The sequence below is a fragment of the Dermacentor silvarum genome, unplaced genomic scaffold (genome assembly GCF_013339745.2).
Source record: "Dermacentor silvarum isolate Dsil-2018 unplaced genomic scaffold, BIME_Dsil_1.4 Seq12079, whole genome shotgun sequence".
Classification (NCBI taxonomy): domain Eukaryota; kingdom Metazoa; phylum Arthropoda; class Arachnida; order Ixodida; family Ixodidae; genus Dermacentor; species Dermacentor silvarum.
In genome coordinates this window covers 1-59999 of record NW_023605655.1, presented here as the reverse complement: position 1 = coordinate 59999, position 59999 = coordinate 1, and the positions used below count along the sequence as shown (strand labels likewise).

General features: G+C 46.7%; 1 protein-coding gene across 1 annotated transcript; it reads left to right on the top strand.

The window, feature by feature from the left end:
- Positions 1–12583: 12583 nt before the first annotated feature.
- On the top strand, positions 12584–47962 carry LOC125941710 (uncharacterized; the record flags this gene model as incomplete). Its single annotated transcript, XM_049659523.1, has 4 exons — positions 12584–12916; positions 27201–27270; positions 30186–30281; positions 47815–47962. Coding segments are annotated over exons 1-4 (344 nt in total), but the record flags the coding sequence as incomplete, so codon positions are not given.
- Between the last annotated feature and the right edge of the window lie 12037 nt (positions 47963–59999).

The window sequence follows — 59999 nt, the reverse complement described above, 5'->3', positions numbered from 1 at the left end:
GTGCACTTTGATATGTCTTCCTCAACGCACCACACCGTTGCGAAGATAAATTAGTCAACCTCGATTAGCCTCGTGATAGCTTTAAGTAATCCCTTTTTACGATAATGCTGGGGCTGCCTTTGCATTATTGTAATCAGGTCCATCCACCATGAAGTTCGTTGCTTTATAACAAAATGAGTATAAGTAGGCCGTTGACCATGACAATTACCTACATCGTTGAACAGTGAAGCCGATCAAAATTCCTGGTCTACGTCGAATACGTTTATTTTTAATAGAGCATAGGAACACATTTTTGCAGGAAATTCATCAAGAGCTGGTCCTCAAGTAATTATACAGAAGTTCGAAATACTGCATTTAAAGAAAAAAATTGTCGCCTACCTTACTTTTTATGCCTTCTTTTTCTAATTTTCCATCCATTTTTACACAAAATCAAGAAATTAATGAACATACTAGTTTACTTTTGTGAAGTTAACAACGGAGCAAGAAAGAATTCAAGTTGAATCCTTATTTCGCACGTTGCTACACTGTAGAATTTTCACCCTTTTTTGCAATTTTTGTATTTTGGTGATCTTCTAACGAAATTTACCCGAGGTGCAGCTGCATACTTCTTTCTTTAGTTTGCGAGGAATCTTTTCAAGATTTTTCATCAATATTTCTCGGCTTCATCTCCTTAACTAAAGCGGCCCCAAAAAAACCCTCATTTCGGGTTAGGTAGAGGTAGTTCCTCAAATTGAATGTTTGGCAATTTTCCAAAGACAGAGTGTATGTAGTTGACATAATTGAACATCCCGTGGGCCAATAATACAAGTGGTGTAGATTTGCCAGAAACATATTGGCGGTGTACAATGCAAAATTTGCAATATTTTGCAAATTATTGCACGAAATTGCAATAACCAACTTAATGTAATTTTACACTGATTGTCCTTCAAATTTGTGAGATCTGCAAGTCCTTAAAGCGCTCTTTTCTACCTCTACTGAAATATCATTTTTTCCCAGGAAATCTGTGCTAAATTTCGCTAAACGAAGGTTGATTCCTTTCTGCGGAGGCATCTTTGAACCTCATATGAAATTTTCGCTGAAACTAAATGTAGTCGGGGCCCCCGTTAGTCTCTCCTTATCTGAGCACACCCAGCGTAGGGGCCCAATCTATCTGACAACTTCGGCCCCTGGGTCACAGTGGAAGGTGTCACGACGACAGAATTACGAGAGACAGACGAAGCTGGAATTGCGACGATTGAATGACAACGACGATATTGCTTGGTGGTGACAGCGAACGCACGACAATCGTATGACGACGATGGCACGACGGAGACGGCATGACGAGAGCCGGATGACAAAGCTAGAATGACGACCATGCAACGATCACGACGGCATCACGACCCCGGACACAAGCCTCGGGACCAAGCCATTAGAGAACTTGGACCATTGGGTCGGATTAGAAGGCAGCATGATGGCAGCATGACGAGAGTATGATATCGAAGCTAGAATTGCAACGATTGAACGACGACGGCCACATCACTACGGTGGTTTTACAATGAATGACATGACGTCTGTTTGACGGCCGTCGCTTAACGACGATGGCATGACGAGTGATGCATGAAAGCTGGAATGACGCGCGATGCAAGGTCCACGATGGCCCCATGACCACGAGTCCATTACCTGGTGGCCTAAGCTATTATACTTGAGGTGGTATACTTGAGGTGGTAGGAGAACAACGTTTATAATAACGGCTAATATAGGGCGCTGTTGCTATTACGAAGCCGGCCAGACACTCAACTAATGCACACGATGCCTAAATCTGAATTCAGGCTCTTCTTCGAAATAATTAGGTGTTCCAGCATGCAGTCCACCTCACCTGCTTGCAAACCACTTCCTGGCACCTTACTTTGCTTGACGCTATGCACAATAGCGTCGTGCCCGTTAATACAGCGCGTGCCCTGAATGCAGTCGGCATGGTGTCCTTTTGTATATATAAATATATATTGCAGAATTCCTTGCATTCCAGATAACAGACACTGCTCACTGCGGCGGTGGTGATTACACAAATGTAACACAAGAAACAATGGGCAAGTACTGGTTATTTCCGGTTCCCTTTATGTCGGAGCCATCTACTTACAAGGCTAGGAGCACAGTCATTGTCAGATTCAACAGGCCGGCAAATTCCACCTGGTTCCACGAGGTCGCAGGATCAAATCCCGACCGCGGCGGCCGCATTTAGATGGAGGCGAAATGCAAAAAAAAACGCCCATGTGCTTGCGTAGTAGTGCACGTTAATGAACCCCAGGTGGTCAAAATTATTCCGGAGCCCTCCACTACGGCGTGCCTCATAATCAGAACTAGTTTTGGCACGTAAAACCCCAGAAAGAAGAAGTATTTTAAAACAGCTGATTCATTCTTTCAACGACAACCGCCGCAGTAACTCGGTGGTTTTGGCGTTTCGGCTGCACCTTTCATATGCCGACGGCAACCGAATGCAAGAACGCTCGTGTCATTGTTTGGGTGCGTGTTAAAGAACTTCATTTGATAAAAATTATTCTGGGGCTCTTCATTACTGTGTCCCTCATAATCCACTGCAGTTTCGGGACGCAAAGTCCCGAAATATCAATTTTTAACCACGCCTCCATTTCTTTCCTCCCTGCCTTATTTTAACCTCGACCCCAGTGCACGTATGGCCATGGTAGCTAGTCCCAGCGTTCCATCCATGACCTAGCGTGTGCAAAGCAGTGAAGTATCGGATATTTGCAATTAGTTGCAGTAGGCTCAGGAACGGAGATATCGAAGCGCCTTGCTACTTCAAAATAAACACCGAGCCACCAACTACAACAAAGAGCATAAACATGCCTGCGAGGGCATTCTTCTAAGTACTCGTACTATATATGTCAGTCTATGTGAGTCTTATGGACAGGGCATCCCTGTTATGGACAGTAGTATTATAAGAAATTTAATTTCTGCACCTGGTTAAAGAAATACTACATTCTTTCACAAAACGTCTCCCATTGGGCCACATAATCTTGAGCCGCGTAATATTCGAGCCCCTTAGCAAGCAGGATAGATTTGATCTTAAATACCGCATAATATTTTGGCATTGTGCGGACTGTTCTCTAAGCTGCCCTACTCTGCAACCGATGGGGCCGTTTAAAGGCGGTCGCATAGGCAAGAGCCACATGAAATAGGCCGCTTGTTCGCTTTCCTCGTATATCGGAGGCCACTTTTGTTCGCTTTCAAAACAAACATGTGCCTACCTTGAAAGGTTTTTGTTACGTAATTGGTTGACAATTGCTGAGGAGCACACAGAAGTGGTGAGGGCTTCGTAGGAGACGAGCTAGCTCAGGGAAAGTAGATAACTGGATGAGCAGGATGCTGCCGCTTGCTTAGCCTGCGATGGTCATCGAAAGTCGCGGCGTCGTGCAAAGGAAGCTTGAAAATGTCACAAGAACGGATCCCCAGTGAAGCAGAGTTCGCAACAATGTCGGATACGTGTCGAAATGCCTCAACAGCGTTATACTGAAACGTAAAATCTTTATTGTACGCTAATAATACGTTATTCCCGACAGCTTCCAGTAGCAAGTGCCATAGTGATCGGTGAGCAGACATGTGCTATTTCTTTCGGAACGGGATATTCTCTGATAGAACAGAAAAAACGTGTTGTTCGGCATATTAATGCTTGTTTATGCGCAAGCAGCACTATGGCGTGGTGAGTTCTTGCGTTTTGTGATGTCGTGTGACAGAAAAGGGAAGTGGGCTCAGCCCTTCGCTATTTCGACAAATCATCATCATCATCATCAGAAGCCTATATTTATGTCCACTGCAGGCAGAAGGCCTCTACCTGTGATATCCAATTACCCCTGTCTTAGGCTAGCTAATTCCAACTTGCGCCTGCAAATTTCCTAACTTTCACCCCATCTAGTTTTCTGCCGCCCTCGACCGCGCTTCTCTTCTCTTGGTATTCATTCTGTGACCTTAATGGTCCACCGGTTATCCATCTTACGCATACATGGCCTGCCCAGCTCCATTTTTTTCTCTTAATGTCAATTAGAATATCGGCTATCCCCGTTTGCCTTCTAATCCACACCACGTCTTCCTGTCTCCTAACCAAATTTTGAGCAATATCGGAGGACTAATGGCGAAAAAGGCATAGAACTGAAACTAATTATTTTCCCTTTGTTCGGTCTAATGATGCATTATCAGTATGTATACGTCATATCAAATTGGTAGTTATTGTGGTTTTCGGGACGTTTGCGCTACGGACAGGCGAAGTGGAGGCAGCCAGAATATATTGGACCAATCGGGGAGGGCTGATTGCAGAAGTGGAATAGGAGCAGCTGTGAATATCGCCCAATGTGAGCATAGGGGAGTGAACATTCACCTGTAGAGGTGTGGCCCTTGACTGTCCTTTTTTCTTGTGATTTCTTTGTCCTTTTCGCTTGACCAAGATTAACCTGCCAGCCTATTCTTTCGCCCTTTCTCACCCGTGCTTTGTCCAAGCATAAAGTTGTCCTCTTCTTTATATTCAACATGCGAGTGTAGCTGACGCTGCTGTCGGTATTTCCAACGCACTAATTCTTAGGCAAAGTTAACTTGTGCTCCCGCAGCGCAACATATGCGTGCGCTCTGATATGAGATTTTCTTTGCCACGTAATTAGTGCAATACCGTTTCTTATTGTCTCCTCGTCTGGCAAAGGCGGACGCGCGTTTGCGTTGCGTTTTGATTTTACGTAGGAAACATGCTCCTCTTCAGCCTCCCTCTCTCCCGCCCAACCCACCCCCCCTCATGGCGCCAATACATGAAATTATTACTGTGATCAGTCTCATGAGCCTGACCTATGCAAAGAAAAAAAAACGGTGCGTCCAGAAGCACCTGAAATTTCTTCTTGAGCCTATATAATCTGCCCTTTTTATCACGGCGCAGGTGTTAGAGGGTTACCAATAGCTAGGCACACAGTACTTTGTTTTACACTTAAAAGTATACTGCCATAAATCAAGTGCTTTACGAAGCCTTGCATACAATATTATAATATTTCCCACTTGGTTCGGTTGCTAACAATGCAGCACACTAAAGGGCTACAAGAACGATTGGTCCTAACGTGCGCTATCGAACAGATTTAGCTATATAGCTATATAGATATAGCTATAGAACAGCTAGAGAACTCAGTGGCAGACATCGTTTTCAACCATGCTTATTAGGTATGGCTGCGGCACATTTGCCAGCTAGGTGATCGCGCCAAAACGCAGGACTTTTTGCAGAGCTAGTCACCCTGACTCGGAAAGAGCGTTATGCTAGCAATATAGCTGGATATATACCGCGACAAGCACGTTCTGGTATAAACTGTGCAAATTATTCTGTTGGTGTCAATAATGGCACACCTTCTTGACCTCAAAAGTCCTCCTGACCCAACTTGAACTCACATTTAGGGCCAGACAAGCCCGCTCAAAATTCATCTACCAACACTTGTACGACCGCATTAAGATAGACCGAGCTAAGTGCGGTACTTTATCTATATCAGTTCTATCGCAAAAAAAAAAAAACACATTTACACTAAACCAGTACGGTGTTCACAGTGACACGTACAAGTTTTCACTTTTCGCAGGTCGGGTCTTCCCAACTCAAAGGCAGTTCTTCTCCGTCACTTTAATCGTTTATCAAGCTGCTAGAGACATTTACGTTAAGTGGCGTCTTTTGTAGACGCCACTTAACATACCCACAAGTCTTCACTGTAACACCTGTGTTTCATGCGCATAAATCTCTTCATTTTAAGTACGAAACTGTGGTCTCTTCAGGCTGTTATTTGTGATTCTTAATTTTACGTGGGTCACTTTTCGCAATTTTTTATATAAACTTCAGCAATATATTTGTTATTGAGTGGAGTTGTTATACTATCCAACACAATTGCTTTCTCATCGTAATTGATGATTTTAGTTATACGTAAAGAGGTTTTGTTTTTTTTATTTTTACAGTACCATAAGCGTGATCTCTTGTTTCTTTTTGTGAAATTGTCCAATATAATGCCCCCTGCTTTGGTATCGCAGAGGCTGGCAGTATCACAAAAAAATACGGCCGCCCACAGATTTCTCAGGTAGGTTACGGCATTAAAATGCTGAGTAATTTTGGGTTAACACTGTACAATTAACCGTTGACTATAAAATGCGTCCATTCCTATTGTTCGTGTTTAAGTGTTAGCAGAATAGAAAAAGGAAAACCAAGACGGAACAATCGTTCTTGTTGTCTCCTCTATCCTTCCACTGTTCTGTTAGTGCACTTAACAATGAATATAGTCATGGGTAAATGTGTCTGAGAAATCCATTTTTATTAAAATTAGAGCCATCTGGATCAAATCTGTATATTGTATCGAGTATAAGCTCCCATTTATAATAGGAACTATATGCTTTATCAAATTCTTATTTAGTTATTTTTCAGGCACATCTGAAGTAGATGTATGGTGTCGTGTGCAACTTTGGGAGCATTGTTTGAAGGCGAAGAGAACATTTAAAATGGTCTTTATTGCTCCCCATACAAAAAGGGTTGCACTAAATTAAAAATATTATTTTGTTTGGATGTAAGAATTATTTTAAAAATTATTGTCGAATCTTATTTGCGAGCACATTTCCAAAAATACACATAATATTACTAAGATTAAATCCTAAATTTTCACGCACACACAAAAGAGTGTACAGAATATGAGTGTCTGCGTTTGTTGTTGTTTAGGCGCATTGCTTGTCTGATTTTGGTAACCACTCAACAATGCTGTCAAATTGTAAACTGAGATTTAGTTATCCAATGAAGAAATTGATCCAAAAAATATTTTTTTACTTCGTGCAATGTCTGCTCTAATGTGGGACAATATAGGCGTTATAAATATTTTAGCCATGCTAGAAACTTACAAATTTTCACGAGAACATTTTTTAAAATTGCAACGCGAAAAGGTAAATAACTAAATAACGTTTTGATAAACTGCAAATCTAATAAAAATTACAGAATAAACAATACAATACGCATACTTCATCTAGTTAGCTTTCTTGAGGGCTGCCAAGCACGAGGCAGCGGGATAAATCTCGGCCACGGTGGCTGCATTTCGATGGGGACGAAATGCGAAAACACCCGTGTATTTAGCTTTAGTTGCACGTTAAAGAACCCCAGGTTGTCCGGAGTCCCCCACTCAGATCGTGTTCTTGGCACGGCAAACCGCCTTATTTTAGCTTTCGTAGTGAATGAAGCACATTTCGTAGACACATCTCTCCTAAACAGCTCAAGTTTTGCATTGTTCCATACTATGCACATAAAATAAAACTATACTCAGTCCCAGGGACAAAATTTTGAATTTTCATTTTTCTACCCTCATTTCAACATTTGCCTGCGAAATACCGGCCGGGCCACTGTACATGAAAGCCGAAGCCCAGCTGTGTTTTGCCACTTTCACAGTTCGTAGGCCATTTTACCTGCATTACTATGGCAGTTTGTCTAGGCAAAAAAAGCCGGCAGATTCCACGCCCTGTGGGAATCGATGTTATGCGAAGCGGTGTGGGGAGAGCCTTCCAAGTTAACGTAACCACCATGACAGCACAAAGACGTAGGCGGCTATTTCATGACCTGCATGACACGCATGTCGTGACATTCATGTCACGTGTCCTCAGGAGTCCCTTTAGCTACACCTCAGAGACCTTAGTCATGCTCATGACTATGACTTCGACAATCAACCTTTAGCCTTTCTTCACTTAATACCACATCCGAACCCTCCAATGAATTTTGAGTCTAAATGTTTTTTCGCTGAGTCATTCTCATTTTTGCTGAGTCATGGTTTAGACTATGACTTCTATTACCATCCTTTAATGTTTCTTTCACTTAGTGCCCACGTACGAACCCTTTCAGTGGTTTTTGAGTATTATCTTTTTTCGCTGAGTCATTGTCATTTTTTCTGAGTCATGGTGATGACTATCGCTTCTACCATCATCCTTTAGAGTTTCCTTCACTTAGTACCCATGTCACAACCCACTTCAGTGGTTCTTGAGTGTTAATCTTTTTTTCGCTGACTCATTGTCATTTTTTGCTGATCATGCCCATGATTATGACTTCTACCATCATCCTTTAGTGTTTCCTTCACTTAGTACTCACGTCCGAACCCATTTTAGTGGCTTTTGAGTGTTAATTTTTTTCACCGAGTCATTGACATTTTTTCTACATCATGCTCATGACTATGACTTCTACCGCCACCTTTAGTGTTTCGTTCACTTAGTAGCCACGTCAGAACCCATTTCAGTGGTTTTGAGTGTTCATCTTTTTCGCTGAGTCATGTCATTTATGAATAATCCATTTGGTACTTACCAATGTTACCGTGCCAATTTTGGTACTTACCAAGTTAACGAAACCACCATGAGAGCACCAAGACGTAGGCGGCTGTTTCATGACCTACATGGCACGCATGTCATGACATGTCATTTATGTTCGTCTATACTCTTGTCATAGTATGCCAATTTCGGTACATACCAAGTTAACGAGACGACCATGAGAGCACAAAGACATAGGTGGCTAGATAGATAGATAGATAGATAGATAGATAGATTGATACATTCAAAGTAGCAAATGTTCATCAAGAAATGCTTCGCATTTAATATTTGGCTCGTAAAACCAATTCCTTCAAGTGCGCCGAACCTCAACAAAATTGGTGCAGTGGTTGCGGAGAAAACGATATGTCCGCTGCGTTCTTATGTGTGAAATGCAAAGTATTTCTTTTAAATGCGAAGCATTTTTGAATGTCATGACATCGTGTCATGTAGGTCATGAAACAGCCGTCTACGTCTTGGTGCTCTCATGGTGGCTTCGTTAACTTGGTAAGTGCCAAAATTGGCACAGTATGACAGGAGTATGATGATTGATGAACATAAGTGATAGGTCATGGGATAAATGTCATAACATGTGTGTTATGTAGGTCACGACAACGACTCAGCGAAAAAATATTAACACTCAAAAGCCACTGAAATGGGTTCTGACGGGGGTACTATGTGAAGTAAACACTAAAGTATTGTGGTAGAAGTATCCATGAGCATGACTTAGCAAAAATCACAATGACTCCGCGAAAAAAACATTAATAGTGAAAAACCTCTGGAGTCTGTTAAGACGTGGGCACTAAACGAAGGAAACACTAATGATTTGGTAGAAGTCATAGTCATAACCATGACTCAGTAAAAATGAGAATGACTCAGCGGAAAAAGATAAACACTCAAAAAGCAATGGAATGCGTTCGTATGTGGTATTGAGTGAAGGAAAAGGCTAAAGATGACGGTCGAAGTCATAGTCATCAGCATGACTAAGGTCTCTTAGGTGTGGCTAAAGGACTCCTGAGGACTCATGACATGATGTCATGACATGCGTGTCATAGGTCATGAAAGAGCCGCCTGCGTCTTGGTGCTGTCATGGTCGTTTCGCATAACATCGATTCCCACAGGACGTGGAATCTTCTGGCTTTTAGGGGCGAAGCTTCTTAAGGTGTGGGTCTGTCCCTCCTCTGTAGTATGTAGTAGTAGTCGTCGTCGTCGTAGAAGGTAGTCACGTCTACTCTTATGAAAAAAAAAAACTCCGGAAGTTGTGTCCCTAGCGCGGAATCGAACCAGGGACCCCTCGAATCCGAACGCGCGGCGCTAACCACTACGCCACGAAGCTTTCTTTTTTCCAACTTGGCCACAAGCCTGAATAGGAATTTGGCAGATCACACTCGTTTTATATGTGCTAATGCATCCCACATTGATATCTTCATCACAGTCAGTCGTTTTGCACACATCACGTCTTTCACAACTATTTCCACAATATATTCACGCACAGATCGGCCTTTGACATCACACAGTATATATTATATATATATATATATATATTATATATATATATATATATGCTAACAGACTACGCCAACTGTGTGCCGCCCGAGTAAAAGGATAACGTCCGATTTTGCCTCCGTAAGTAAGATCACACAAAACAAAAACGTCCTTGCAAGTAGCTTGTAAGCGTTTCCACAACAATGTCAATATAAGTTTTAACAAACAAGATACACCCGGCTGATGTTCCCACCACATGGCTCACGCATACATTGTGCCATGAAGAAAATTGTGTTGCCATCTGTGGGACACCTCCTCTCTGCTAACCTTAGTCTCCTGGACCGCAAGCAGGTCAAAGTCTGTTTCTTGCATCGTGTGTTTGACCTGATATTGCCTGCTACTATCCCTCAAACCCCGTACATTGAGCTTACTGACGCGTAATGGTGAAGGTGTACTAATCATACTGATTGTAAGCGCGAACCAAAAGTACAACGCTTACCGTGGCTCTACCTGCAGTGGGAAGTTGGGTATTTATTGTCATCGTGGTGCGTGTATCCATGTGCGCTTCGTGGCGTAGTTGGAAGACTACGCCACGAAGCGCACATGGATACACGCACCACGATGACAATAAATACCCAACATTAACGAAAGACTGCGCGTTTCTAACGCGTTTGTGCTAGCGCGTTACGGCCCGTGTAAGAAGCTGGTGTGAGACGCTGTGGCATCTCCGCCTTACCCCCGTATTCATAAACGCTCCTAGACTTGAACTTGACTTGCCACCGCCTTGGGCAGCACGTTCGAAACGCGTTGAAGGCGGTGGCAAGTCAAGTTCAAGTCGAGAAGCGTTTATGAATACGGGGGTTATACTCTCTCAGCAGTCATGTGATGGCGTCGGCAAACGCGGTGCACGTTCCGGCATGTGTAAACGGCTGCGTAAGACGCTGTGGCCTCTCCCCCTTACTAGAGTACTGCACGTTTCTAACGCGTTTGTGCTAGCGTCCCTTAAGCGGGAGATGGTGCAATTATAATGAAGGGCGCTGTTATAAAATAGGAATGACGTCACATATGGCGCGTGTCATGGTGGAAGTCAATCGTTTGATTTAGTGCGGCGAGACTGGGCGAATTACACGGAAGATTCACGGTTTACCGATGATTCCCTCCGGAGCTTCGCCCACTCATCATCATTCACCCCGTGGATATGCGGTGTTTTTTGGAAGCGTTGGCATTGTACAATACATTGAAACATTGCACAGTGATTAGGAAAAGGTTTAAACCACATAAGATTTTTAACACGAAAGTGTTTTATGCCGGGTCCACCAAGACTTCACTGACGTATTTCCGTCACGGAAATACGTCATAGAACATAATACAAAGAAAGAAACCAGAAGAAAAAGTTCCACAAACATGCAAAATTTGGAAATCGAACCCACGACCTCTCGGTCCGCGACGATTGATCGCCGAGCGTTTAACCCATTGCGCCACAAACGCATTTGCAGAGAGCTACACAGACGCGCCTTATATATCTAACACTCCTCCGTGTACCCGCGCTCTTGCTCGGAGCGGTGCCGCCGCCTACGAGCAGAAAAGAGAAGTACTGCATTATGACACTAACGCGCACCGACAGTGAACGCTTCGGTGGTCTCAGCACTACGATGCCTCGATGCCAGCATTCGAAGGGACGCTGGCATCAAGAAGCACTACCAACGCCACTTAGGTGGCGTTCACCGTACTCAGCACAGCGGAGCGTGGCCTCCGCAATTGGCTCTGAAAATGTTTCTGAAGTTGATCGCGGAGGCTGCAATTACGACGCGCTGTACGCGCTGATTTGACTCGGTGACGATTCAGTTACGTGCTTTGTCTTGCGCGTTGTATTAGTGTGTCAGTTACGTGCTTCGTCTTTCGCGTTGTGCTAGCGTGTGCAGCGTAGTGCAGCTTCCATATGCACGACGGTTGCTCATGGTCATCGACGTTGGTAGTCGTGATGGAGGAGACGTGCCGCCAGGCGTCAGCGTGGGTGCATCAACGCCTAAGGGCGCTTTAGCCACAAAACACCAATAGACATTATATCAATGTGCAATAAACATTACACTACTTCGTGAAGACACGTTTCACTTTCGTGTTCTATACCGATTCCTATATAAGAGGGATCAACCACATTTTTTTTTGTATTAGCTTACCCAGACCAGTTACCATAGTATTCAGAAAACATCAAACATTCACAATATTGCAGCAGTTATGTGACATGCAGATAGCTAATTGTAACAAAGGTAAAATTGCTTGCTTTACCAACACCTTTTCAGATATGTGATTTTAGCATGCATAATCAAGAATAGCATTCAAACAAGCATACACTTCCATGCAGCTACATTATCCACTTTTTTTTTTAGTTATCTGCCTCCGTGCTGTGAAGGAGGCCGTAACAGTTGTTAGCTAGTTGTTTTACAGCAGGTCACTTGAATGCTAAACGTCCAGTTAGGTATTGTACTGATACTGAGCATGATATCAACTGGCGTGCCTAACCACAAACAATAACCTTAGGCAAGGTACTGTTGCCAAGGGTGGCACGGGCTTCATTTACATTTACAGTGGGCGAGGCGAAAGCAGCAGCGGTACAATGCCCACGCGATGCTCTTTATTATGGAGCTTTCTGCCATCTATAGTGTATTCTTCGGCGCACTAGTTGGACAGCGTTGCGTCCGGGATGCGTCAACAGCTATAATATACACGTGGATCCCCTTAACAGCCACTATAGAATACACTATAGATGGCAGAAAGCTCCACAATAGAGAAGCATCGCGTGGGCATTGTACCGCTGCTGCTTTCGCCTCGCCCACTGTAAATTTAAATGAAGCCCGTGCCACCCTTGGCAACAGTACCTTGCCTAAGGTTGTCACTTTTGCGCCATTAAACCTGAATTAACTAACTAACCTTAGCAGCGTACAGTCTGCCCTTCCTGTTTTTTCTGCCTTTACCTGGTTGACGAATCCTTGACAAGGCCAGCTTCGTGACGTCATCAGCGGTGGATATAAAGGGCTCCCGGCAGCAATGCAGCTTCAGGAGACAAAGCGACAGCAGCAGCGGCAAAATGCTCACGCAATACTTCTTTATTGTGAAGGTACGCTACTTTCGCAACGCCTATTGTACCCGTTAAGATAACGATTAGTTTCTGCTGTTTACTTGCCTACGTACCATTGTTTCTGATATGTGCCCGTTTATGGTCAACTCGTGTACTGCGTGAGTTGTTTGTGCTTGAGCGGAGGCGTAGCGGTAAACCTCGACCCCAGGGGATCCAAGGGTAGATCAGGTGGAAATGGTTGCTCTAGCTCAGATTGCCTGCGTCTATTTATTATGAGACAAAAGCTGTGAAGTCAGCCTGAATCAGTGTTATGACCTGGTACCTGGGTTGTCGGAAGGGGAATGGTGTATGGTGTGAATGCAGGCGGTTGCGAGAATGACTTGGCATCATCGGATGGCGAACTTTCAGTTGCTGCTTTGTTTTCGCAAATACTCGCTGGTCAAAATAACCTAACCCAGGACATTGCTGAACTTCGTTCTTCTGTCAGTTTGGGATTCGAAGCTGTCGAGTCATGTCTCTCTGCTCTTGAGTCATCTAGCACTAAGTATATCTAAAAAAACGCAGGCAGCGCGCACTAGTGTTGCAAGGCTGGAGTAAACAGCAGAGCTGGTGATCGACCTAGCTTTTCTTGCAGGTTTTACTAGGCTTGCCTAAGTTTTGCTCGGAAATGCTAAGTACTTCTAGGCACGGTATTCCAAATTGGCTCACCGCCGACGTGCAGATTCTCGCTTGGCCGCGCGATGGGCTTCAAGACGAGCGGCTTCCTCTTCGGGTGTGCGGATCTTCTTTGGCCGTCCCATGTCAAAGCTACATGTACTCGCCACAGATTCAACGAGAGTTCTGGTGCCGTCTCGGCGGTTCCTAGCTTTATCTCCCCGGTGACGACACGGCCAAGCTGCGCCTCCACACTTGCCGGGGCATGGCAGGCCGAAAGCTGCCGAGCCGCCGCCAGATGTGCCTGCTGCAGTCACGGGCACCGCCCTCTAATAGAAAGATGTCACAGAATTGGTAGACGTTATACAGGAAGTTTCAGGCGCAAGTTGGAATCAGCTAGCGCAATACAGGGGTAATTGAAGATCAGAGGGAGAGGCCTTCGTCCTGCAGTGGACTAAATTAGGCTACTGCCTGTAGATGATACAGGCAGTAGCAACCCTATTACTTTGAATCTTCTTGATTTCCGCGAGAAAGCTCCTATTCTTCAAAACACATTTAAGCTGAAGGGCTCGGGTCTACTCATATGAAGACTTTTCAGATAACGTACGATCTTTTAGACGAAAGTTATGGGAGGCAATAGGAATTTTCACGTACAGTGCTTCGTCTGTGCGCAGAATATAAGACCACGTGTTTATCGATAACGTGCGCCACAACTGGGATGAGCGTACTAACACGATTGTGAAGTGTCATAGTCCTGACAGCAGGACGTCTCCTTCAGCTACGATTTCTAACCCTCGATGACGTCCCCATGGCTTCCCTGACAACCACCTCCGTATTTTAAATATTCTTGCACGAAGTTTGGTCAGCAAATTCCCTGACTACTTGTCATCAACTTTGTCCTACTTCCACACATCACTGGAATCGCGCAAACGTGGTTAAGTTAGTATATTTGCAAGGCTGAAGTATCGCTACTAGGTTTCATTGTTATAAGAACCGACTGAACTGAGGGTGAGGCGGTGACGTTGCTTTGTATTTGCGCTTTCACTTGAAGTTCTGTCTACTAGATGTCCCATCTCAGACTCGTTTCGGTGTGAAGTTTATTTTGAGTGGATGACTTTTATTGGTGGTGTCTATTACCGGCTACTTAGCTTGTCTGCGGACCCTTTGGTCTTCTTAAATGGATTCATGCAAGAAAGTGGGCCACATGCCCTAAATCTAACACGTTGGGGCAACTTTAGTGCTCCCGATATACACTGACCGTCGTTATCATTGGTAGGCCATGATTCTCGATTGCACAGAGAATGATAAAACTTTCATTGACCTCCGCTTGAAAGCAAATAGTTAGTGATATCGCAAGAGATATAGTGATTTAGATCTGAGGAGGTAGTCTGTAAGAGTTCACCTAGAGGACTGTCCATTTCGGCTGCCGCTGATTGGCTGCAGCTGCACGAGCGAGAAGGAGACTGACTGGGGGCACCTGTCTTCTCCTCACTCGTGCAGATGCAGCCAATCAGCGACAGCCGAAATGGACAGTTCACTAGGTGGGGTCTCACAGAATACCTCCCCCCCCCCTAATTTTTTAGCCCTCGGGTCTGTGATTATGGTTGGGAATGTATTCTTTTTGATGCTATATCCAATCGTATGGGGCTTTTGCATCCCTTTCTTGTCCTGTACCAAAAGCTCGATATGTTTAGACTATTTTTGCAATATAAGCGATGCTGATGATGTTGGTACATTTGATGCACTTAGCGCTTCTTTGAGTCAATATGAAGTGATTTGTCTTTCCGATGACGTCCATGCTTTGACCGAATTTTTCAGTGATCTTGTCAAAATGTGCAATATGCGCTCTGTCCTGTTAAAAGAAAGACAAATCTACAGCGGCCATGAATTACTCAGGAAGTTTTACGTTTTTCGTGCCGAGTTGGTCGCTTGCGGCGTGCTAAACGTGTTCGTGATACTGTTCGTACAGCTCAGTTTCTTGCTCTAAAGTAATGCTTCGAAACTTTTAAGTAAGCTTCTAAGTAAAACTAACGCAGCACATGATTTTTATTTCCAAGTCACACTTCCGGATTTGCTGAAACATAATCCACCAAGGTTCTGGAGTGCTGTGCTGCCTAAAGAATCTACCAATGATACTATGCAATAAATAACATAGTTACACACCATACTTGCATTATTGCTATGCATTTAACACTTACTTTTAATCTGTTTTACACCTGATAAGTTCGTTTCTTCCTTTTACTCAACAGAAACAAAGTTCTAATAAAGTTAATGTTTTGAAACCAGGCTTTGTAAAATTTGATTTTTAATCTAGATTCCACAATGAAAGGTAATCTCTACAATATAGACAATGCATTACTCACTAAATGGTCATAATGGACTAGTCGTTATTAAAGTAATACATTCTAGACATTTATTTCAACGTTTGCCGTCCATTCAGCCTGGAAATCAGCTAAAACTCTTTCACTGCACAAATCCGGGAACAAACTGTCTTTATTGAATTATACACCCCTCTCTCTTGCATGATTTATGTAAAATACTAGAACGCATAATATACAAACATGTGATCGAGTTCTAGAGACAAATATATGTTATTGATGATCAACATGGCTTACGCGATTTTAGCACCATTACCTAACTTAAGGAACTCATCTCATGATATCATCCAGGCTCTAGACATAGATGATCAAAATGACTCGATATTTATAGATTTACTGAAAGCATTTGACACTCTTACACACTCTATAAACTGCTGAAACAGCTGTACATTATACTCGACAGCCATGCATTAGTTAACTGGATTGTGTTCTCTCGCTAATCGGTCTCAATACGTACTCTTCAAATAGTTCCAATCCTCTGTTCCCAGTCTAACATCTGGCATGCCTCAAGGTCCGCCCGTTTCCATTTATATATATATATATATATATATATGATATATGATATATATAAAATGCGCATGTACACTGATGATCCTGTTCTGTGCCATACGATTAAAACTCCAAATGGTACCGACATGCTTAACATTCATTTGCATCGTTTCACACTCTTGGTGTGACACTTGGCATGCAATAACTTCCGAAAAAAACTGTTTCTATCTCATTTCTTTCGCTCTTTTCTATCTTCTTTCACCTGTTTTTTTACTGGTTTTCCTATCGAAAAAGTGTCGCAGTATAAATACCCTGGTCTTATATTCTCGAAACATTTGTCTTAGTCTCATCACATTGAACAGATGTGCAACCACGCTCTGGGAAAGCTTGAATTCTGGGCTTTCGCTGGCCAAAACCACGATTTGATTATGAGGAGGCCGTAGTGAAGGACTCCGGATTAATTTTACTACCAGAGAATCTTTACCGTACTCGAATGATCGGGACACAGGCATTTTTGAATTTCGCCTCCATCGAAATGCGTTCGCCGTGGCCGGGATTGTGTTGTCGATATCAGATTTCTTGGCTGGGTTCATAAAGGCCACATAACAATATCGGCAACATTAGGTCTTTTCAAAAGAAGGCTGTACGCTTCATTTAGAGTCGATACGACTGGTATTTTTACCTAGTTTTCATCTTCCACACTGCAGCTTGCTACTATTTCTTCCTGTCGTCACGCGAATCTTGACGCTTTTTTCATGTTCGGACTCTCCACGAGTTTCTCTACTTAGCAGCCACATCCCACCCACTAGATCTACATCCACCAGACACCACCAGAATTGAACACATCTCTTTTTCATCACCGCCTCAATGCGTTTAAATACAGCTTTAGCGAAGCTTTTAGCCTCTAGTTTTAGCCCTATAAAAGTTTTGTACCATTGCCCTGTTACGGAGAGTAAGTATGCTGAAAAACGTCACTAAGTAGAGAAAATAAACCTCAAACATGAAGGCGGAACCCTCTAAGTTTTACAATTTTATGTTGTTGGCAACAGCCTTTACCTTATATATCCTTTTTTTTCCTACAGGCTAAGCTCAACATAGCAATACATACCTAAAGTAATTAGATGCACGGCGTCCGAGGAAAAAAAACCAACGGCACGATTTTTTTCCTGTGATGCTGTGCATCTAATTCAGTTGAAGTAGCATGCACTAACCAGCCAGCCCAACAACAAGTCATAGTGTTCCACGCTATCTTCCGATGTGTCATCATCATCCGCCTATTATGTCCACTGCAGGACGAATGCTTCTCCTGCGATCTCCAGTTACCCCCCGTTGCGCTAGCGGATTCAAATTTCTACCTGCTAATTTCCTAAATTCATCACCCCACCTAGTTTTCTGCCGTCCTCAACTGCGCTTCCCTTCACTTCGCACCCATTCTGTAAATCTAATAGTCCATCGGTTATCTACCCTACGCCTTACATGGCCTACCAACTCCATTTTTTTCTTAATGTCAATTAGAATATCGGCTATCCCCGTTTTCTCAATTATCCACACCGCACTCTTTATGTTTCTTAACGTTACGCCAAGATATTTCGTTCCATCACTGGCTTTTTGTGCAGTCCTTAAGTCGCTCTCAAGCTTCTTTCTTAGCTTCCAAGTTTCTGCCCCATATGTTAGCACCGGTAGAATGCAGTGATTGTACACTTTTCTTTGCAACGGCAGTGGTAAGCTCCCAGTTAGGATTTGGCAATGCCTGCCGTTTGCACTGTAACCCAATTTTATTCTTCTGTAAATTTCTGTCTCTTGAACAGGGTCCCCTGTGAGTAATCGACCTAGATAAACGTACTCTTTACAGACTCTAGAGGCGACTGGTGATTATGATTCTTGTCCTCTTGCCAGGTTATTGAACATTGTCTTTGTCTTCTGCATATTAATCTTCCACCCCACTCTTCTACTCTCTCGGTTGAGGTCCTCAATCATTTGTTGTATTCATCCCATTGTTGCTGAATAGGACAATGTCATCTGCAAACGGAAGGTTGCTGAGATGTTCGCCATTGATCCTCACTCCTAAGGCTTCCCAGTCTAAGAGCTTGAATACTTCTACTAAGCTGCAGTGAATAGCATTGGAGAAATTTGTCTCCTTCCTGAGCTCTTTCTTGATCGGTAACTTTCTACTTTTCTTGTGGAGAATCAAGGTAGCTCTGGAATCTTTGTAGATATTTTCCAAGATATTCAGCTATGCTTCCTGTACCCTTGATTACGCAGTGCCTCTGTGACTGCTGGTAGCTCCACTAAATCGAATGCCTTTTCATATTCTTCCGACATAATCTTCCGACTTTCGAAATTTACGTCGTGATTTTCCGACTTTTACTTCAGTATACCGGAAAGCCCGCAATAAGTTCCGGGGAATCCCGCAGGTGGGGAAATGTTCATGAAAGGAAAACAATGTCATTAACTATAATGTAGCATGAAGCTACATAGGAAACGCATGCGGCCTTCTGCTGAGATTTCACGCGAGAAAGCTCCCCACAAAGTTGTGCCGGCAGGCTTCCCCAATTTCTAAGTGCGCGTGCTGCCCTGATAGACCACAGGCCCGGAATATCCCAGTGTTACGTCGACAACTTACAAAGCGAGATCACAAATGCAACGGTGTGGTTCGCCTTAAGCTCTACAGCACCATCACAGTATGGCCAAGTGCGGTTTCAGAAGGCCGGCTGCTCTTCTACAGCCGGCAGTCCTCCACTGCTCTAGGGCGGCGGATTCCGGATTTGCTCGCCATGGCACATCTCGCTGCACAGGCAATGCAAGAGGGCGTTGGTAGCCTGCGGTTAACTTTCCGGGTGCCATGTGAAGAAACAGTTTCCTCTCTCTGCCCCTAAGTGCTGCCACGGGCATCCGACTCCGGACAGACAGCATTAGCCGGGGAGCCATCCAAAGCCACCCGCATATTGGCCGTAGCACACACTGTGAAGGAATAGAACGCTATCATCCAGAGGACGCTGCTCTACCCTGGCTGGATTACACGTACACGCAATGGAGCTCACGGTTTAGGCACCCTGGACCATAAACATATGCCTGACTCTTCCCAGGACCAGCTTACGAGACAGGACTACCCCGTTGCGGCTTCCAACTAGCGGGAGCGCGCAACCGACCCCAGACCTAACAGCACGCCATGAAACTCTCTAACAAGAAACGCCACGCTATACCGAGGCCTCTAAAGCAGTTGCATTACAGGGTCCTACCAAGATGGTACGGTGACCGCCCCGGCAGGCATTGGTCACGAGTTTCAATTCATCCACGAAGCAGGACGAATTTTCCGCAACTGCGAAGCTTGTTCAGAGAAATGCGTATGGCTTTCCTTTGTAGCTTCATCATAAATACGGTATAGAGGAAAAAATTGTCACAGTTTCAACTGAAAGGCGAAGCATCAATGGCGATAGCAAATTTGTAGAGAGCTATACGGAGTAATGATAGCAGCTTTATCAGCTGTATAAACTTGGACATATGCAGCAGCACCGGCAACGCGCAGAACTGTTGTCGACGCCGTCGGCGTTTTGCCCGCGTTCGCACAAAATGCGTGCGGCGTTGGTGACTGTTGCCGGAGTCTCTGATATAAATAGGCACTTGGTGCCGCAGCTAAACGTCGCTCTCTTCCCTCCCCCTCCCCCCTCCCCCCCCCGCCGCCTTTCGTGCGTCGGAAGAAGGCGCGTTTGCTCTACCACAGCCTCCTATATAATTATAGGAGGCTATGGCTCTACATATATGGTGATTGTAAAGGAGGAAAGAACGCCTACTTCTGCAGCCCTTAAGGGACGGCGCAGAACGCGCGTTTGTTCTCCGCCGTGGGTTCACTCCCCGTGAAAGCGCGCGTCCCTCGCGCCCTTTCACTCGCACATACAGCGTTCGGCGGAGCGCGGCGACGATTTCATCTCCATTCGTCATACAGAACCTCACGGCGACGGCGACGGCGACGCCGACGGCAGAAATCTGCTTTGGAGTGTCCATATAATTGCTATCGCAATAAAACGTTTTATTGCGATAGCAATTATATGGACACTCAAAAGCAGATTTCTGCCGTCGGCGTCGCCGTCGCCGTCGGCGTCGCCGTCGCCGTCGCCGTGAGGTTCCGTATGACGTCAATGGAGATGAAATCGTGGCCGCGCGCCGCCGAACGCTGTAGGTGCGAGTGAAAGGGCGCGAGGGACGCGCTCTTTCACGGGGAGTGAACGCACGGCGGAGAACAAACGCGCGTTCTGCGCCGTGCTTCCTTAAGGCTGCAGAAGTAGGCGTCTCTTTCCTCCTTTACAATCACCATATATAGAGCAAACGCGCCTTCTTCCGATGCGCGAGAGGCCGTGGGGGAGGGGGGGAAGGGGAGGGAAGGGAGGCGACGTTTAGCTGCGGCACCGAGTGCCTATTTATATCAAGGCTCCGGCAACAGTCACCAACGCCGCACGCATTTTGAGCGAACGCGGGCAAAATGCCGACGGCGTCGACAACAGTTCGGCGCGTTGCCGGTGCTGCTGCATGTCCAAGTTTATACAGCTGATAAAGCTAATATCATTACTCCGTATATCTCTCTACAAATTTGCTATCGCAATTGATGCTTCACCTTCAGGTGAAACTGCGACAACTTTTTTTGTGAACATTCCTTTTATTTGCGGAATTCTGCAGAACTAATTCGTCATACGCAGTGTCCCCGTGTGTTGAGCTGTTCGCCCTCGTGCTGCACTCTGTAACCTCTAAGTCACCTCAGATGGTAGAGCGACCGCATGGTCCCGGGTTCCAATAACCTAACAGGATGAATGTTTTGCTCTACTGCGAAGTTATTTACGAGAAACTCATATCAGTTTCCTTTCTAGCTTCCTGGTACATTTGGGTGGACTTAAATTTTTGATTGCATGCTGGAAATTTATGAGCACTGTTATCTCCGCTCACGAAGAAAAAAAACGTTTTCCACCCACCAAATTTTCCGCAGGCGGTAGAAGCTTGCATCGGGTAACGTGCGCATTGGTAGAAAAGTTTTGCTGAACTTTCCTCGAAGACGGGCATTTGCTTGATAATGCAGTACAATTATGCTGTTCAATACAGGAATCCGTAGATTTACCTAGACATTAATTAAAAATGCTTTTATTGAATGCTTAGATGTTCCTTCACGCATGGAGGCTTCCAGAAATGCACTGTGTGCGTAAACCCCTCTCTCTCCGTCTACTTTTGCAATGATGTGCGCATTAAGAATGCATTATTCATTGAGGCCACCAGTACTGTAATGTGGTGTTAAAACGCCTATATTACTGACTCTGTGCTGTATAGACGCCGCAGTTATCTTATCCCTCGTGAATAGGCGATGTGCAAAAGTAAGAACAAAAAGCAAATTATTGTTTACTTTTTACTGCAAAGCATTGTTCGAGACTTCAGTATTGTTTGTAAGTGACATCAGAAAGGATAATATTTGACTTTGCGCCGAAATGATAATAGTCTCATACCGGCACAATTTTCTCGTAACTAAGGGAGTGGCCCCGTGTCGCGCTGATTTTCTTGAAGCTACCTTAGTGCACATAATATATATATATATATATAATATATATATATATCATAAGAAGCCAACAAACAACGACACCAAGGACAACATAGGAGAAATTCTAACGGTTTGTGAGTGGTGGTGCTGGCTAACACTCCCAGAGTTCTAGTTGTACGAATAATACCCCAGAAAGTGCACGGGAAAACGGCGCCGCCTGTAGCTCAATGGTGAGAGCATGGGACGCGTAATGCGAAGACGTGGGTTCGTTCCCCACCTGTGGCTGTTTGTTTTTGTTATTATTTTCATTAATTTATCATTTATTTAATTCAATTAGTAAGTAAAAGTGATTTCCCCTATGTTGTCCTTGGTGTCATTGTTGTTGGCTTCTCATGATGGACAAATAAAGTTTATTCCTATCCTATCCTCATGATATGATTAATAAAAATCGAGAACCTCGGTTCCATTTTTCTCATTTAAATAAATACTGCCGAAATCGTGCTAAAGGGTACATATTGATGAAGTATATAGCATATCGTTTCTCATTGATAATTAGTGTATTTTTATCCTATAAATGTTTCGTGCACTGTCATCAGGCCTTGCGTACAAATTCTTGGAAGCTGCTCGACTGCCTGTATTAGAATGACCGCCATTTCAAATAGCATCCGATCTTACTACTAGACAGATCTTCCACAGACCTCAGGACTTCATCAGAATGTTTTTATGTTGTGTTTTATATTTTTTATAAATACGTGTGCGTGGCTGCTGCATCATTTTTTCTTCCCGATACTGCATATAATGCGGAATAACATTCTTGTGTGACTTTTATTGCACCGTCCCGATAGCCGATGACTTGCTTGTTTGTTTTTGAAAGCATACAAGTTGCAGCAATGCCTACCTTTTGTTCTGATTTTATGGTTTCGGAGCCCTTTGCTCGGCTCATTATTTCATTTGTTATAAATCACATATATAAACGGGATAATAAGTTTCGAAATTTCACGCAATTTGACCTTAATTCTTGGATTCACGGCGTCGATATGCGGTCATTTTATCCTGAAGTTCTTGTGGTATAGCGCATCATTCCCATGTTTTCCCCTGTTTTGCAAAAATCCGAGGACACCTAAGCACATATTCTTATGAGTTGTGAATGCGAAAGCATTATTGTCCAATTGAACGCCGCCGAGCTGTCTTCCGAGTATCGCGCTGCGAGTAATCTTTTCCAGTTTTACGCTAAGGGCCCCGTATCGCTAAAAATCTGGCATCGGCGTCGGTGTCGGCGTCGCCGTAAGCATCGGCGTCTGGCGGAAATAATTATGCCGAACCACATTCTCCTGAACCACCCCGACCGGGCGGGTCCCTTGCGTGGCGCAAGGCGTTAGTGAACAAAAATTGAATTTCTCAAGTTAAAATTCCTCAGAAAAAATAAAAAGTGGGACTCAACAGCAACCATAGACGGGATAGCGTTGGATTGTATTTTGAATATACGTGAGAAAATCCTGATAAGCACCCAGGGATCTTTGAATGCTATCGCGTTCCACTCTTAAGGCGAAGCTAAAGCGTCCTCCAATTCTAATGTTGTTTCGCTGCATTGTGTTGTAGGCAACATTGAGGTGAATGTTGAAAACCGAGCCTTTCTAAATTTGATCGGGCCCCATGTCGCAGAAAATAAGGTGTCGGTGTCGGCGTCAAAGGCGTCCAATAACGCTATCGCGTCCCACTCTTAAAGGCGAAGCTTAAGCGTATATACTCAAAGTTTGTTGGTGGGGTATGTTATCAAGTTTTGCGAATAAATTGGTGCGTTATATTTCTTTGTTTCACATTTTCTACGTTAGCTTGTTGCCTGTAGACCTGAATCATTGAACGATATTGCTGAGAAATCAGGCATGCCGTATACCACCGACGTCCTGCTCGACGAGAGACCATGGAAGCAGCAGCAGCTAAGCCCACTGGGGTGAGAGAGAGACAGAGATACGGACCGCGCGACGGCTTCCAAGAGCGAGACGGAGACACCCGCACGCGCGCGTCACGCGACTGCCTCAAACCCGTCTCCGTCTCGCCCAGACGCGTCGCGTCGCCGTATCGGCTCCGTCGAGGCGCGCTGGTGACGTGGTGTCGCGGTGACGCCCTCTCTCCTCACGCAACACCTGGCGCGCCAGCGGAGCAACAGGTGTTCCTATCCGCCAGCTCTGCTCCATCGAGGCGCGCTTGTCACGTGGCGTCGAGGCCAATGGGAATTTAGGTGCCGTTTCGCTGCTACAGACGCCAGCTTTTTCACTCAGTTGGCCATTTCATGCTTTCGTCTCAACGCCTCTCAATTCAGATGTGGGCTCCGAGATGATGTTCAATGTTTTTTGTGTTGTTACCTCTATGCTCTAGGAAACCCACAGTTGTAAATCCTCGTATGCATTTTCGAGCGTTAGCCTGAATTCGCCATTTGTTTGCCTGACTGCTACTAGATGGCCTACACATTTTAATACTGCACCTCGTCATTTATATAGATTTGGGACCACCATGGGTCTTACTTACATTTGATCACTACCCTATATCCTACGAAATACCTCTACCTACTGAAAATGCTAGCGTTGGCCCACCGTTTGTACTTTATTTTGCTTTTTGTTCCTTGGTATGCGGCTTTTCCATGTCCACTTTCCCATGCGGAGTTTTGCGACAAATTTATAGATTGTTGCATTTGCTTATTGGTCGCGAACGTTTCCAGCATAACATCTTCGCTGCCAATAAAGTCCATGCCCTACTGATTTCCCAGTTTTAGTTATCCATATTATCTTTTCACCCCCTTCGCACTGAAGTCACCCGCAACATGACTATCATCATGAAACTTGTCTACTGGACGTTGGTGAATACGCCTCTGCTTCCTTTAATTTATATATTCTATTTAGTAGGGGCGTGAGATATTTCATGCTTTCAAATAACGAACGGTCTTTCGTCCTATTCAATTCAGTCTTCGCATCGAATAGTCACTGATTGTAAATACTAATTGAAGTGTGTAAAGCTATGTTGGACGTACGCGCGAACGATTCAATTTTCTGCCCTAACGATAAGGCGGAATGGCGGATATTTCAGGAGAATGCGCTTCCGCAACCACGTTCCGCAAAGGTTCGTACTGCATTCAGAATACCGTGGGTAAAATACGTACAGCGCTGCTCATCCTACGCGCATACTTCCAGTCATCGAGTGTGATAGCTAGAAACCGTCAAACAGGAGGGAAAAATACGCACCGTAGTGCATTTCGACGTCAATCCCGGCTAGCGAGGCGGAAGTCTTGCTATTCTAACGAAAGAGATGTTTAGAAGCGGCTCTAGGCGTTAAATGCGCTATCGGATAAGAAGATAGCGTACAATGCTCGTAAAGCGCACAAGAATTGGCTGTGCAAACACCGAAGAGAAGAAAATAATGCAAAAAATAACTACCAATTTCGAGGCAGTGGTTAATATGACCCTTGGAAAGCCACTAAGCAAAACATACAGAACATTTTCAGGAAACGAGGCAACTGGAGAGTAAATGTAAGACAACGTGAAAGTGAAGAGGTATGGGAGATTCTTCCCACTTAAGTGCAGATGCAGCGCACATCCTGTAATCTATCGCCTTCAGTCACGAATTATGATCGACTGTCAATACCTGTGTGAAACTTAAGCAGTGTTATGCAGGCTACTTGAGACTTCACTGAAAGCAAATCAAGGTGGTAGGACGACTCTGTGCATTTTTGATGAGTCATAATTATAGAGTAACTAAATATTTGAATATTGAAAAGTCAGTCGTGCTGCGCTTCTTCAAAAAAATGATTCAACCACCCGCTCCAATCCCATGCACAAGTTATTTATTTCCCGCAAGGATTTCCAGAAAGAAAAAAAATATTTCGAGGTTGCTACCGACATGCCCCAGGTCAAACGTCCCGTAAAACATGGTAGTGCCTTCACCAAAGCAGTACTCTGTAACGATACGTGTCACTCACAAGTAAAATGGAAGTAATTTAGGTTAGCAGGATGTTCAATTTACCCTAAGCCTAATCTTTGGGCTCTATTCATTGCTACCACGGCACCTGCAGAAATGGCAAAAATAGGTCGCGTCCACAAATGTGGACGCCGTGACTGAAAGGACTATAAGAAGCGAAGGTTTCGTGAAGCGCTTAATGAAATTATTTAACTTTTTTTACTGTCTGCGTCTCTGGTGGAAAGGAAAGTGGCGCGTGCGCATATGCTCTCGCGTGCCTGTGCTAAGCAATGTGACATGCGCGCTGATCATCTCAAATAGTTGTTGGCGTTAGCATGATAGAAGTATCCTTGAGATATTTCTATCGAAAGTCGGTTACTTCTATAAAGGTTAATGCGTCGGGCTGCAGTGCTAGGGGGCAGAGTATCGATCCCCCAGTCGCGCACGTGGTTCAACGCTTTTATAATGTCTCAGCTTTTCGGTAAAACAGCAGCAGCAGCAGCAGCAGCAGCGCAGCAGCAGCAGCAGCAGCAGCAGAAGCAGCAGCAGCAGCAGCAGCAGCAGCAGCAGCAGCAGCAGCCAGCCGTAATGGTCGGGAAAGTCCGAGACAGTTCGAAAAGAAAGCTTTAGAGCTGTTTATCTCCTCCAACGTTTCTTGCAGCGCCGCCATTAGGTGCCTGCGCGGCAAATTAACAAATGACCCACGTGATCCAGGCGACCATGGTTTATACTGATTCCGTGATCGCTTTAATTTCCATTAGACCGTCTCTTAGGATCAGCCCAACTTACTATTCCTTTATATCCCGGCGCGGCTCGCCCTACTTGACAAAAAACCGACCGAGCAGAGAGTAACCGACATGCTGGAAAGAAGGCATAGAAAGCTTTGATATAATAAGGTGATTATAGGCTTGAAAGCGCATATCCGTCGCACTGATGATACTCAGGTAACATTTGTTGTTTAACTCAGCATATTTCCTTGGAGAACACATTCGGTTGCCAGCACACCTGTAGCTGTAGTACAGACGGGGCTATCCTAAGCCAATTTGTTACATGATTGCTGTCCTCTGTGTGTGCTTTTCGGCAGAAAAGCAGCCGCAGCAGCCGCGGTCATCAAAGTTCGGAGGGATTGGCCTAGAAAGCGTCTAATAAATACTCAAAGAAACTTTCAAAACAATAATGCTCCGGTTTAACGTTGGTAGGTCTGTTTCCGCTGGTGGCCAGTCTGCATGTGCAGATATTCATATCCTACGCTGCGGAGCAGGCCTCACAGTAACCTCGGTTATGTGCTTCACCTCCTCTGGTCGAAGCGTATTTTACCAACGTACTGTTTTCTTTACAGCCACGCAGGCCTGAATTCTACCACACTTTGGCATTTCTGGTGATGATCATTCTTTCTAGCACAATCTTAAGTAAGTACACGCTCTGTCTTGTATATTTGTACAGATATCAGAACGTCAAATATTTCGACGTTAAATTTCAGCCAAATTTTGCTGTCGTGCGCGACGCTTGGAGCTCGCAATTGGAGCGTGAAGTCACCGTTTTCTGAAACGCTCTCTTTCGGGACGTTTTATTTCAAAATACCAGATTTCCATACGCGGCTTTAATGGGCCAATAGATGACATTAATCAAGAAGGCTGTTTGGATCACTGTACTTCTTGCGTTACTGTACATATTTATCGACGCAGTTTATTGAACAGGCTGAAGTAAGCGAAAATCTCCTTTGGAATTTCGATAATAATGACGTACTTCCAGAAGAAGCCGACTATCGTTTTTTCATGCTCTGCAGTGGCCACACGCATAGGAATTAAACTTTGGACGCCCTGCTTATGGGAGTCATATAGCCGTCGGGTCTCGGTAATTTTGACTTGTTTTGAGCACTCAACTAGCCTCCAACGAAGTGAAACTTAAGGTCAACCAACGCGCACACTTGCCAGCGCGCGCTCACTCCTGGCCTCGCCTAGTTAGACGCCTTGACAGACTTCGCTTCGTAATGAGTTATTGATAGCGCTTTGAAATGCGTAATTTAGATGTTGGGGCTATCCGTCGGCCGAGTTGGTGCAGAACAAAGACGGTACGCACTACGTAACACGGCTAAGCTGGAGCATACGAAAGCGATCGCGCACTCAAGCCATATCGTGCGCAAAGCAAACTCTACATACGCAGTACAGTTGCATGTAGCTGCGGTGTACTAGATAGCGTAGATACCGCGGCCGCCGCGGGTACGGCGACGAGTCCATTGCCTTTGCGCACTGCGGCTTGCTGTGGACGACCCGTTAAGCGCATCGTAAGCGCCAAATCGGAAGTTGTGGCGTGAACGTCAACAATTAAATTTAAATTTGAACAGTGCGCCACGAAGACGTTCATAGCCGGGACGTTGTGCAAACGCCCCGCTCCGCCGTAGCCCTCGCAGTGCAATACATTGAAGAAGCAGCGCGAACACCGCGTCCGTGGTTTTTGATTGCCAATAACTCCGGTTCTGCTGAATGCATTGAAGCACTTTTTGCGGCAAAATATTTTGAAATAGACTATTTAAACTTCAAATGCATTTCGCGACTTCGATAAAATGTTGTTCCGGGCCCCTTTATTTCGCGGTGAATGCGAAATATACATACATAAAATATTAACACTGCTGCCTAAACAGCGCGAAGGAGTGGTCAAAATAACGGTGCTGTCCTTCGCGCTGTTGACACTTGGTATGTACCAACTATAGTAGTCCATGTCAATGCTCGAGTTCAGTATACTAATATTGCTTGCGAGGGCCTGGAAATTTTTGATGCTATGTTTATTGAAAGACCATAACGGTTACTTCGGTAGTGATTCTGCTGACCTCAGGACGAATTTGCGCTCCCGTATGAATTACAACCAAACAGTCACAGCAATTGCAATAATCATTCAAGAATTCGGGCAAACGCACCCTAAAAGAACATGACAAGAGAAGTCGGTAGAATTTCGAATGGAGTTGCTGTGCATATATAGCGGCCATCAAGATGAGAAGAAGTCGACAGGCTACGTACCCTGATTGTAGCTTCCTCACCCCTGCTTTGTGCTAGTTGCTGCTAAAATTAGGTCAGCCACACAATCGCGAAAGGTGACGCAGAGCGCCCGTCAAATCGGCAGTACAACAGCATTCGTGTTGCAAGGTTGAGGGGAAGTTAGATGTGTGAAAGGTCACCGGAGGAGAAGAAATGAATAGGGTGACAGCATCGCACAGCCGATCTGTGAAACTGTGTGCGGGGGTGCTATAAAGTAAGCTATTCCATACTGTTTCTATTTCATTTCTGTAATCAACCTACCCGATTGGTCAGAAATATTTCCGGCCATGCCCACTTCGCCTGCCTTCACGCGACATCATAAAAACCGCGAAAACTGCTCATCTGATAAGACGTGTGCACACTGATTATGTTAATTATATCGCACAAAAGAAAAAAAATATTTATTGTGCCACTTTTCACAATTAGCCCTGCGCTATTGGTCAAATTTCTCGTTGTGCGTCCACTTCGCCTTTCTGTCGCTTTAGTCACATCGCCGCGAGAACTCACCACGATAAGTGACGTGTACGCATTAAATGCATTTATATGCCAAACAAACTGAACTTTTTCAGGAATACCTGGAGATTGCCCCGTTCACTCTTTCATCCTTCGCTGTGCTCGTTCGCTCGGTCACGCGACGCCGACGCGCGCCGCAGGACGGGCGCCTAAGTGCTACGCTCCAATAAAAAATTCGTTTACTGCAGTCACGCTATTCTAAGTATGATTTCTAATACAAACAACTTCATCAACATTTGTTGACTGGTTTACCAAGAAAAAAAATATTCCTTCATTCACATGTATTAGGTGGCAGCCCTCTAAGATAAAGCTTCCTCTTCAGGACACATTGTAGAGCATTTTCCAGCTAACCCATTTTTTATTACAAGAGGTAAGCGCATAAACCGCATTGGACGCAGTGATGATGGAAAAAAAAACCTTCTTAGCAAACATTAGCTTAGAGCACAAAACTCGTGACATGTAGTTTATAGCCATTCTTCTTGAATGGTCTAAAATAATAATTGTAGAACCATGGCCGAACAGGCTTAATAAAAGTAGAATGGTCGATTCAATGCGTCAACTCTTAATAAACTCAAGATGGTCGACTATTTCAAATGTTCACTTTTTTTTTTGTTTATGGTCGTACAATTTTGATGTCGCGGATGGTTATCTCTGCGTAAAGGAAGGGCCCGTTCATTGATATAATGACACAAAGTTCAACTTGCATCCCATGTGCCCAAAAATGCTTTAGTCACACGCCATTGTAATTCATACTGCACTTTCTTGGCTACCCATTGCAGGGATTTCCTCGTGTACTATTGACTGCTTAAGCGAGGACAAGCCAAAAGCAATATGCTTACAAGGCGCCCCCGGCCAAAAATGCAACTGCACATGCGGTAAGTTTTATATCTGTGAGTAGAAAATGCAAAAAAAAAAGGTGTCCTGCTAAAAGCAAAAAAAAAAGCGTTCTTCTCATCTTTGAACTGATTATGGCGACAACCAGCCTCTTTTCTTTTTCTTTTTGTTGCACCACAGATTATACACGAACTTCATCCACTTTGAATGTGTCCACAAAAAGCGGTAGCTGTTACAGAAAATAAGCGAGAAATTGGGCATGTGACGCACCCGCCAGACTATCCATAGTGGGACTCTGGCACCAGATAATTATGCGTGTGGTCGGGGCCGAATGGCTGCAGTATTGGCAGTTGTGTGCAGAAGAGAAAATTATGACGGCAGAACTTAGCTCACGATAACTGTCAATGGTAATACGATCAGCATTTAAGCAATGTAGCGACACATCCTATTGCCGAAGTCTATTTAAACAGTAGTGGTCATTCAGAGACTTCCGCTGCTTCGGCTACATTGCGATACACACTGTCTTCGCTATGGTCCACTTGCTATGACACTCGCTTCACAAGGCCTTCAATGAGCATGGCGGCATGAAGATAGCTGCATGACGACGACTCAGTGACGACAATTTAAGGACGAAGAAGGAATGTTGTCAATGTAACCACAACGGCAGCATTACAACCACGGCACGACGACAATCAGATAGGCTTAAAGTCTCCCTTCAGTAGGAGGGACCTCATAGGGCGGCGACCAGCGCAGCACCTGCCACTCACACACTCATATATATATATATATCTATATATATATATATATAATAATATTGTACTGAAGAAAACGAGCGTATGCACTGCTTCAAGAAAAAGACGACGACGAGTTGGTCGAAGCCGTGGTGCCTGTGTTGCCACTTCACAATTCTTCACTTTCACCTTTTTCAGTCAGTCTGCCTGCTCGCTCGCGTGCTAATCTGGTTAGTGCGACATCTGTCTTTTTTGTCTTTTACTGGCATTTGTTGTTTTCTTGTTTTAAAATATGAATTTTCTTTAGCATTCCCACTGCCGCCCGATTCTTGGCCTCTCCCCCTTAGTGGGTGCGAGCCATAACGGAGGTACATCATCATCATCATCATCTGTGTTGCCTGCGCTGTGTAACCTCTCGTTGCAGTGCTCTACGCTCTAATTAATTACACTAGAGTGCCTCTCTACATTTGGTGGAAGTGCTGGGCCCTTTACCGACCTGGAACTCCGCAGCCGGACGCTCCCTCCCGTCTCTGCCATGCCTGAGGACGCCGAACAGCCCGATCCTCCCCAGGCTTCGCCTGTTGTCTGCTCCGGTGCCCTACGCCACCGCGATCCTCCGGTCTTCAGTGGCGCCGACGATCATGACGTCGAGGATTGGCTCTCCTCATACCCCGCTAAGTGCGCACACAAATGGACGACAAGGATAAGCTGACTAACGTCAACTTCTATCTTTCTGGAGTCGCTCATCTCTGGTTCCGGAATCATGAATCCGACCTTACCACCTGGACTGCTTTTACTAATTATTTCAAGAGGCTCGGTCGCCCTGCTGTGCGAAAGCTTCGTGCGAACAACGCTTGCGTGGTCGCGCTCAGCAAAAGGGTGAAAACTTCACCAGCTACATTGAAGATGTCGTTGACCTTTGTCGGCGCATCACCCCACTATGCCAGAAAGTGACAAGATAAAATGTATGAAAGGCATCGACGATGATGCCTTCCAGATGCTCTTGGCGAAAAATCCTCGAACGGTTGACGAGGTGATCACCCTGTGCCAGAGCTACGACGAGCTCCGCAAACAACGCCTCACTACGCGCCGAGCTGCCGCGCCGGACGACACAATTTCGGCCCTCACCGACAGTTTCAATGCTGCTCCCGCCCACTCCGCGTTCATCGACCAAGTCAAACATTTGTTCGAGAGGAAGTGGCGCGTCAACTGTCCCTTTTGCCTGCTACCCGGTCGTCTGAGTCCTCCTTGTCTCCGGAACTACGTCGGGTGATACACGACCAAGTGAGCGACGCACTACCTCTCGCTCATCAGCCCCCTCCAGCGCCGGTCCACTCACGTACGCTGCCGTCGTGCCAGTCCAAGACCTCCGCCTGCAGTTTCACACTACACGCCCGCAAGCGGCTCTACGCGTCGCCTTCTGCAGCTGCAAACTACGTGCCCAGAAGCGACTTCTGCGCGCCTCCGCAGCCCCTACGTCCGGCTCAACATTGTGCACCCCAGCCTGGGCCCCCTGTTCACAATCCGTGGCGTACCCAGACAATGGCCGATCTGCTACGCGTGTGGCTTTGGCCACGTGGCACGATTTTGCCGCCGGCGGGTTGGTACCCTCCCGATACTGCGAGACCCCAAGGGAATACACCTGACTCTCAGCCCCGCTATGTTCCACCTGTTCCGCACTTCGCTTCCCTCGTCTCCTGCTCCTCGAAGTTTCAACCACTCGTCGGTCTCCTCTCCCCGTCGACGTTCCCTGTCCCCCCTTGTCCCGCCGCCCCCCGCTGTGGAGGAAAACTAAAAGGCGCAGTTCCGGAGGCAAGAACTGCGATCTCATCGAACTGCTCAAGCCCTCGCTTATCCCCTGCGAACGTCATTGAAGTTTATGCGGAAGGTATCGCTGTTCACGCGCTGTCGACACCGGTGCCGCGGTGTCAGTGATTGCCGACCAGCTTCGCCGTACGCTCCGAAAGGTCGGCGACGGCCGTTTTCCGCTATTTCGCTACGTACAGCAAGCGCTGAGCCAATTGAGCCTGTAGGACACTTGCAACCGTCCGTGTCGCCATACAAGACGTTATATCACATTGAGTTTGTTGTTCTTCCCCGCTGCTCTCATGCCATCATTCTAGGATGGGACTTCCTCTCTTCTAATCGCGCAGTTATTGATTGTGCCCGTGCAGAACCTTGCGCTTACTCCATTTTGCGGAAGTCTTTCTGAAGATTTGCCTCTTTCTTCTGCGAGAGTGTTCGTCGCCGCCGACACCGATATCCCTGCTTCCTCTTCCGCCCTTGTGCCCGTTTCCTGTGCTGCTTTCTACGATTCTACAGTTCTCTTCACGCCATCGGAACTGCTGCACGCCCGTCATCCCTTCTTGCTTCCCTTCGCCATCCTTCCCATTCGCCAGAGCTCCAGCGCACTTTACCTTACGAATCCGTTTTCGTGTCCATCAAGCCTGACGACATGGCGAGTGCTCGGGTCTGCTGACGAATTCGAGCCGAACTTTCTCTACGATGTGCCTGATGACTCGACTCCTCTTCAGGTTGACGCCATGCTCTTCCTGTCTCTAAGTCTGAGCCAGCGTGTGACAGAACGTTTGCGCGGTGTATTGATCCGCAGCTCACTCCGAGTCAGCGCGCGCAGATCGTCGACCTCCTACCCGATTTCACACTTCTTTTGACCACCAACAACAATGTTTAGGGCGTACAGCTACAGTCGTTCATCACATCGACACCGGTAGCCATGTCCCACTACGACAGCGTCCATACCGTGTGTCCGCGACGGAGCGCCGTGTCATCGACGAGCACGTAGGCGACATGCTTCAACGTGGCGTGATACAGCCTTCCCACAGTCCTTGGGCCTCTCCAGTAGTGCTGGTGAAAAAGAAGATGGGACAATTCGTTTTGTGTGGACTATCGACGCCTGAACAAAATAACCCGAAAGATGTCTATCCTTCCCCCGTATCGACGACGCACTAGACTGCCTCCAAGGCGCTGAATTCTTTTCGTCCTTAGACTTACGATCTGGTTACTGGCAAGTCCCGGTGGCTGAGTCAGATCGCCCGAATACGGCATTCGTTACGCCTGACGGCTTATATGAATTTACCGTGATGCCCTTTGGCCTGTGCAATGCGCCTGCCACATTTGAAAGAATGATGGATAACATCCTCCGCGGCCTCAATGGCAGACATGCCTTTGTTACCTCGATGACATTGTCATCTTTTCCCCGGACTTTTCTTCTCACCTGCTCCGACTCGAACGCGTCTCACTTGCCTCGCCGATGCTGGACTCCAGCTCACATCAAGAAGTGCCGCTTCGCCGCCCGACAGCTAGTCATCCTTGGCCACGTTGTTTCGAAAGATGGTGGCTTCCAGATCCTACCAACTCCAAGCAGTCGCCGAATTCGCACGACCAAGACCACCAAAGAACTCCGCAGCTTTATCGGATTGTGCTCATACTTTCGCCGTTTCATCCGCAACTTCGCCACCATAATAGCGCCTTTGACGCAGCTTCTCGCGGGTAACCACGACCTCTCGGCCTGGTCGCCACTTTGCGATGCCGCATTCACGACGCTGCGTCGTCTTCTAACCTCACCCCCGATTCTCCGTCATTTCGACCCCAGCGCACCGACAGAAATTCACACGGATGCTAGTGGTGTCGGCATTGGCGCTGTTCTTGCGCAACGAAGACTGGCTTCGATGAATACGTCGTTGCTTACGCCAGCCGCGCTCTGACGAAAGCGGAAGCCACTATTCCGTTACAGAAAAGAATGCTTGGCCACCGGGCCATAACTTAACTAATTATGGGCCATAACTAATTATGGCCATAATTTAGTTATGGCCTATAATTGGGCCATAACTAATTCCGCCCTTACCTCTACGGCCGCCCATTCGACGTAATAACTGACCATCATGCCCTCGGCTGGCTGTCGTCCTTAAAAGACCCTTCAGGTCGACTCGCTCGATGGGCGCTCCGCCTCCAAGAGTACGACATTCGAGTGCTGTACCGCTCTGGCCGTAAACATACGGACGCGGATGCCCTGTCCCGCTCCCCTATGCCAGGCCAGCCCAATTATTCGAAGGTACCGATATGCGAGTCCTCCCTCACCGCCACGGACATGCTTTCGGAGCAGCAGAAGGATCGATGGATTGTCTCTATGCTGGCTTTTCTGTCCAACCCATCAGCGCCTTCTTCTGACCGTACACTGCGTCGCAAGCACACCACTTCGCTGTTCGTGACGGACTCCTTTACCGCCGTAACTACCTCTCGGACGGCCGCAAATGGTTACTCGTGGTCCCGGCATCTACGTTCGGACATATGTGCAGCGTTTCACGATGACCCGCAATGCGCGCATGCAGGAGTACTAAAAACGTACGCGCGCCTGCGACTCCGTTATTACTGGCGCGGAATGTACCGATTCGTCCGCCGATATGTGCGCTCCTGCCTCGCTTGCCAACGCCGCAAGAATACCCCTTGTTCCTCAGCTGCCCCATTGCAACCCTTGCCTTGCCCAGGACGCGCCTTTGACCGCGTCGGAGTTGATCTTTACGGGCCCCTGCCGAGTACTTCAGACGGCAACCGCTGGGTGATTGTAGCAATAGACCATCTAACGCGTTACGCGGAAACTTCGCCTCTGCCCAGCGCATCTGCGCGTGATGTTGCATGGTTCCTTCTGCGTAACATCATACTTTGCCATGGAGCCCCCAGAGAATTGCTCAGCGACAGAGGCCGTGTGTTTCTCTCTGAGGTTATAGAAGCCCTACTCAAGGAATGCCACGTAATTCACCGCACCACTACTGCATACCACCCGCAGACTAATGGATGACTGAGCGCTTTAACCGCACTCTTAGCGACATGTTATCCATGTACGTCGCATCTGACCAGACCAATTGGGACCGCGTTCTACCCTTCGTGACCTATGCTTACAACACCGCCACACAGACCACTACGGGATTTTCCCCGTCTTCTTTCTTTACGGACGCGAGCCTTCCTGCACAATGGATACCATCCTCCCGTATCGCCCTGACACAACGGAGTCTACTGCCCTGTCCGAAGCTGCTGCACACGCGGAAGAGTGCCGACAGCTCGCCCGCACATTTACTACGGAAGACCAGCAGCGACAGAAGCACCGTTGGGATACTTCCGCCTCTCCTGCACCCTATGCTCCTGACTCACTAGTCTGGCTTTGGGTTCCCGCCACCAGCCCTGGACTTTCAGCGAAACTCGTTTCCAAGTACCAGGGTCCCTACGTGTGGTCAGTCAAACGTCTCCTGTGAACTACATGATAGAACCCTTGAGCCACCTTCGGATAAGCGCCGCCGAGGGCGCGAAATTGTGCACGTTCAGCGGCTAAAGCCTTATTCGACCCCCCATGCTCTCCTGCCCGTAGGTCGCCGGGACGGCTCCTTTTTTCCGGGGAGATAATTGTACTGAAGAAGAACGAGCAGTATGCACTGCTTCAAGAAAGACGACGACGACGAGTTGGTCGAAGCCGTGTGCCTGTGTTGCCTGCGCTGTGTAACCTCTCGTTGCAGTGCTCTACGCTCTAATTAATTACACTAGAGTGCCTCTCTACAATATATATATATTCATCAACTTTAATTTTCATTAATTTAACGTTTCTTTATTTCCATCAGGAAGTACAGGTAGTTTCCCCTATGATGTCTTTGTACCGTTGTTTGTTGGCTTCTTATGATATGATTTCAAAATCGGGCCCCGATATTTCAGTGAAGCGCTGAATTACATAATCCGGTATGAAAAAGGTAAAGAATGGAAGCACGTAGGCAACCAAGAATTTACTGACGCTTAGGGCCGGGCACCGGCGGAACGTCAGTAAAGTCCTAGTTGCCTACGTGCTTCTATTCTTTGGCCTATATTACTTATGGTGGTGGTGCCTCCGTCAGAAGAGTGATTACTCTGATGAAGGCAGGACCACCTGACGAAAGGTCATAAGGTATGTTTCATGCGTTTGACATATATGCACGAGAGGAAGGGAAACCGAGGGGCTCGAATCTTGTTAATCATGGCCATAAAAGCCAACAGACATGAAGCCAAGAAAAGTATAGATGAAATCAGCTGTCGTGGTTGAAACTGATATCTAGAATGGAATGAAGAAGGGGAAATGAATGTGGAGGAAAAGATAACATCCCACCGGAGGGATCCAAACAACCTCCGTATTACACCAGCGTTGCACTACCGTTTCAGCTACGGTGACGCACAAATCAAATGACTTCTGCTGTAGAGGATGTTAAAAGGCGAAAAGCACGTATAGAAAGAACTGTAGTTTCGCCGAAAGGCGAAGCATTTATTGCGATACCAAATTACCGAAGAGCTATAAATTACTGCATCTAGTACACACCACAAGACAAGGACAGAGTGAAAACCGACGTAAACGGTTTTTCACTCTGTCCTTGTATTGCTGTTGTGCGCTAGATGCAGCAATGGAACACCAGCATGCCCAAACTTACGTTATTTCAAGGTATAAGAAGTAAGGTTAGCAGTTTTATCGGCCTATAAATTTCAGTAAACATTCGTTTACTAAATAAATTGCCAAGGATGATGTCGCGCGCACAGGCAAACAAACACATCTTACTCGATTACCGCGGAATCTCGCTGTCGGAACAATTGCGTGAAGAGCAGCAGCAGCGGTGAACAAACGCTTCAAGCTGCCTTTAGCTTTAAGGCGTCCCCGAACTTGAGATTACGCAACTCTCTACACTAGGCGCCGAGAACAGTACAGGGCACGCGCGGCCGCGCTCAAAGAGTTGGATACGCAGCTCACCTGACTCCCTCCTCCCCCTCTTACGACTGCACATCTCCTCCTCATCGCGTCTTTGGTATAACACAGCTAACACTCATAATGCACAGCTAGAGAAATGGAAATTAACTGGTAAACTAGAGTAACCAAGGTGAACCTTCCTTGATTCACGCGCAGGTAGCTTTACGTTCAGGTGGCTCATGAAACAGATGCTGTGCAAAAATACTTGTCGAACAAGGGTGGTGACCGCTATGTGCACTGTCTCGGGGAAATGTGTGCAATACCTACTTTCCTGTTTTGCTCATGCCACATCAACCAATTAATCGCGATTAAGTCTATAATCAAAACATTGGAGTGTTGAAATTGCCCCGCACAAGGCACTACTGGTAATGAAATCACCTCCAACGCTTTGGTGCCGCAGTGGGTACCACAGTGCTACCGTTGACCTGCCGAGGGGGGGGGGGGGGGTCATGGCATGCATGTCATGACATGCGCGTCATGCGGGTCATAAACAGCCGCCTAAAATGACAATTACTCCGCGAAAAAAGATTAACACTCGGAAACCACTGAAAGGGGTTCGGACGTGGGTACTACGTAAAGGAAACACTACAGGATAATGGTAGAAGTCATAGTCATGAGCATGACTCAGCAAAAATGACAATGACTCAGCGAAAAAAGATGAACACTAAGAAACCACTGAAATTGGTTCTGATGTTGGTACTAAGTGAAGAAAACACTAAAAGATGGTGATAGAAGTCAGTCATGAGCAGGACTCAGCAAAAATGACAATGACTCAGCGAAAAAACAATAACACTCAAAAACCAATGGAATAGGTTCGGGTGTGGTACTAAGCGAAGGAAAAAGGTATGCAGGTCAATGGTTGAAGTCATAGTCATGAGCATGGCTAAGGCTTTCGCCTAAGGTCTCTTAGGTGTAGCAAAAGGGACTCCTGGGGACTCATGACGCGAATGTCATGACATGCGTGTAATGTAGGTAATGAAAAAGCCGCCTACTTATGGTGCTTTCATGGTCGCTTCGTTAACTTGGTAGGCTCCCCGCACACTGCTTCGCATAACATCGATTCCCATAGGGCGTGGAATCTGCCGGCTTTTTTTTTTCGTTCTTACGTGGCGCGAGCAATAGCTGCGTGTTTCGTTTATTTTATTTTTCAAGCGAAGCTTGAATACGCTAGCCTGCGCCGGCGATGTAACGCTAAAGCTCCGGCTCCAGCGGCGGCTTGCCTTCGCCGGAGCGTGAATTATTAGACACAATGCCAGTTACGTAGCCTGCTTGGTTTCCGATCAGTTCAGTTTCGGGAAACCGATGGGACGGCCGCGCATTGTACGTACCCCCGAACAACGAGCGGCTCTCACCGAATACCGACGGGAGAGCGCCCGTGAGAGGCCACGTCGTGGACAGGACGATCCTTCGGTGCGAGCTGCTGAAGCTGCAGCACTCCGCAACGCCGAGCAGATCACCTGACGTTCCCTTGGTTACGGTCAAGTTACTCACAAGAAACATAACCGTCAAACACACGGTGCACCCAGGACAAGCTACACTTACCCACATTTTCCGGTAGAGGAAGGACTGACGATTCTTTTTTTTTTTTTTTTCGTCTATGTTTTGTTCGCGTGTTTCATGCCACTTAACCTGCCTGCCCAGCCCCGCACCAAGCGACGCTTAAGCAGATTGGGACCCATGTACGAATTGAGTTAATAAAATATATATTATTGTCATTATTATATTATTATTATATATTATATTATTATTCTTATATATTATTATTATTATTATTGCGATAGCAATTACATCAACACTGCAGTGCATTTCCGCTGTTCATCGTCGCCTTGCCGTGACTTTTGAATGAAGCCTACCTGAGAAAATCATCGGACAGCGTACCGTATGGTGTAGGCTTGTGCGGTGGTATCTTCTCGCGTGCTGTCTTTTCACGCGAGCACGTGGACAGGTTAGTGCGCATCTCCTCTTCTATCGGCTGGGGCTGCTGAGCGCGGACGAGCGCGCCCTTCTGAGGTCTTCTGCAGTAGACTCCAAGGCAGGTGCTCGAGATATGTGATGGCTCCGCATGCGCTGTGTTTTCGCGTGCCTAATTCGCACTGAAGCGAAAGCCGAACAAACGGGGAATTCACTCGCCGCAGCGGCCGCTCTTCCTCACGCCACTGTTCTGCCAGCAAGTCTCCGCGGTTGTCAAGTGAGATGTGTTCGTGTTTTCGTGCGCGCGCGTGCCAGCACGCTCAATAATTTTAGTAGGAAGCAAATGGTTACACCAGTTTATAGAGGTGGATAAAACAATATTATTTACTTCGTATGAAGTCTAAAAATTTTCTATCGCTACCTACCTTGCTTTCGGAAGAAACTGCAACTTTTTATATGGACTAATAGTAATAGATCACGTTCAGGTGTTTCCTGAAACCTTGGTTCAAGACATTGTGTTCTCTCTTCAGCAGTCGTCAGGGTTCTTATTTCGGCTGATAGAATCATAGTAAAAAACGTGGGCAGCTTGCACTATTGGTGCAAGGTTGGAGATACCTGCGGAGCTGGTGATCGACCTAGTTCTTTCGGGTTTTACTAGGTAGCTAAGTTTTCTAGACATTCTAAGTGATGCTAGGCACAGATTCCGAATCGGCTCGCCGGACGACGCGCAGATTCTCGCTCGGGTGCGCGACGCGCTCAAGAGAGCGGCTTTCTTGGGGTGCCCGGATCTTCTTTGGTCGTCCCATGTCAAGACTGCATGTACTCACCTCGAGTCAACGAGAGTTCTGCCGCCGTAGCAGCGGCTCCGCGAGCTTACTTTCCTGTGACGCCATGGCCAACTGCACCTCCACACTGCCGGGGCGTGGCTGGTCGAAACATGCCGAGCCGGCCGGAGGCCTGCTGCAGTCATGGACACGCGCGTTAGGCGCGAACGCGGGAAATGGGGAAAAGCGAACGGCGTCTCCAGCAGCTCTGCACGTTGCCTTATTGGTGCTGCTACATTTTTTTTCTCCCTCTCGCTCTCATTTTCTCTGTCCCTCTCGCGCGCATAGTGTGCTCCGCGCGCATGCTCACCTTTCCTCTCCTTAATGTCCATGGTCAAGGCAACATGTGCACGGCACGGACAGGAAACGAAGCACATGCTGCTCCGCGAGGAGGTGTAGGCAACGCGCGGTGACGTCATCGTTCAGCAAGGTTTTGTACACGCTCCACGGAGTGACGGTCGCTTTAAACAGCTCCGCTGTTAAAAATTCACCGACGATTACGATGCTCCCTAATGTGAACTTTGAGCGCAAGTGTATAGGTGCTTTCATTTAGCGATATATTGGCTGGCGCGGGCAATCTGTCTTCTGCGGCACGTTGCAAAGGGAGCGAAGTTAGCCGCGACTGCCTCGCAATCTGCAGATCGTTAGAACCAGCGTGTGGGTGACGCGCGGGCGTAATTCGCAGCAGTCGCCGCCGACAGACTCCCAGACGCTCACGCTACTCTGGCGCCACCATCGTAGCCATCGTCGCCGCACTACGCTTTCCTTCTCATTCTTTCTGCATACCCTACTGCTTTCCGGCTCATGGCTCCGCTGCACCCTCCTCTCTGCTTTCCAGCTCGCACCTTTTCGGTCTCGCCGCTTTTTTTCATTCCCAGCTGAGCTCCGCGTTCGCTCACATCTTACACTGTGATCGCTCGCTCGTTTACGGGTTAGGACGCCACGCTGTCCGCGGAACGGGCGCCTAAGAGCTGCGCTCTAGAAAAAGATCACCGACCTGAACGTGCTTTGCATGGTGAGCACTTTAACCATAACGCCACAACCATGTTAATAGGCAATCCTAGCGTTGAGAGCTGGCAAACACTATGGTTTTTCCGTCAGTATCACTTGTGCATCGCACCACAGCCTGATCGCACCCGAAATATAACACTTTGTTGCACATGCACGGCAGCGCGTGCTTACGTCAAGAAGGGATATGGTGCTAGTTGCAGGTGTATCTAGCTTTGCAAACACATGCTGGCAGTTCCTCCGCCGAGCTCTAATAAGGCGGAAGCCTTATATGTTCATCGTTCAGTCGACCTTCAACGTCCTTGAGCGAAAACCGTGTCGTCGAAGTGAAATCGTACACGATGACGACTCGGTGTAGTAATGCGATAACTTACTACTCCGACCGGCATCGTGTCTTACGTATATGCAAACCATCACGCAACACCTGTGATGGTGTGTGGGTCACCGTCTTCTATGAGTAAGCAAGCAACGCTTGCGCAACAATTCTGGTGGTGCGCGGGTCACCGTCGTCACCGTGTTAATTAGATACTGTTAACTCAGGCACTCGAACCCACGACCTTCGGTGGGGTCGAAACCCACCACCTTTGGCGTTAAAGTGAAGTTAATTAAGACGACCTAAATTGAATTGAATTATGGGGTTTTACGTGCCAAACCACGATCTGATTATGAAGCACGCCGTAGTGGGCGACTCCGGAAATTTGGTCCACCTGGGGTTCTTGACGTGCACCTAAACCTAAGTACACGGGTTTTCGCATTGCGCCCCCATCGAAATGCGGCCGCCTGGCCGGATTCGATCCCGACCTCGTGCTCAGCAGCCCAACACCATAGCCACTGAGCAACCACGGCGGTGAAGACACACCTAAATAATAGAGGTAATTAAAGCACTCGAACCCACGGCCTTTGCTGTTAATGAGGGCGCGAATAACTAAGCCCAGGTAATTAAAGTAGCGTCAATTAAGACACCTCGAACGCGCCGCCTTTGGTCGGAAAAACCAAGTAATAAGAAGTAACCACGCGTTCGAATGAGAATGTCAAGTAAATTAATGAATATCTCTTGAGCACGCAGGCTTTCGCGTTCATCCTCTTTGGTCTATGCTAAACTGCTGTCAATTTTTTTTTACTTTATTAAGAGAAACGGGGGGGGGGGGGGCGGCAACGCTATAGAGGTAAATGCGACTTAAGTATGTCATTACCCGTAACGCTGTTAGCTCCGCAGGCGTTGTTATTGTGCTTCAGTATTTATCTGCGAAATATTTTAGTTTGAAAGCAAATGCGGAAGCTTCAAATGAGCAAATGTTGTGTGATGGCGAGTTTAGTAAATGAAGTATCGGAGAGAATTTGCGTACAGGCCGGGTGTGTGATATATTGCTTGATTATTCAGACAACGTGAAGCGTTTTTTGCCGTTGTTGGTCCTTGCTATCCTTATATTATTGTTATTAAGGCCAGAAACCCAAGAAACAAAAACACAGACAGAAATGAATGAATGCATGGATAAATCATTTATTGAAAATTATGTTGCCTTAGTTTTGGAAACCTCCTCTCGAAGCAGTACAATAATATATACTCTGCAATCTCAACGCAACTCTGTCAGTATTGATAGTACTACTATGGGGTTGTCCTCAATCATGCGTGAGTTTCTAAACGGACCGATGTGTCTTGAACTCGGTACTGCTATAGCAATGACAAGTTAAACAAACTGTAGTCACTAGGGTCTGTGAACACGGGTAGTAAACTTTGTTGGCGAGTTGGTCCATGGCTTAGAAGGAAAAAATCACCAGCCCTTCCCCTCGATAAAATGGGGGTTAAGTGAAGCTTGTGCCAAGACGACACTGTCGCCGGCGTTCCGCTTCGTTGGCCCTAAATTCAGGGTCAGCCGATTTCGCTGACCTTTGGCCTCAACATCGCGCTCCCGCAACTCGGGGTCTGCGGCTCTTCGCTGACATTTCGCCTGGGCTTGCGGAAGCCCTCACGCTCGAATCGGAAGAAAAGCTCCGCTTACCCCCATTTTCTCGACAGTAGAAAGGCTGGTGATTTTACCTCTTTGGGTACCACGTGTGACAAGGGTAGTTCAAGGCGCGTTCAGGTCCCCGAGCCCACAGGGTATGTTCTATTGAGCTTGGACCCTTTCTGCACTATCACCAGGATCGGCCAACATGACAGGGGTATGTTCCATGAGCTTGGACCCTTTCTGCACTATCACCAGGATCGGCCAACATGACAGGGGTATAGTGCCATTGAGCTTGGACCCTTCCTGCACTATCACCAGGATCGGCCAACATGACAGGGGTATGTGCCATTGAGCTTGGACCCTTTCTGCACGATCACCAGGATCGGCCAACATGACATGGGCATGTGCCATGGAGCTTGGACCCTTTCTGCACTATCACCAGGATCGGCCAACATGACAAGGGTATGTGCCATTGAGCTTGGACCCTTCCTGCACTATCAGCAGGATCGGCCAACATGACAGGGTATGTGCCATGGAGCTTGGACCTTTCTGCACTATCACCAGGATCGGCCAACATGACAGGGGTATGTGCCATTGAGCTTGGACCCTTCCTGCACTATCACCAGGATCGGCCAACATGACATGGGTATGCCATGGAGCTTGGACCCTTTCTGCACTATCACCAGGATCGGCCAACATGACAGGGGTATCTGCCATTGAGCTTGGACCCTTTCTGCACTATCACCAGGATCGGCCAACATGACAGGGGTATGTGCCATTGAGCTTGGACCCTTCCTGCACTATCACCAGGATCGGCCAACATGACATGGGTATGTGCCATTGAGCTTGGACCCTTCCTGCACTATCACCAGGATCGGCCAACATGACATGGGTATGTGCCATGGAGCTTGGACCCTTTCTGCACTATCACCAGGATCGACCAACATGACAGGGTATGTGCCATTGAGCTTGGACCCTTCCTGCACTATCACCAGGATCGGCCAACATGACATGGGTATGTGCCATGGAGCTTGGACCCTTTCTGCACTATCACCAGGATCGGCCACATGACAGGGGTATGTGCCATTGAGCTTGGACCCTTCCTGCACTATCACCAGGATCGGCCAACATGACATGGGTATGTGCCATTGAGCTTGGACCCTTCCTGCACTATCACCAGGATCGGCCAACATGACATGGTATGTGCCATGGAGCTTGGACCCTTTCTGCACTATCACCAGGATCGACCAACATGACAGGGGTATGTGCCATTGAGCTTGGACCCTTCCTGCACTATCACCAGGATCGCCAACATGACATGGGTATGTGCCATTGAGCTTGGACCCTTCCTGCACTATCACCAGGATCGGCCAACATGACATGGGTATGTGCCATGGAGCTTGGACCCTTTCTGCACTATCACCAGGATCGACCAACATGACAGGGGTATGTGCCATTGAGCTTGGACCCTTCCTGCACTATCACCAGGATCGGCCAACATGACATGGGTATGTGCCATTGAGCTTGGACCCTTTCTGCACTATCACCAGGATCGGCCAACATGACAGGGGTATGTGCCATTGAGCTTGGACCCTTCCTGCACTATCACCAGGATCGGCCAACATGACATGGGTATGTGCCATGGAGCTTGGACCCTTTCTGCACTATCACCAGGATCGACCAACAGACAGTATCTGCCATTGAGCTTGGACCCTTTCTGCACTATCACCAGGATCGGCCAACATGACAGGTATGTGCCATTGAGCTTGGACCCTTCCTGCACTATCACCAGATCGGCCAACATGACATGGGTATGTGCCATGGAGCTTGGACCCTTTCTGCACTATCACCAGGATCGACCAACATGACAGGGGTATCTGCCATTGAGCTTGGACCCTTTCTGCACTATCACCAGGATCGCCAACATGACATGGGTATGTGCCATGGAGCTTGGACCCTTTCTGCACTATCACCAGGATCGACCAACATGACAGGGTATCTGCCATTGAGCTTGGACCCTTCCTGCACTATCACCAGGATCGGCCAACATGACATGGGTATGTGCCATTGAGCTTGGACCCTTCCTGCACTATCACCAGGATCGGCCAACATGACATGGGTATGCCATGGAGCTTGGACCCTTTCTGCACTATCACCAGGATCGACCAACATGACAGGGGTATCTGCCATTGAGCTTGGACCCTTTCTGCACTATCACCAGGATCGGCCAACATGACATGGGTATGTGCCATGGAGCTTGGACCCTTTCTGCACTATCACCAGGATCAACCAACATGACAGGGTATCTGCCATTGAGCTTGGACCCTTTCTGCACTATCACCAGGATCGGCCACATGACAGGGGTATGTGCCATTGAGCTTGGACCCTTTCTGCACTATCACCAGGATCGGCCCACATGACAGGGGTATGTGCCATTGAGCTTGGACCCTTTCTGCACTATCACCAGGATCGGCCCACATGACAGGGGTATGTGCCATTGAGCTTGGACCCTTCTGCACTATCACCAGGATCGGCCAACATGACAGGGGTATCGCCATTGAGCTTGGACCCTTTCTGCACGATCACCAGGATCGGCCAACATGACAGGGGTATGTGCCATTGAGCTTGGACCTTTTCTGCACTACCACCAGGATCGGCCAACATGAAAGGTGTATCTGCCATTGAGCTTGGACCCTTTCTGCACGATCACCAGGATCGGCCCACTTTGCAGCGTGAAACCACCACCACCACCACCGAGCTGACACTTGTGAGCCTATAAAGCTTCGCTTAAAAATTTGGCGAAGAAGAACGAGGACGAGTCTAGCGCCAGTACTGTGTTCTCGTCTCGTGCTCGTTTTTTTTGCGCTACTTTACAAAGTTCAACACTGCTGTAGGAAGTAATGAAGTGCCCTTATTCCATTCCATTCCATTCCATTTTATTTTCCTTCGTCAAAAAGGAGAGACGGGACTAAAAGTCGCAGCAGCGACTTGACAGAGGTCCGACTCCCTATTACATGGCAGTACAGCTGTTGCAGAGAACGAACATCGTTCATAGATAATACTTTGGACACTGATCACAGGCAATATGCATACAAGAACATGGTTTTACATTGCATAGACAAATAGAAAAAACCTTCATTCAAATAATGCCGTAAGAAAACACAGCTATTCTAGGACAGTTTGTCCCGACAAAAACACTTAATGGCTGTAGTAGAGGCGCACAGAGGATCAAAATCCTCCTTGAATAGTTTATTTATTAGTACCCCGTGTAACGCAATGATTGTGTATAACCATATACTCTGGGGGTGGGCACAGCCCATGGATCTTTAAACCTAGTATTCCTCGTACACGGATTTCTTTCAATTTCGCTAACGAGAGAGAATAGTTTTCGTTATACGGAGGAAGCATTTGTATCATCATTATTCTGTAGTCAATAACAAAACACTGGTAAAATATCATATTAGAAAAGTTTAGTGTAGGGTAGAGTGTAAGGGACATTTGCTATACACCGGACAGCTCTCTTCTGAAGCATATGTAGCTTTTTTAGGTTTAACGCCAGTTGTGCACCATACAATACAACAATACTCTAGAAGTGAGGAGACAAGTGAATTATACAGCAGAATTTTAACTTGACAGGAAGTATGTGCCTCAGCCTTGATATAATGCCGACAGCACTGGAAACTTTAGATTGAATGTGCTCAGTATGCTCATTCCAAGTTAAATGTTCAGAAAAGATACTGCAAGAATTTTTACGCAGCTTACAAAATTTATAACGTCGCTGCCTAGGCGAATGTTGATTGGCTGTGCTAATTTTTTCCTTTAGGTCGGTATAATATAGCCTTTGCTTTTCCGGAGTTTATTATAGGCGATTCATGTCTGCCCAAGACTTAAGCTTTCGAGAACCTCATTGGTTGTTTGCTCTAATTTACCTTCTGCTGTTCCTGAAATAAATACTGTAGTATCATCGGCGTACGCGACAAACTGTGCATTATCTGTGATGTGTACAACGTCATTTACGTATATGCAGAACAACAATGGTCCTAATACGCTCCCTTGGGGGACTCCTTTTCTAACAGGCTGCATGGAAGATTTCGCAGTGCCGATATCTACGTACTGTGTTCTGTGTGTAAGGTATGACTCCAGGAGCGCATGAGCTGTCCCACGGACAGCGTATTTCTGGAGTTTCGAAACAAGAATGGTGTGATCAATAAGGTGAAATGCTTTTGAAAAGTCAACGTACACACCTATTACGATTTCCCTGCTATTGAACGCTTCTAGGATAATTTCTTTTTGCGTAGCTAAATATATTTTAATACTCATTTTCTTTTTGGGAGCGAGGAAAACTGTTTGCATTATTTCCCTGTTTTCATTTTATTTTCCAGTTCCCGGTTCAGTGTCGTGTCCGCCATTGCCAAGTGAGCTTAGACTTTGCCCAGGCGATGATCCTCCTCCTTGCCCTTATGGATGGGAGTTTCTTCTAGGAATATCTACATGCACCTGCACTTGCCGTAAGTGCGATACACTTAGCTGGTAACAAGCGCACGGCATTCAATTTTTTTCGTGAAGAGCAGCACACGGGCAGTTATCCTATGGACTTTCCGAACTATTTCGGAAACTCAGGCTTAGCTACAGTTCAGCCTGAGGTTCTAGCCTCTGAATTTTCTGTTTACGTATATCTACAGGGTGATCATTTTAAGAATTACGGAATTTCTTGAAATTGCTGTTGCAGATAACATAGTTGTAGTCCTGAGCTCTAATATTCAAAGAGGCAGCCAATACTTGCTCGAGAATCGAAAGCCGTACCGAACTAAGTAATACAATTTCACTAATTAGCTTCTTAATTACTTACATTACGCCACACACTGTAATTTGCGAATAGTCGCCGGTGAGTTTACAGGGCGTATGTTCTTGGAATTAATTTCCAGAAAAAAAAACATTTGGAGAAACGCGCCATCAAACTCGCCCTAAAAATTCACTCTCGTTCCGCTACTTTTTTCAGGAAATAATCTTTTAAGCATTGAAGCACAACAGTAACTGGAGTGCCCATGCATTTTGTCCCAAATATTGGGGAATAATATAGGCGCGAGACAGAAGGAGAAGAATACAGCCTTGGGCCGGTACCATAAGGAAGAGGTAGAGGCTGATCCTGGCTATCTTGGCTGATGTTACACACGTGATACTGCTGGCTGCGGTCCCCTGTGCCCATGTGCCCGTGCTGTTCGAGTCGTGTTGCGGGGAATTGGTCAAGTATCGGGCGGCTTATTTTTCTTTAGCTTTGTTTAGTACTTTCCTCTTATTGTGTAATCAATCTGATTGTGAGTTCCTAATGTCTGTTTCTTCTCCCGGCCAGAGGTCTTTCCTCTGGACGGCTTCACTTCCCAATAATGACATTGCCATAGAGGCTTCTCGCGCACAGCATTCACAGCATTCCAGTGGCCCTAGTGCCGACCAATGGGGATACATCCGCGTGAAAAATCCAAAGGCGACTCAAGAAGAGCTGCGGAAAGCAACCCCGCACTTCCAAAGCATAACCGATGGTCGACAGTTTTGGCAGAGGGGGCATTCTATGCTGTTCGCCAGACCAGACCTGTGTCTCCGACCTTCTGCAGTGTCAAATGTTCACGAATCACCCGGTGAGGCCTTTTATTCCTCATCTAGCTTGCGTTAAGGGGCTAGTTCGTGGAGTCGATGCGAGTCTGTGTGCTTCCGAGGTCCTGGAGATGTTCTCCCCGGCAGGTGCCGTATCAGTCTACCGATGTTCACGCGTTTCTGATAATCAAAGAGTCCCCAAAGAGTCGGTCATTGTCACCTTTGGAGGCACAACTAGGCCGTCAGAGATCAAGGCGTGGCCCTTATTATACAGGGTGGAAGCACTTTCTCCCCCCGCCCAGTGCAATACATTCAGTGTTGGCGATATGGCCACAGTATTAAGGGATGTAGATCTGATGTTCGGTGCCGCATTTGCGGAGAAGGCCACGATGGAAAAACGTGTTCCTCTCAGAGCGAATGATGCGGTTTGTGTGAAGGTTCCCACCCTGCGGACTGCACGAATGCCCTGCGAGAGACCAAGAGCTTGAAATTATGCAAATTATAGAAAGGAAACGGTGTCCGCGTCGTGAAGCTCATGCTCTTGCCTTAGAGAAATCATGTGGTTATGCCGAAGCTGCTGCTCGTCACTCAAAAGCTATGGATGCATCTCTTGGTGATGTTGTAGCTGCAGCTGTAGAGAAGGCTATGGCTAAAGCCCTTGACAGTTTATTTACAAACCTTTCAGACACAATTGGGCAAGTTTTCACTTCTCAGTTGTCGCAACTTTTGCATGTTACTGCGCATCCAAATGTTCCTTCTGGAATCGCAGTTTCTGATGAAAATATAAAGAAACACAATCGGCAGAGGTCTCGCCTCGCAGTACTGATGACACCGCAGCCCCCGCAACTCCTGTCGAACCTGAATCTGAACAGTCACGAGACTGGTTCAGATACCACTGAGAACATGGATTTAGATGCTCGAACGTGTAAACGTCGTGCTTCTCCAAACTCCCCGAGAGCAACTACCCTCCATAAACTAAAAACTAAAAAGTCAAAATGACAGGTTAACAAAGGATGATTTCCTAAAGGATACATTCTACAGACGGCAGTAAATACTGCCGGAATATCGTCAACATAGGAAGCTTAAAAGTGCTGCAGTGGAACTGTCGTTCCATTTTGCTGCAGCCGCTTATCTGTTAATCTCTGTGAAGAACTTTCTCCTGATTTGATTATTTTGCAAGAAACTTGGTTATCCACAGGAAAGAGTTTTCATTTAAGGAACTATCGCAGTTTTCGTCTAGATCGCCCTTCTCTTGGGGGGATTAGCATTTTTCATCTCAACAAAAATTTGTCATACAGCGAAGATTAGTCACCAGTCATTATCTGCTGAAAGTGAGATTCTAGCATTGGATTTAACGCTTCCTGGACGCGCCCCATTTTCGGTAGTCAATGTTTATTTTCCTACAGGAGTTCTCAATACAGGTTCTCTCGATGCCGTGCTTGCAGCCTGCAGAAAGGATCTAATCATAGCTGGTGACTTTAACTCTCACCACGTATCATGGGGCTATCGGTCCGACTCTTGTGGTAAAAGATGTTCGATTTTGTTTCGTCAAATAATCCTAACTGTGCAAATTCGAGAACCCGAACTTATGTATCCAGCAAATCGCGTTCGGTGTTAGACCTAACGTTTCCAGTTCGGGTTGTGCAATTTTCTCCTGGTCTGCTATCACCTCGGCCACAAATAGCGACCATCTTCCAATAATTTTTGAAGTCATGCGTGCAATTAATTTGGTCGAAAAGCATGTCCACACCTATGTTAACTATAGTAAATTTCAAGATTCACTGCGATCAGCTTTAAATAAACAAGTGGCCTAAATGATGAAGTTAAGGCAGTTAATTTGTGTCAAGTGATAAGTGACAGTTACAAAAAATCCAGCTTCAGTATGCAGTCACTAAAGGGGGTACTTATTCACCATGGTGGAATCCAGACTGTGAACGCGAATATAGAAGAAGAAAGGCAGCCTGGAGAAAGTTACTCTATAATCAATGTCCACGTAAGGAATGACTATACATTTGTTGCAACTACATTCAGGCAAACAGTTGACCAAGCTAAAGAAAATTATAACACTAAACATTACAGTTACCTATCGCAGTCTAGTAATAAAAGCCCTATTTAGGTTTCTACGGTCTAAAAGATTGTTTCAGTCCCGATAAGTGAGTCTGTTAGCTTAACTTCCACTGAATTGGTACAATCGCTGGAGGAGATTGCAAAAGGCTTACAGCGTCGATTCACATCACTTCGCCCCTATCTTATACCGGCGCCTGAAACAGCGAATGATTACATAGCAGTCACATTGGAAGAATTAATGAGAGTGGTAAAGACGCTGCCAGCTTCAGCCCCAGGTCCTGATGGCATAAATACAGCAATGATAAAACTATTATTGGAATGATCACCCCAGGATTTGCTTAATCTTATAAATTTCTCGATTAAAAATGCATGGATTCATCCAGACTGGAAGGTTGCCGAAATAATTCCGCTACTTAAAAAGCCGGGTGATGGATATACAATAGATAACATTAGACCTATTTCTCTGACCTCAAATCTCGTAAATTACCGAGAGAGTTCTGTATGGTCACATCGATAGGTGGATAGGCAAGAACCAAATAATAAGTGATTCTCAAATAGGATTCAGGCCCGGTTGCTCAATTTGGTGTGCTCATGTTGACTTGGAGAGTCGAATTCAACTCGCTCGCCGCAAAACCAGTACGCTGCCTTAGTCACATTAGACATTGCGAAGGCGTATGACAGTGTCGATCACAGTACCTTAATCAATAGACTCGAAAGTGTGAGTCTCCCACAGTACATAATTGCATGAATTCAAAATTTTCTAAGCGGACGCACATTTTATTGCTATCAAAACGGTGTGTCTTCTCACATTTACAAACAGACAAGGGGCGTTCCTCAAGGTGCAGTACTTTCCCCCGTATTATTTAATATTTTACTGAATCACATCCGACACATCATGACGTACAGGTATACGTATACGCTGATGATATCGCATTTTTCTCAGTATCAAATGATATTCATAGCTTATATAAACTTTGCAATTATATTTGAATCAGATTGAAATTTGGCTAAAAGGAATACAAATGTCGCTAAATGTCAGCAAAACTGCAATCATTGTGTCTCCCTCAACTTTTCCTATCCGAATAACACTGTCGTATGGCCAGGAGATTATTCCGCAGGTGCAATCTTTAAAATATCTGGGAATGATTTACACAGAAAGCTTAATTAGAAGACACACATAGAATATATCGCATCTAAAGGAGCACGCGCAGTTGGTTTATTACGAAGAGTCAGCAGCATTCGTTTTGGAATGCGCAGGGAGACCTTGCTGATGATTTATGTATGTATGTCCGCCCCATTCTAGAGTTTGGATGCGTGTTATTTTCTGGAGGTCCTATTTATAAATTACGCCCTCTAGTTCTTTTAGAACGCGAATCACTACGTCTATGTCTCGGCCTTCCAAATAGTAACGAATAATATTCTTTATTATGAAACTCACCTGCCTCCTCTTCGAACTCGTTTTCGTATACTGACAGTCCAAACGGTACTGAACATTATGCTTCTCCCCAGAGACGCCCTTCTATATGTTTATTAGATAACCGACTGCATTCTTTGAGAATCCATGGGCCAGACTGCATTTTCCCCAGGTAGTTTTTGTGCAGAAACTATTAGAGCCATTATAAATATCAATCCATGATGTGGATTTTCAAAATTTCCCTACTGCGACAGTAAGCGTTGAATTCGATGATATATTTCCTAATAACGCTAAACTCCTGCCTATTCGATACCTAAAAAGTTTGCTAGATGACCACCTCGAGAACCTCCAAACAAATGCAGTAATAGCCACAGATGCTTCTGTCAGTGAAGAGAAGGCAGGAGTGGGTATTTTTTCGGCATCATTAAATTGGTCTTTCTCCTTCGACTACCGACTTTACGCCAATATTTCAGGCGGAGTTATTAGCGATCATCCTAGCTCTACGAAAACTTCCCACATGTATTACTTCAGCCGTAATAACCGACTCCTTGTCTGTTTGCTCCGCTTATCGGTGCCCAATTCATCTATCATTCTCCGAGAATTTCATTCGTCCATCCCCCAACATTTACGCCTTATCCATCTGGTATGGGTGCCAGGGCACGTGGGCTCACTTTAAACGAATCTGCAGACGCACTAGCAGCGGCATCTCTTAACGGCCCGGTACTGAGGATCCTAAGACCTTCTGCATAGGTCACTTTTGCGAGATTTAAAAATTTTCTGTCCAAGAAGAACAGGCCAAATCATGTGTACTCAATAACACCGATTTTCAGCACCTTAGGTTTTCTTGGCACAGCAGATGGTGTTTAACAAGAAAATTTGAAGTGTCGTTTACTAGAATGCGTTGCCGAATACCAAGGCTGAATTTCTATACCCATAGGTCTGGTTTGGCGCCTTCCCCTCAATGCTTTTATTGTATGAACCAGAAACTATGGATCATTTCTTTATAGAGTGTCGTAGGTTCACCATGCACCGAAAATGACTTCTAGAAGGTCCTCTCCGCCAACTTGGCTTGACCATTATGCTACCTATCATTCTATCTCTGGGGGCGTCGGCACTAGGACACTGTAATAGGAACGTATGTGATGCCATATTTAATTTGTAATGGAAACAAGGAGACTGCCATGCTAATTTTTTTCACAAGACAACAAAATATTTGCTTCAAATTTTAAGATGCTATAGCATGAAAATTAATATTAACGATTATAATTCATTTTATTATCTCATTCTTAAGTAAGAAAATCCCATTTAGGTATCCTTCATTTTTCTTCCCACTGCCGCCCGATTCATGGCCCATCCCCGTAGTGGGTTGTGCTATATCTATAGGCACCAAACCAAACTCTCCTTAGTTGTATATATACGTTTTTTGCCCAACATTTCTGGTGGAGATGCGTGCTACGCTGCCTTTTCATCACCACCACCCAAGATCGGAACTCCGAAGCGGTCGCCGCCTTCTTCCCTCAGCGATGGCCACTGAAGCACACACCGTGCCGGAACCTACCCTGCAGCAGCCGTCCCCACCGTCTGTCATCTTATCGCTTCCATAAGACCTAGGCACTTTCTGTGGCACAGATAACGCGGACGTCAAGAACTCGATATCATGATATGAGCGTGCCAGCCAACAGAACAGTGGTACGATACGCTGATGCTGGCAAATGTGGTATTTTATGTTAAAGGAGCCCTGAACCACCCCTCGGGCTTGGTGAAATAACGTAGTCCGCGGGTAGCATACGCTGTTGTGAACATCTCAGCCAAGTTCTGCTGTCGTACGCGGTCCGTGGAGCTCGCAAGTAGAGCGCGAAGTCACCTTTTCCTCAAACGCTCTCGTTTCAAAAACCCCATGATTCTCGCTCTTTTTTGTGTGATTATTTCGTAATAAAGTACTCTCCAATGCGTGGCTGCTATTGGTCGCTGCGGTCGGCTACACCACGGCCACCGCGAGGTGCCGCCATGAGTCCAGTGTCTAAGCGCACGACGGCTCTCTGAGTACAGCCGCGTTTGGCTTACGTTTAGCGCGGCGTAGACGCCAAATCGGAAATTTGAACTGCGCGCCACGGCAACGTCTCGGACGTCACGGTGACGTCGCCGCCATAGCTTTCGCAGGGCAAGGCTTTGGAGGAGGAAGGGGAGCACAATGTAGGCCCGGTTTGATTGCCGATAACTCCGCTTCTGCTGAACGCATTGAAGTACTTTTTGAGGCAAAGTTATCCTGAAATAACCTATTTTCACTTCAAATGTATTTCTCCACTTCGATAAAAGTGGTTCAGGGCCCCTTTAAAGGAAAAGCGCGCGTCTGGTACGAGACGCATGAGCACGATCTGACCAGCTCGAACCTATGCGAAGAAAAATGACTAACCGTGTCAAAATGGCGAGTCAATTTCTTTAGAAATCTATTTTGGCCGTGGTACACGGAGCGGCGTTGTGGCGTTTAACGTGCGTACTTCGCAAACCTTCAAAATACAGTCCTTAAAGTCCTTACAGAGGAAAATGTGCGGACGGCAATCTTCAACCAAGCAGCGATAGGACAACGGACACACACATTCACGCACGCCCTCTCACACAAACACAGGCGTGCGCGCATATGATCACAAAAATGCAAAGAAACAGCGAATACAAGAATGGCGAGGAAGAAAGTTGTTTCTCAGTGGTCGGCTGAAGCAAGGACAATTTAGCGCGAGCCTTTCCACTTCTCGCAGAACGAAACAAAAGGAAACTGGCTGCAGCCCCTTACTCAAATGCTCGCAGAACCAAAAAAAAAAAGAAAAAATGCTCAAAACAACAGATTTGTTTGACCCCTGTGACTAATGATATGATGAATAAACTCTAATTTTCGAGACGGTGTTCCCGAGCGTTTGAGCTGTGGATCACTCTATAGAGGTGGAGGGTCCCTCATTCCAGGAATCCTCTGGCCGCGATAGCATCCCGGGCTCTGGCGACAAGACGTCGTTACGACGTTCGTCCAGGCCCGGGGTGGAGATCTTGGCCTCCCACGTCTCGGCGAGGAGGTTCACGTCTTCGGACGTTGTCTGTTTGGTAACGGCGTCTTCGGGGCGCCACGGGCACTCGAGTAGCAAATGAGCCAGAGTGTCTGGCACGGCGCAGATCGGGCAGTTCTAGGTGTGTAGTGTCGGGTGGATGCGATGCTGAGGATCCATGGTGTACGTATTGCTCTGCAGTCTTCCGAATGCGGTGCTTTCCTCTTTGGTCATTTTGGATGAGGTGGCGGGTACACCCTGCGTCCCAGTTCGTAGTGTTGGAGGATGGCGTTATACGTGGGGGGTATTGTCTTCGTTTCCGCTGCGTCACCAGGCGGTCGGGGGCTCGCGAGGCGGCGAGAGAGGCCCGGTTTGACTGATCGCGGGCCGCGGCGTGTGCCGCTTCGTTTCCCTCAAGCCCCTCGTGCCCGTACCCACGTGACGCAGGTGTAAGGGAGCGGAGTGCTTCTTTCTGCAGAATTTTGACTGCTCCCCCGATATTCGGCCTCTCGTGTAATTGCGTACTGCGGATTGGGAGTCCGTGAAGACTGCGACCGCGTTCGTGCTCGTGATGTGAGAAAAAAAAATCAGCAAGCAAGCAAGATAAGCAAGATAAGCAAGATCAAAAGCCGTCATGCGACACCACCACTACTGCAAGCATTTCCGCCCTAGAACAAACGCTACAATAATAAAGCGCGGCCGGCGGGCCAGACACCGCCAGACATTCAACGCGCCCTAAACGATTCGCTCCCTACGCACGTAGGAGCTGCGCGGCAAGGTCGTTGTGCCCGGTCCGCGAGATATGAAGCCACGCTCAGCGGAGACCTGTGCCTCAAAAGTCCCTAATGATTATGTCCCTAGGCACCTAGGAGCGCCACGATTGCATTGACACCACGTTGTAAGCGAAGTCTCCACTGTACCTACTAGCAAGTAAAGTCGCCGCTGGGAGTCCGCCCACCACCGCCGTGCCGCCAACGCCAAACGTGCCCGTCTTCATTGCTCAGCATATAGGGGGGGTGGGTAAAGTGACACATAATTGTATAACACAGTTCAGAAACAATGTAATCTACCCGCGTGATAACCTTAAGATAAACACCGTTGCGGCCCCTTTTCAGCTTCGCTGGTTAAGGGAGAGTGAGAAGAAAGGGAAAGAAAGACAAGAGGTTAGCCAGTGTAAGTACGGCTGGCTATCCTGTGCTGTGGTTAGGGGTAAAAGGAATAAAGGTGATAGAAGAAAAGAATAAAAAAGTCAGAGAAATTGCCAATAACGCGACCCTACGTGCTACAACGTTCAAGTCGGTCGCACAATTCACAAGCCCTTAAGAACTTCAGCAGGACTCCTTAAAGCCTTGAGTGCTTCCTCGTAAACAATCTCTACAGGTGTAAGGGCCGAACATTATTGTGCATACCTTCTCTAATCCTTACCTGTCTTCTAATCGTTATTTCTTTTCTTCCCTATCGCCATGTTTCCTGGTGCTTTCATAACTGGAGATCATGTGGTGAAGCATGGGTTTCTCATAGAACTTATTCATATCGCCATGTAATAAACAAAGACCATTGTAAGCGGTCGGTCGGAGTCTTGTAAGCGCCCTAATTGTGTTGCCCGTTTCCACACCTTCTTAAAATGGCTCAGCTAGTGGCTCTACCTGCGTATGCGACCCATTCACGTTTAGTTTATTCATAGTATGCGACTGATGCTGCCCACATTGGAAGCTGCCATATACGTTATAGAATAGGGGCGTCCATTGGGCCACCCTATAGCGGGCATTACGCGACACATATTTCTTTTGGATGCTGCTGGTGGCATTAGAGGTGCCGTATTTGTAACTTATGATATAAGAAGCCTTTGTGAATACAAATACTTCAGGAAAAAAATTACGGGAGCGCTCATCTGATTGTGAATGTCGGCGGTAATGTGATTAGCATTCGAGGAATGTGCGAAACACTGTTTTCTGAAGTCACTTTTATTTAACATTCGTAGTGGTCATTCTACGACGTTCGTTGCTTCGGCCATACCCTACATAGTCCGCATCGTTCCACTTCGCTATGGCACTCGCTTGCCATTCGCCCATGAGCATGACGGCAGAAACGGCTGTATGAACACCGTCGTACTTACGACGACTGAATGACGAAAAAGGATTGACTTGATGGAACGACAAAGGTGGCATGACGACGATGGCGTGACGACAATGAGATAGCGATTCTTAAATGGTACGATGGTATAACGAAGACAGCATACCGGCATGGAAAATGCGATGACGACGGTTTGACTGGTGGCATATTCACGAATCAATGACGACAGCAGGATTATATTAAATGATTAAGAAGGATTCACGTCGATGCAACGACGAATGTGGTATAAAGGTGGTATGACAACTTTGACAACTAAGTCGGTGTAAAGATGAATTGATAGATAGCTGGCAGACAGACGTAGAGATAGATAACTACGCGAACCGCTGAGGTAGGCAAAGAATGCTAATCGCAAAAGATAAATGTCGGTCCTTACGCCTGGAGATGGTTAACCACGGGCTGAAAACGGGCGGCCACGGTGTCTATCTTAAGGTTTTTGACGCGGGTATTTAAATTGTTTCTGAACAGTGTTACGCAAATATGTCTCACTTGACTCACCCCATTATCCCGAGCAATGAAGACACGGACATGTTTTCTGTTGGCGGCACGTAGGCGGCGGGCGACCTCCCGGCGCTGTTCGCGGCGCCGTTCTTCGTACGCGAGCTGCTCCTCGGGAACGCGCGATACCAGACGTATCGCTTGAGCGTAGCAGACGACCTTTCACAGAGTGAATGCATGCATAGCAATGCGGTGCGCTTTAAGCGTTCGCGTTGGCGTTCTAGCTCCGAGTAACTTCGTGTACAACATATTTCTATACCGAAGTTATATATATACAATGCAGTGATGGCAGCTTCCTTTTTCTGCTCTGATAACACTTTTTCGAGGTACCTAAACAGCGCTAATATATCGTACCATGACGACTCCGAATGTATCGCGTGCGCAACATTCGTCGAACGCTGTCGCAAGATCGTGTTGCGAATGGTTGTAAATAACACGTTTATGATCGAATGCCAACGTCTGGCCTCCAGAAAACCCCCAGTAACCTAAATATTCCGCGCCGTCCCTACCGTTTTATTCGCGCGCGTATCAGAGACATAGTAGCCGTATGAGCTAACAGTTGAACGAACGAGCAAGCGAACGACTAAAAAACGAGCGTGCGAACGACTAAACGAACGACGACTAAACCAGATAGTGAACGAGCGGGCAACCGCACGTTTTCTTTGCGAGTTCTCCACCGCCGCATCGTAACATTCACACACTTTGAAGGTCACGCGAATTTGCACGACCGTCTCAAGACCAATGATGCTGTCGTTCGGCGACGAACGCATCCGCGTATCTTATTCGGAGAGGACGCACGCTGTTCATCGGGCCTTTGTATCGCAATCCAACGGGCGTCCGCCAACGACGAACAAACGAGGCAAACAAAGCGCTCTAAAGAAGGCTAGTAAGTAACCACTAAAGCAGAGAGATGGTTTCCTAAGGTGAGCTTTCACGCTCGAGCGTCCAATGTTGTCAAAGGATTGTGCTGAATCTTAACGTTTCGTAATCACATTTTCACACGCAGCCTCGCGTGCCCGCGAAGTCACACCTGTTGGCCTACAAGTTTAAACTTCCTGCCTTTGCTGAAACTGTTTGGCATCCGAAGGCGTAGCAGATCATGGGGATGGAAAATGCATGAAGCGATGTCGAACTTGCCACAAAACTTAGTTCAAGGCGTTCGCAACTGAAACAACAGGAAGAGCAACGCGCCAATGCGCTCCTCGCCATCGGTAGACGCTTCTCACGAAAATGGCGATGGAGCGCGACTCTAAAGAAGCGAAGCCGGCGCGAGGGCCCACGTGATGCCATTACCCGACCCCATTCAGCGTTTCCCTGCGTTTTCTGGCGTTTCGTCACCCGGCGTCGCTCAGCGTCGTCCGCTGAGGAGCGCCACGCCGAAACGTCGTGCTCAAGGCACACCAGAAGATCTCGCGCCGGCGCCGCCGCCGGAAGCGGCTCGATGCGACGAAATGGCGCCGACCAATCAGCGCGGGCCGCGGCCGCGCTGCTGGCAACTTTTGCAAGCGACTTCCGCAGAAACCATTCGCGTGCCTGCCTCCCATGTGGTGCCAGTGTCTCGGCGGCGATAAAACCCCTATATAGAAAAGTAGCGCCATTCTTAGAACTTGCCGCCACCGCGCTCACCCCTGCGTTTCCACCTTGCCGCCTCCTGTCGCCCCAGCCTCCTCCGCTCCCCCACTACCCCTCCCCGTTGCGCTGAGCCGTGCTCCCTCAAGGGCGCAGAAGATAGCGCCAACCTTTCCTTTCCTTTCCCTCAAGAACCCTTACCTCCCCCATTGGCCAATCCGTGTCACGGGAAGCACGCGTTGCGCTTTTGTATATTTTTTTTCTTTTC